Source organism: Cynocephalus volans, chromosome 9 (assembly GCF_027409185.1).
Source record: "Cynocephalus volans isolate mCynVol1 chromosome 9, mCynVol1.pri, whole genome shotgun sequence".
Classification (NCBI taxonomy): Eukaryota; Metazoa; Chordata; class Mammalia; order Dermoptera; family Cynocephalidae; genus Cynocephalus; species Cynocephalus volans.
The window spans coordinates 126,588,824-126,649,771 of record NC_084468.1 but is presented as its reverse complement, the minus strand read 5'-3'; the positions used below and the strand labels follow the sequence as shown (position 1 = coordinate 126,649,771).

At 35.5% G+C, this 60,948-nt stretch overlaps 1 protein-coding gene across 1 annotated transcript; it reads right to left on the bottom strand.

The window, feature by feature from the left end:
- Positions 1 to 3,206: 3,206 nt before the first annotated feature.
- On the bottom strand, positions 3,207 to 34,739 carry USP38 (ubiquitin specific peptidase 38). Its single transcript, XM_063108464.1, has 10 exons — positions 33,489 to 34,739; positions 31,757 to 31,892; positions 24,782 to 24,911; positions 23,000 to 23,101; positions 18,904 to 19,062; positions 16,813 to 17,006; positions 14,201 to 14,294; positions 11,481 to 11,587; positions 8,885 to 10,247; positions 3,207 to 4,728 (listed from the first exon to the last, which is right to left on the bottom strand). The coding sequence occupies exons 1-10, from the start codon at positions 34,168 to 34,170 to the stop codon at positions 4,567 to 4,569; spliced, it is 3,129 nt and encodes a 1,042-aa protein (XP_062964534.1). The 5' UTR covers positions 34,171 to 34,739; the 3' UTR covers positions 3,207 to 4,566.
- Between the last annotated feature and the right edge of the window lie 26,209 nt (positions 34,740 to 60,948).

Here is a 60,948-nt window from a genome sequence, read left to right as displayed (position 1 = left end):
TTAGAGCATTGGCTTTGGAGGTCTGATTTTTACTAGCTACATAATGTTAAACAAGTTTCTTAATCTGAATATTTTCTTTATCCATAAAGAGGTGAGGGAAGGCATGCGTATGAGCCCAGTTACAGGGATGGTATAAGTTAAAAAGACACATAAATATGGGGTTACTTGAAAAAGTTCGTGGATAAATGGAATTAAGATATGAATCTTTCCACGAACTTTCTGAAGACCCCTTCTGTTTGCCAACATGTAGCACACGGTAGACACTTAAAATGTTAGCTGCCTTGGCACGTTAGCTCCCCTGGATAAAAGCCCTAGGAAAAAAATTCCTTTGTAGCCTAGAAGTTGTCAATCCAGGCTGCATATTAAAATCACATGAGGAACTTCAAGAAATGTTGATGCCCAGTCCCCACATAGTTTAATTGGTCTGGGAGGAGGCCTGGCCATGGTATTATTTTTTAAAAGCTCGCCAAATAATTTTAAAATGAATGCAAGGTTGAAAACTGCTGATCCAGCCAGGGAAGGCTAACCTTTTCATCCCTCTAAAGTCAAGGTAGGATATGTGTGTGTGTGTTTGTGTGTGTGTGTGTCTGTGTGTGTGTGTCTGTGTGTGTGTCTGTGTGTCTGTGTGTGTGTAGCACACAAAGCAAAACATGAAAACATCAGATCTATTAAGAGAAAAACAACTGCAGGCTATAACAGACACTGACGAGAGCTGGCAATACACTTGGCTGACTTCTTAGATTCTATTTTTAATGTTAAATCCACACCGGTTATGTAACATTGGTGCTAAAAGTTTTACATAACAAATCCTTTTGAATTTGTGAAACCCAGATTGTTGATTTTGTAAAAATTTTGATTCTAATTTCTTTAAAAATTATTTCTATAGCAATTTCTTTTCAAATGGGAAAGCTGTAGGGTTTTTTTTTTTTTTTTTTATTAAACAGGCTAGTTTTAAAAAAGCACTGTTTACTTGAAAACCTCCCCTTTTTAAGTCCCTCATTCATTTTGAGATTCACTTACTTCCAAAAAAGAACTGTTAGAAAGTTAACTTATTTTGTTAAAACAAAGAAGGCTAACACTGAAGATATATGACAGTTTGGTAAATGCTTAAGAATATATATATGGAACAACTTTTATTTTAGAATTATTTTTTAAGTTTCATTGGGATGACCTTCAATTCAAATTTCCTTACTATTGTACTTTAATCTCTTAGTTACAGGATTACATTATCCAAGATTTAACTTCACTCCTCCAGATGATGTTACTGAGTTATTAATAACAATCAGTTAACATTTCCTAATACATTTTTATAAAATGTGTATAACTTATCTTTCCCTATTGAAGGAATATTTAGTTTTAAAAATCTAAACTCATTAGAAAAAAACAGATGGTAAAAGGATATATAAAGTATAGCATTCTTATAAGAAAAATTAGTATGTATTAGTGTACAGTATTATTTCCTCTGAAACATTCATTTAAAAAGTATTCTCTGTATAGAGTGTATTATGTGACGTACACAAACATAGGAAAAGATATACTGAGAGTTAAGACTTGGAACAAAGTACACAACATTAAAATGGTGATTTCCAGTAACTGGACAGATTATGCCAATTATTTTTTTCTTAAACTGTGCTGGGCACACAATAAGCATCCAACTCCCACTTGTAAGAAGATAGCTTTAAAGACGAAGTATATGAAAAGAAAACAACTACTTTTGTAAATAACATTATCATAAAAAGAACAGAACTAAATGAGAAAAGAACATTATAGATTTGAGCTTAAGACCAGTTCTGAAATATTTTTGTTCTTTCATATTTTTGTTCTCTATATTAACTCAGATGTGAGTTAACAGGCTGTTTGAACCTGTCACTAGGACCTCCCAGGCCTCTACACATCATGAGGGATCTTTATCTCTACATTCAAAAGATTCTTCTGGCATCTTAAGGTTTAGAGACAAATGTCAGGGGTCTCTAGTCCTATGCTGCTCTGCTTCTCTGATTATTCAGCTAGAAGAGAGGCTGTGGGAAGATACTTGAGTAAGGAATGAGCTAGAATTCTTCAATTTGAGATATGTAAATGTCATGAGTCAGAGTTGCATAAACATCTGCTGAGAGTACAGATTACAAGGGCTTGCATGACCACGTCACATATATTTCTTTCTTTGCATCTCTCTCTGGGAAAAAAAAAAATCTACTTTTCTCAATGTGTCAACAAACATCCTTGAAAGGAACAGACTCAGATTTCCAGTTTTTCACCTTTGTTAGTAGTGAAGTGTAATGTGCTCTTTTTAGCAGCAATAAGCAACTTCATTTAAACTGATTATCTTGGGCTGAACTAAAGAGAAATAGCAATAGTACTCCAGTCAGCCTTCAGAGTTAGACCTCATAACATTTGCAAGAGGCAGAGAACAGTACAAGGGTTAGGAATGCTGGAGAAGGAAAAGAGCTAATACGAAAATTAAATAAAGCAGCAATTAAGTAATAGAGATCCGTTAGGATTAAAGCAATTGTAAGTATTACCTTATTAAAAAAGTTCAGTTGGATGGGATTTTGAATGAAGCTTTTGATTATTCTGGTTCCAAATTTGTTAAATTCAGCAAATAATTAATGTCACTATATTTTTAATCTTAAAAGGAAGGCCTTACCTTGAAGTCTTTGGTATTGAGATAAAGTTATAATTTGAATAGCTACAATATTATTACATAACAAGAGTTTCGTCTTTTTGCTATCATTTTGAAAATTCAATACATATTATCTTGACACATAAAATCCTTGAAAGACATGATATTCCTAGATGAAACTGTGTAGGGTCTAATTGTCTTTATGGAAGTTCCTAGAAACATCTTAGCTCAATATCAATCCACCAAGTATTAAAGGCCTTTGCCAATTTCAATAAATACTATGACTGATATAATTCTGATTATAAATCATTATCTAGCCAGTGGATAACTGAACACATAGGGTAGCTTAGAAATTCACAAGAGAAAGACCATAGTAAAATAAGATAAAAATCCTTCTGGTTCATTCATTTATAGAATGTAAGAATCTTGATTAATTCTGCCAAGAATTTCCAGTTTTTAATCTAATCAGTTTTCCTGATCTTCCTGGTGAGTGGAAACAGGTTAGGAGTGGGAGGTAGTGGAATGAAGATGAGGAATTCTGTTTTTAACCACTGCCATAAAAGCTTTGGAAAAAGATAAACCCCATATCACCAAAGAACATTCTTTCCTTAAAGTGTTTTCAGAATAAATGAGACCAAGCTTCAGAACAATGCACAACCATGGATAAGTTAAAACGTTTAGGAAGAGGGATAATTGGGATAACTGTTGAATACTGTATAATCAAGACCCAGGAGAACTGACAAGTTTCCAGTTTCCTGGTAAAAGAAAATGCAGGATGGTAGGATCTGGCATTTTAATATTTTATCTGAAACTATGAAATAGAAGCAACTGTGCAAACCATATGACCCAAACAAACAGAAACTGCCCTCAAATACACAACTCTAGAAATATGTGATCAATGTTTAATATTCTGAGGATTAAGTAGCAAAATCGAAAAAGATGTTTTACTTAACAAGGTTCATTTCCTTTGAGTTCTTCTAAGAGTTAAAAATGAACTATCACACTTATTGATTTAGAACCATCAGATTTTACTTCTGGAAAATCTAATACCTTTCAAAAAGTTATAATTTTAATGTTAGCACAAAAATTACTTCCTAACATTTCATTAAAAAAAAAAACTTTTCTGCAGCCAAAGATTCCTATTTTTGAATTACAGTACTGCAAGGCACATACAGAACTCACCTCCTTCAAAATACACAGAATATATACTCCCTGAAATAGAAGTTAAAATCCTTGAACAATTAGAAATACTATAAAGTTAGCAATTTTTAGGTAAAAATGTTGCTCCTACAGGATCATGCAACTTTCTTAAAGTCAACTCAGCACATAGGTGTACATAATCTGTTTTTAAAACATTTGTACTTGAAATGCAAATACAGTGATTCTGAAGACAGCACTAAACAAAAACCTGGAAAGTACTAAAGCTTGATAAATTTTACATTATTGCCTTCATTAGAGAATGTATCATCTCTAGAATTTTCAATGATTTGAATTTAATAATGGGGTAACTACACAGGAAATAAAGGATTTTATTTTCTTTATCTAAACAATATTTCTCTCACCTCTAGCATCAATTCTTTTATAAAGGATGCTAAATGAATTATATATTTTATTCAGTAAAACTGAAGATAGACCATTTAAATGCTTCTACCAAATTTAATGCAGCTTAATTAGGGACTAGGTACATATTTTCCTCTGAACATTTTTGGTCAAGCATGTCTAACCACAAACGCAAATGGAATTTTAAGAGGTAGATTTTTTCCCATGATGCATTTTGTTAATAAATGTATTGTCAAGAAAATAAAAACAAGCACTGAGTGTTTTCTTAAATTCTAAGGGTCTAATGGAAAGAAAAATAAAAGATAGATATATTTGTTACAGTCCGACATTTTAACAGTCATGGTATTGGATATTTTGTGACCAGTGCATTTTGAACTCTCTCAGGATCAAAATACGAGTCTGCCAACCGTATTAAATCCTCCTCCACCCCCTCCACCAGTTGGTCCACAGCTTCCTGGTGGGTCATTGTCATCAAATCCATTGGGCCGAAATGAACAGGAGACAGATGCAGCTTGCAGGGCCCGGGCTCGAGCATTCAACTCTTGTTCCTAAAATTAAAAATATTTTTGATGAAACTAAAATGCTAAATACAATGGATGGGTATATCACCTACACGAATATTTTAAAATTGTATTAATCCTTAATAAGCACTCTTCACATCTCAGTAACTTTAAAAATATTGACCATATCAATCCTTACCAAATCCTAGTGAAGTATATAATCACCTTTGGAGCAAAGAAAGGCAGAGAGCAAAATCCTGGTGTAACTCCACAAAATGACAGATCTAAAATCCATTCTGTTTCAATACCTCTCTTTACGAGAGAGGAAACTGAAGCCCCTAAGTCATAAAATTTCTCTACAGAAAATATAACAGCTCCTGCAACTCTCTAATACATATAGAAATAAATTTCTTTTATAATATACAGAAGATACAATTCAAAGGTTATGACAATGGATTATCTACACTCTATCAACTATTTTGGATGTCGGTGATTATAGCAAAAGGTATAAATAAGGAGAAAAGCCTGAATTTTTTTCTACCCCTTTCCTTTTAGACTATTTCTTAATAAATAGTAAGACAGATCTCAAAAAATACTAATAAGTAAAATGATGCCTATCTCCTAACAGTAATACTTAAAACTTTTCCCTACCAGATTATTAGAACTTTTATCAGGAATCAATCATCTTCCCTTCTGTGACTTTGCTCCATCTGGCAAGGTAATACTATTTTATAACTTCTAGTTAAAATGTTTTAGTTAACTATTCTTCCATCTCCCTCCACCTTCACAAGATGTGCAATTTTTCATTATGAAGGAAAAAACCTGGCTTACCTTGACAGCTATCCCTCACATTTTGGACACCTTATTTCTCAGTAGCATGTGATGACTACTGCGAGACTCCAACACACAAAATGATCAAGAATCATGTATTTTTATGATTGAAAGGGACCTTTGATAAGAAATCCTTATAACAGAATGGCCTAATTAACCAGTCTCTAAGAGGGCTTTTAAAACTTAATTTGCAGAGTATTTCTTGAAAACATTTTTTTATCTATTGTGTCATTTACAACATTTGTAATTACTGGCTCCTCTGTACAATGTCTACACACATACACATATACAGAGGCACACATATCAATCTGTAAAATTAAGAATTACAAATGTTTTACAGATAGGAAATAAAAGCCACATACATCAGAAACAGACACAAACATAGGAAACAAAATCTTCATTGATCTAGTTCTATAGCCTATTACACTATCCAAACAAGAAATGAAACTATGACTCTGTATCTAAGACTCAGTATTTGGTTTTAGGTATAGACGATATTCCCTAATGAGTTAAAACCAAATGAATATCCAAGGTAGAGTTCAAGAAGTTCTGCTCCCAAAAGATAGAGCAAATTACGCCGAGACTTTGTTATAAAGTAATTCCCTCCCAAATGCTATGTTGAAGGACACATAAATTATAAAACTAAGTTAAAAACTCCATTGCTTCTGACCTATATATCTCAAGACACAGAGCTTCCCAAAAGAGTAATATTCCTTTTCTGCTTTATTTTCTATTTATATAATTTTATGGCTGACAGAGAAAAATATATGATATTGTTTTCAGAAGACAAGCTTAAACTGAATAAAAGTAGGAAAAACTGTCTTTCATCATATTTCTTTTAATATAGATGAAAACACTGTATAAATGTCAATTGTGATTCTCACAGAATGTGTAATTTATATTATGTATTAAAATTAATCTTAATTTTAGTAGTAGACTATATAGGTCCAGTCACAGAAAGGAGTTACTATGGTTTTGGGATAAATAACTTTAAGTATATTAAGATTTTTCATTCAAGTAAAACTGTTGACATTAAATGAATCCTCTTATTTTTGTTTAAACTGCACATATGAGGGTACTTCAAAAAGTTTGTGGAAAAACAGAATTGAAAGATCATAATCTTTCCATGAACTCTTTGAAGACCCCTCACATATATTACATATACTCTTCTGTATGTATGATAAAGAAAAAAATTAAACTATCACTCTCTCCAATGAAACAGATGAAAAGCACTGGAACTATAAATTTGGAACTATACCTTAAAATGGGTGTAAAAACAAAAATGGGAATAAGAACAAAAACATACACATACATGCTTCATGTACTCAAAACTGAAAAATGACAGCTAAAAACTACTGTATACAAAATCTCAACACCATGCTTTCCTATTGCCTGGCAAATATGAGAATGTGTTCATCATAATAACAGAATAAACAATATAGTCTCTTAACAAACTTAAAATGCTAGAATGTAGAATGATCTGGTTAAGTGGTATGAAAAACTTCACAGTTCAAACCCTTATCAATTACATTATTGTATATAAAAGCAAGTAATCACAATCTAAATTTATTTAAATTCCTAATTAAGAATGGAGTACCTATTATTGTAATTTGCCTGAAAATAGGCACATTAATAATGAAGCTTTCATTTAACAGCCAGTCTTAATACAAGTAAAGAAATACCTTACTGTAAAATTTGGCAATATCTTTCACGCATTAAATGACTTGCTAATCTGAGACTTAAGATGGAATTTAGAACAACTGCACAACACTGAAAAAATGAATTCACAAAATATATAATGCTTTTCCTTTAGAGTAACATAAAAGCTTTAAAACATTATTCTTTAATACATTATTAATTTTAATTATTCTTTAATGAAAAGAACAGCTCCTTATGTTCAAATATTATATAATCAGGATGCAATATGGTAAATGACAAGATGGTTAAATTGGAAAATCTGTCAGAGCTAGGCTACATAGAAGTAGTTGTTGTGGCTGTAAGAGTTTGGCATCATAGTCACAGAAATTAGTTTCTTGTCTTTCAAAACCCATGTCTCTCCTTTGATAAATAGTTCACTCAATCACTGATATATAAAAAATCTGCATATTTCCAAAAGTCCAGATAGCACTGGGCTATTTTTATAATTTCTAATTATAGAAATTTTCTATTTCATCTTAACCCTCTTCCCTTCATTCCTTCTCTCCAATCTTCAAGAATCATGAAGATTTATAACTAGTGCTGATATGATATCTAGCAAGAACAACAAGGTTGAATACATTCTATTTCTTACCTTGATCATAAACCATCTGACTGGATGTTAGAGTTTTTGGTAGTGAAACAGTTCTAACAAATATTCTAAATTTCTATTTTTTTCTCTAAAGTTTGTTTTGTGCCACTTCAGAACACTGCTGTACTCCTTTAAAAATGTATCATGTATCATTATTTGAGTATTTTATAATGAAGTAAATTTGAAAGCTTTTGAGAAAATTTCCCTGTAAAAATCAGTACTATAGTAGCCCATTTCTGCTCTTATTTAATTTGTATGTCTTGGGAATTTTGTAACTTTCAAACACAAAATTTTTAGAAACTTACTCACTTAAACTCATAAAATCACTTGGACTACCCAATTAACATACCTACAATTTTCTTTCCTACAATTTCACCTATAATTTACTGTTGATTCCTTTATTTTGATAGCAAGTCGACAGGTTTTCAAAAGCAAAAAATGAACTTTTAGCAAGACATTTATTAACATTAAAGTAATAAAATCACTGATTACTTGAAAAAAACTTATAAGTAAATTCATCTCATATCAAACTTTTTCCATGGCTTTTGTTTACTAAATGCTCTATTATTTCCTTCGTTTTATTGCCCAGTTCCTTAAGGAATACAAACATCCTTTCTTTACATATTCTACCTTTTAGTGTTCTTTATCTTATCTACCTAAATGTCAATAAATATCCCTTAAAATATTTATACAAAGGTCTTGCAGAAAAAAACAATACATTTAGCAGTTGTTTCCCCTGGTGAGCAGGTCTAAGGGGTAGAGGAAAGATACTTCCATTTTATTAAATTTTCTATATTTCTGTATGGCACGATTTTATGATTTTATGGCAACATCTTTTGTAATTAAAAACAAATAAGGACTTCTAATTCACTGCATCTAATTGCCACTTTTCATAGTTAATTCACAACATTAGAAAGTAAGATAGTTTAATTATATAGGTTGAGCGCATATCCTATAAATCCAGACTCAAGTTTCAGAATTCTGTGACAATGTATAATTTGGATTTCAAAATTAGGGCACTCATTTAACCACCTGTCAACTGTTTAATACTTTCCACAAATAATGAAGCTTATATTTCCAACTTACCTGCAAATATAGTTTATTGTCTTTTGTTATTGCATCCATAAGTTCTTTCTGTAGAGGTGGGTCTCCATTTACCCAAAGTCCACTGGTTGGATTATTACCACTTAAACCATTAGTGCTGTTCTGTTTTTTATACAAAAGTACATAAGCTGTGTCCTTTGGAAACCTACTTGTAATTTTCTGGACTGACTGAAAAGAAGTAAATGTCACTCTGCTGTCATTAAATAAAAACCATTCTTTTGACATTTCCTTATTTTCCACATCCTTTTCAATAATTGCACTGGGACTATTTCTCCCTAGTAAGTGACTTGGGGAGGATGTTAATGCCAGAGTTTCAGATTGGTGGCACATTTGGTATGAAGACTCTGTACCTGTGATGTTTCTGGCATAAGAATAGTAATGCCCACTTTCAGAAGATATACCAGAGTGAACAACAATAGAACTTAATAGGTAGGGCACCAATTTTGGGCAGCAACCTTCTTCAGTCCCAGAAGGCTTTAATTTTTTAGCAAGATTCTCATTAATATCAGTGAAGTCAACATCTACAGACCAACTTTCTGACAACGAAGAGAAAGAAGTAGTTCTTTTAACTGGCAACTCCAAAACCAGTGGCAGTGACACATTGTCTAAAATTTTTCTTCTCACATGATACTTCTGATCATATGAAAATCTAAGGAGAGTAAGAATAAGGTATTCAGGTTCCTCCGTGATTTGCATAGTTTTCTCAGCATTCTGCAGAGAGGCACAGTTTTCACAATAATATTGGTTGTCACCAGTAAGAATCTCTGGAGCCAAAAAATAATTTAGTAAGTCAGTTACTGAAGGTGTGGTTTCACCTCCTGGTTTCTGAGGTACATCTTTATTGGTAAGAATCTTGTTAGATTCATTAGGGACAGAAGTGTTTTCCATATAATGAAACTCATCAGGAGGACTGCCTATTGTTCTTTCATTCACAACTGAGTCACAGACAAAGGCAGCTGTTACTGGATTATAAAGTACTGTTTCTTCTGAAGAACGAGGTACACTGGCTTGCATTAGACCACCATCTCGTGTACTGGGTGATGATGCTGGATCTTGGAAAGACAAGTTTTCCAAAGAAGATGAAGGACAAAAGGCAAGTGAAAGATCTGTAAAGGCTTCCACTTTTTGTGAGGTACTCCTGCAGTTCAAACAACATATGTGAGTTCGTAGTTTTCCTCCAAACATTTTTTCTATCAAAGTCTTCTCACCATCACTTGTGCAAGAGGTCTCTGTTAGTACATCTGCCTTACTGGCTACTTCCTGTAAAGAAGTTTCATTGCATCCCAGACTTTCAGAAGACTTGTGTGAGGACTGAACTTTCACAATCTTTTCTTCTTCATGGAGCCTGAAGAAGAGTATAACATTATTTAGCTACTTTGCTTAGGTTTAAATGTAATTTCCATCTAAAAATACTAGTGACTTACATAAATAGCCAAATTATTTTCATCAAATAGAATGCTTAATTTAAAAAATCAAGTTTCTCCTTTTTTAATCTACAAGATTACTGAAATAGTTTGAGAATGTAAGAGGCTAGGGGGCTATTACTACTCTATATTCTCATTTCACTTTCTTCGTACTGCTATTTTATAGGACTTACTGCATTACAGTTAATTATATACGTTCCTTAGCTGTCTTATATGTCTGTCTGCCTGGTGTCTCATAAAATGGCACAAAGAAACCACTGAATATATCCCTAGTTGAATGGAAGGAAGTTTGTATACACTGAGCTCAATTTACTTTACTAGTCATTCATGCAACAGAAGCAAGCAAAGACAGAGATACAAGAAGATAATAGGTTTTATTAATTAAGTAGTAATGAGATGTAAAATACACCAAATCCATAAAATTATGAACTGGTCTAAAGGAGAGGCTTTTAAACTTTTTGGTTCTAGTGCTTCTTTACACTCTTAAAAATAACTAAGGAATTCAAGAGCTTCATTTATGTGGATTATATCTACTGATATTTACTGTTTTCAAAAACTGAGAATAAAATATAAATACATTTAAAAACAATAATAAACCCATTACGTGTTAATATAAATAACATTTTAAAAATGAAAAATAGTTATATCTTCTAAAATCAAAAAAAACCAAAAAAAAACCTAGTGAGAAGATGGCAGTGTTTTACATTTTGCAAATATTTTAAGTATCTGGCTTAATAGAAGACAGCTGCATCCTCATATATGCTCTACATTCTTTCTATTGTTTTATGTTTCTTGGATAAAATATATGAAGAAAATGTGACCTCATACCAGACATGTAGTTGTAAAAAAGAAAAACCTTACTCTTGTGAGACTCCTGTGAAATGTGTTTTGAGAACCCTTAGTGGCCCCTGTATTACACTTTGAGAACAGCTGGTCTAAAGTAAGAAAATTTAAAAACAACAACAAACAAAACAAAAAACCCCAAATTAGAAACAAAAGAAAACTTAAACATCCAATAAAGGCTGCAAAGGTATTTTAGGTATTTTAAAGATTAACACCTGAAATATGTTTTTAAAGGTAAAAACAAAATTAAGTAGAAATAAACTGTTATAAAAAGACACAATTCAAATCATAATTTTAAAAATACTTTTTACCTGTCTAGCAGGAACCTGAGGTATTCAGAACAGTCTTGCTGTGATCTGGGAGTAAACCATGGAGGTCTGGAAGCCTCAAAGAATATCCGAGGTGCATATGCTTCCCTCTTTTGATAGCAATAGAGAAAATATAAGAAAGTGAAAATACAAGTAACTGAAATCTTAATATATAATATTTAATAAAGATTACTTAAAATTACATTGTACTCAAACTTTATTAAAAAGTGCCAGACATGGGGGCAACTTAGAGGCAAATAAAATTAATTAAAAATAAATTCAGGTAACTTTCAGTTAAAACTTCTCATTCTGTAGAGGAGAATTGAGATTTAAAGAAACTATGTGACTTGCCCAAGGTCATACAGCTAAATGAGTGGTAGAGGGGAATGACAATAGAACCTAGGTCCCTCTAACTCTTTGATGTAATGATCCCCCTCTGACAGTCATGTGTTTGAGTCCACAATTTTTTGAAAAACCATGTTTTTTGAAAATCTGAAAATGATATGTTAAAGAATATATATTTTGAATAAAGTAATACAGGGAATACTCTACAGAGTCATGCACACCTATGTTAGATAAAATTTCCTTGAGTGGGTACACATGTCATAATGTGTAGAATGTGAGCACACTGATTAGGGAGCTTGATTATTGCTTAAGTGGAGAGGCAGGTTAGTCTAGTGGTTGATCAGGCACTCTGGAGTAATTGAGGTTCAAATCCTAGACTTTGCCACAACAAAAAGAACTGAAAAAGCATCTGAAAAGATGTGATTATATCTTAAAAATGTGGAATTCTCCCAACAATTTGAATATTTGTGGCATATAACAATTTAGTCCTCAGTTAAGAAAAATTTGACCCAAATTAGGGGTGTTCACAGCATTTTGAAGAAAGAAAGTTTGGCATACTAGTTGAACATGGGCTTCAGAGCAACTTGGTTCATAACCTCATCCTGCTACTTGTTTGCATGAGTCTGAGCAAGTAACTTAAGCCCAGTTTCTTCATCTGTAAAATGGGGATATATCTTATTACATGATAGATTGGCTTTGAGGATTAAGAGATAATAGAATTAATTTAGCACAGGGGCTAGAAAAATTTAAATTCTCAATACATGTTAGCTTTGTTAATTATAAGAAAAAAAATTATATAGGGGAAATCTACCTATCTAAAATAATACTTGTTGGTCTGCTACCAAAGAGGGTTTCAACTGTGACTTTAATTAGGCTTTCTTGGTAATTTCTTTCTTCTTTTCTTGGGAGCAGGGAACCTCCTAAGGTTTTTTTTCTAATAACTCTGATTTTGTAAGTTAATATAGCATATATATCTGCATAAATACATACACATACATATATACATATATATTATATATTATATAATCAATTTACCAGGAAACAGAGACGAGGGATGACGGAGACAGTTTTCCCTTTGTCCTGATACGTTAAATTTAATTTGTGAACAAATTTCCTCCATTTAAAGAACAATAAGATTCTCTGTTCAAGTATATTACTATTGATAGCCATCACTATCATTTCACATGTCAATACTGTCTCAATTCTTTACATTTAAGAAGTTATACTCAAGATATTTCTAGCTTGTAGACAGGAAACAAGGCATTCCCATCAACTCAATCCCATCAATTCTAAATCTGTCTTCTTTTCTGGCTCTAACTACTACTCCTTTAAACCTCTGTGAAATAAAGGCAATCAGAGTAAAACCAGAAAGTAATAATATATATTATATAAATGACATATATTCTTCATATTTGTGTGCTCAAAACCTAAACTATAAATTCCTTGAAAATGAAAAATCATTTTTGAATGCTTATCATAGACTGCATATAGTGTCTCTCAAAAAATGTCTGTTCAATGAATGAATATTTACTATACGTGACCTTTTTGCCATTAGCATGTATCCATTCCTTGGGTAAATTTGTGGACATAAAAGATCATCACAAAAATTTAAGCTTTAAAACTTAAAATTTCAGATATTCTGTTATAAAGAACAGAAACAGACTAATATTTACCAAGAGTCAAAAATAAATAAATAAATAAATAAATAAATAAATAAATAAATAAATAAAGCTTAACAGATAAACAGAACCACATAGATCTTTAGTCATAATGAAAGGGTATATATAAGAAAAGGAAGAAAAAATGTCTAGGCACCACAAAATTATTTTAGTTGCTCATTATAGTGTAAATCTATTAAGTTAGTATATATAAACTATTAAAGATGCATTCAAAAAGATTTCTTCATGAAGGATCTTCTTTATTGGAAAGGAAATCAGATTCTATTTGTAATAATTTTTAGATCAATGAGTCAGCATAACATTCATCTATAAGAATGGGAAGCAGGGGGAAGAAATAAAAACTTTGGGCATATCCTGATATCTAGATATTTTAGGCAGCATCTCTTCAGCACTTCTTTTTTTTGACCGGTAAGGGGATCATAACCCTCAGCGTGGTGTGGTCTGCACTACGCTCAGCCAGTGAGCGCACTGGCCATCCCTATATAGGATCTGAACCCGCGGCCTCTGCGCTACCAGCGCCGCACTCTCCCAAGTGAGCCACGGGGTCGGCCCCTCTTCAGCACTCCTAAGTGGATTTGTTGTACTGGGTGAGATATGTGATATAATATTTCATCAGTTAAAAAAGTTCTGTGTAATGTGAAGTTTAAAGAATATTATCAATGCAGTTAACACATACATAAAACACACATATACACTCACCTGTGTATGAGCCAAAAAGGCAAAGAGATGCTGCAATTTTTTCATTAATGAATTGCACCCATTTAGATTTAAAGATAATACTTGTCTCCTGAAACTGAAAGAGAATAAAACATAATGATTTATGCATATATGTTATACACATGTGCATTTTTTTAAAGCATTTTTTAAAAGCTAAAAGGAAGTTAGTCCAAAAACTTATTATCCTCCAAGTAAAACTTTACTTACCTGATGGCCATTTACCTAACAAAGTTAACTACCTATAATGCAGTGAAAAAGGAAAGGGAGAATGACAATAAATGAACACTTATTATATGGCCTGGTAATGGCCTATGTACTATCACATATTATTTCTATTTTTTGGGTTAGCAAATAGAAATAGCTTAAGCTTTTGATTTATACCTTAACAACTTTTAAATTATTTCAAATCTGCATAAAATAAAAAATATACTGTCATCAAAACACACTATAAAGTTAGAATGATTTAAAGAGTGTGGTACGAGTAAAGCATGAAAAAAGGATAACTATTTAAAAAATAGTACAGGAATGACTTGGTAGTCATTTGGAAAAAAATGGAGTTAGATAAGATTTTACATCACCACAAAAGCCACATAATGTAACATAAAACACAAAACTACTGAACTATTTAAAAGAAAAAAGGTAGAAATTTAGAGAGTGAAGGCTTTCTAAAATCCAGACAATAAAAGTGAAAAATGGCAGATTTGACTATATAAAATAAAAAATTGTAAATAAAACACTACACAAATTTAAATTACATAATTGGAAGAAAGCATGTAACAAAGAATTGTCACCCAGAGTATATATATAAATCAACATGAAAAGAGCAATAGAAAGACGCACAAAGAAAAGAAACAGTTATTCAGAAGGGAAACAGAAATGAACAAAAAAAAAAACAGAGGGAAAAACTCTATAATGGCCAGCAATATGCAAATTAAAAAGACACTTTTCTTCCTCAGAATGAAAAAAATTTAAAAGACTGATTCTATCAAGTGCTGCTGGAGGTATGGGTTCATAGGTATGATCATATATTAGGTATGTGAGTTCAAAATATTACAGCCTTTCTGGAAAGCAATTTGGCATAATCTATTCAAAGAAAATCTTCTGTATGTGCATACCGGCAGAGAGATGTTAATTATGAGCAAAACAACCCTATATTTATTAACAGGAATATGGTTAAATAAATTATGGCACACTCATTTATTCAGAGATATATACATCTGTATTGCCCTAACATGGGAATATTTCCAATACAAATTAAATAATAAGAGCAAATGACTGGAAAAGAATACATAAGCAGGATTCTCTGCAAATTTTTTTTTTAAACAATGCATTTGTTTTTGTATTAGATACAAACTTAAAACTGTACTGAAATAGGTCTGGAACAATGCAGACAAAACTGTTAACAAATTACCTTTAAGAATGAGAGTGCCTTATTTTTATTCTATATGCTTCTAGGTTAATTTTTTTAAACAATGAAGATGAATTAATATATTACTTAAGAAATAAAATATGCTGTCTTCCTATTCAGAAATAGTATTACTGGCCACTATACAATAAAATGTGCTCTTTGAATTGTTCTTGCCAGTTACAACTGCTTTGGGTCTCTGCTTTCTCTGTCATTTGTAAAATGTGATGGCTGAACTAGATGACCTCTGGTGGTGAGAGATAGATTCTTTCTGTCTCATGACTAGTATCACCTGTGCCTACAAATATACCATTTCTTAAAAAAATCAAACAAAAAATTCCAAATACAAACAAACCAAAAACCAAAGTACTAAACCAAATAAAACATGTCTTAGTGCTGACAGTATAATCTGGGGCCAAAAAAATTAAAGCTAATTCTACATCTCATAATTCATGATTCCTCTAGGCCAGGAAAACAATTTATAAAAGCTTGGAACTCAATTTGTAAACATCTTTGGTCAAGTTCCATGAATACTTTATTGGCACTGAAGAGAAAAATTCAACTTTCAGGAAGTTATTATTTTATACCTTCACAGACACTATTCACATAACTAACAACTTCTGATTTCCTATTTGCTTGGTTCAAAAGAAAATGGATTTTAAAGCGAATTCGTAAGAGGGTAAAGAAACACGTCTGTTTAGACACTTGTTCAGTAACTATTATCTTGGGGTGAGAAGCAGAGCTTAAACTTCTTAAACAGCAACGGAGTTGATCCGATAAACAGCAAAATACCTACAAGCAGATAAAATTAAATATGACCCTCCCTCAAAAGATATAAAGGTTAAAAAAAAAATACTGTCTTATGGGAAATACTTTAGGACACAAACTCTTTGGAATAGGCTCAATCAATCCCTTTGTTACACTATGAAATATCAAGTCAGAGTAATTAAAAAAATAGTGGCATTCTAAATAAAATGTATAATATAATCAAGTAGAATTTACAGTTAACATTTTACTAGTTCCTGAGCACTAAAAAGCAGCTTCATTTCTGAATAAGGCAATTCATATGGAAATGTTAACATTTATGCCATTTATAAAAAATAATGTGCAGACAATTCCACCATCTTACATTTCATTAGCATGTATCATTTCTACAGTTAAAAATAAAAAGGTTCAAATTTAAACTTACTCTGTGGCCATAAACAATGCTTGGATAACACTGTTCATATAACATGTATTTCCTAGGTTAATAAGACCAGTTTTCCCAGTTTCAGATTTTCCAGAAAGTCTAGACAAGCAAGATGCCAAAGAATTGGATTGAGAAGTCCAGGCACTTTGACTGAGAATCAATTTCATCTTCTCTTCACTGGGCTTAGGAAAATCCTATTGACCATAAAGAGGAAAACAGTTTAAAAGTAAAGTAAAAGCTATTTTTGTTATTAAATTAACACCATAAAGAAGATATTTCTATTAACATTTAAGCTTTATTTTTTTCCCTACTTAGTTTTGAAATCACTGATGATACTTGGCTAGTCATTTAAAAAATCAAATTACACTGCACAACAAAAATAAATACCTCCTAAAGGCAGAGTTTATCATGTTGAAGAATACTCAAGAACCAGGAGTTCAAGTCATATTTGAACTACTTATGCTCCCTATTTGCCAGCAAAATGTTTACAAAACAAACTTTGAGATCAGAGAATATATTGTAATGTTATTTAAGGCGGTAGAATTAGGACTTAAATTAGCACACAACTGAATAAGCTAAAGAACAAAAAATTTGTTTTCAAATTTTGTAATGAAAATAAGAAATGTCTCCTTTTCATTCACCACTAATATCTACTCAGTATTAACCCTTAGAAATAAAAGCCCAAAGTAATTAGGGGACGTAAAATGAAAGCATCTAAACACAATGATTTCTAACTTTGAAAAATAAAAACTCAATTCATGTTTAACCATATAGAAAATTATGATGACATACAGTCTTCTAGCCTGCTTTGGGAAGTATGAGATAAAATTTTAAGTGTAAATGATTTCAAGCATGAGTAGATCACTAGAGAACCAGGGAAGTTGGTAAAATTATTAGGGCTTTTCTGGACTACTATTACTATCCGATACTAAAACCTCAGAAAACAAACATTTCTGAAGGAATTTTAATCTTCTGATTTTCTTCTCTTTGTGGATAGCTAATAGAAAGTGCTTTTCTTGGGCTAAGAGTGAGGCCCCTTGCTTCATCTAAGCCTATATAAGTTCTGAGAATTTTCAACATGAAAAGCTCTGAATAACTGAAGAATGGCAATCAATTAACAAGTGTGACAGATTTTGTCTATGGACACAGTGACAATGTAGAAAGAGATTAACATTACTATCAAAACCATGACAAAAAGCTCCAGTACATAATTTACTTCTGAAGTGTCAAAGTGTCACACTAGCAGTACACATTAATTGCTTAACAGTCTTGTCTTCTAGACTCAACCAAAATTAGTTTGATTTAGCTAATTATATAGTAAAAAGAACATGTTTTTTAATCCATTTCAGATACAAAAGAAGTAAAGGTAATGAGACCTTTATATTGTATTTCAGATCTCAAAAAGGAACATTATTAATAGAATTGATTTAAATTAACTTCTAATTAAGTCTGGCTGAGGCAAGTTCTCCAGTTCTTTTGCTACACTCTTATTATGCAGAAAGTTTACCAAGAGGATAGTGTGTTTATTGTGACCCATTCTTCAACACTAACTTCAGTGCTTTGTAGATCCCCTTTCCATACAATGTTGAAAACTGGGTAGGTCCACAAACAATTCAAGTAAAGACTCTATGAAATATGAACATTCATGAACAGTCCATAGCAAAAATAGAATAAAAAACAGGGAAGGAATCAAAGCTAAATATTATACTAAACTGTTGTTCCTTGCTTCTAAATTGTACTTTACATACTTTAACACTTCTGATATTGGGATGCAAATCTGATATATATTTACTTAATGGAGTATTTGTTTTTAAACAAATGTCCCCAAAAGCTGTTATAAGTTAAAAGATATACCTTATAATTGATGGCATTATAGAACTGAAGAAATAGGGCTATTAATTTAGAATGGTGATTGATAGCAAATAAGAAAAAGATTATTCCCTAAACACTAATGAAACCTGATTCTAATTGTATTTTTCAAATAAAAAGCATATTACCACAAAATTGTAAAGTGAATAGCTGGTTGTAGGAATTTTACCTATCACATCATGCTCTGCAACTCCACAAGTACTGGTACCACTATCATCATACCTTTACTGCCTCCAGAATAGGTTCATAGAGATCTGGAAATCCAGAATAATGATACATCATACAGTGTATCAATTCTGTTAACTGCACTAAGAAGGCTGTACTGGAAGGCAAACCATCACTTTTGAAAGAGTGAACCAAATTAACCACATGAGGAACAATCTGAAGAGGAAAAAAAAGACAAACATTCCTTAATTTATACAAATTGGCAACAAATTCTCTGGCCTACAAATAAGAATGCAAATGTTATATGATCAGCAAATACTTTTCTCTATGTTCAGTCACAACCTTTCTCTAAAAAAGTTAGAAAGATAAACATTTCTAGAATATAAGGTGAATCTAATTTTCAAAGTTATATATGATTTTTATTCCATATAAAATCTCTCTCCTCATCCTTATACTCTATCTAAAACACAAACTGAGAATAAAATAGGAATCTTAGTCATTGCTGCCATTCTAAAAAATATCTAAATTGAAAAATGTTAGGGATATTTACTGATCAGCTAGTTCAACAGGAACAAATTTTTAAGAAATAAACCTAGAGTTAGCTAAAGAGCTCCATCTAGTGTAAAGTCAAAATTTTTCACTTGAAAGAATTATACATAGTTTACACATTAAAGTCTACTTCAAGAAAGTCTTTGAAATAACTTATACATGTAACTAAAATTACAGCTCAGGTAACAGGATTATTTTTCTTTTAAATGAGCACAGGAACAATGTCTTATGTTAGACTGGCTATCCTTACTAACAACCCCATTCCCCACCTCCAAAAAAGAGATGGTTTTAAAAATAAAGGGAATCAGAAACTTCTATATCATTTTTAAGGAACTGGAGCTAAAAATAAAAGGAAAATCTAAACTGCTCATTGCTCATAAGCATGTAGAAAACTGTTAATATTGATAATCAGCACAACAATATTCTTTCATTATCAAACTGGACTAAAAGGTTAACTAGTACAGAGCCAATTACATTTAAGACATTATTAACAAAATGAAACAAATTCTATTTTGCAGAAATGGCTCATTCTATTAGTGTGGTGCTGTACTTTTTCCAACTAATCATTAGTTACAATCTGATACTACATATTTACACTTTTTATCGTAACAGGCATATTCTGTTCTATTTGTAGAATGTTTTTGGTTGCTAACTCCTGGGTTAGGGTCTTTGTTTTTAGGCTTTACTAAACCAGATCACAATTTTCAATTTCAGATCAAACTGTTCCTTAAATAAATAATTTAATACTTGTTTAATTCAATAAGCCGAATATTCTAAACATTTGTTATTTGTTAGTAAGTCAAACATTTTTTATTTCAATTACTCTTTTCAAAAAAAAACAAAAAAAGCAACACAAGGTAAGGGGATATCTTCTATCTTTTAAAAAACTTTGAGCAAAGAAACAGGTTTAGAAAATAGTATTAGGCTGGCTGGTTAGCTCAGTTGGTTAGGGTGCAGTGTTACAACACGAAGAAGAGGAGTTTGGATCCCCTAATCAATTCCTTTTCCTTCCCTCTAAAAAGAACAATCATATTCTTAAATTAACATTGTGCTTTCCATTCTTCACAGTCTAGCTTTACTCTTGTGCTTGAGGTCTTAAATCACATTTTAGCTTTTGCACTACCTTCTTTAATATTAATTACCTCCATCAAAGGTATTAATGACCATAAAGTTATGAGTTCCTAGTGAGGTTACTCTATTGTTATCATCTCTACATTTCTAAGCAAATCTGAATTATAATTCCATCCCATAAAACCACATTTATCAAAACATTCTCTTGCTAAAATAGCCAGCAATCTAAAATTATTTTGTTTCTTCAGAGGTGAAGGGAGGGAGAGATGGAAGAGAAGAGGAAAAAATTTTTAAAAACGATTATTAAATTTACAATTCCAAATCTTCTGAAAGCTTTTCTAGTGTAGATTTAGTCTTTTCAATCAGGTAACATTGTTATCTACTACTATATCCTAAATGGTCAATATTACCTCTGACATGAAAATAAGGCTTAGTTCTTCAGTAATACAGATATACTTCTAAGCAGACTGTTACCTTCTAAATGCTTGAAAACTAATTTTTTGAAAGTTCATTTTTAGATTTTGTGAATCTACATGTTTCTAGACATCATTATAATACTCACTTAAGCTATTTGAGGAAATGTATAAAATTTATTTAATTAGAAGCTTTGATTTTTTTTCTTTCTCCATTATTACTATCTGCCATAGCCTCTGTTTAAAATAAACTTTTTCCACTTGTAAAAAGCATATTAAAAGTAACATAGCCCATAATAATATACACTATAACATCAATCTTGGTTTGACCTAAAATATTCTAAACATATAATAATATAATGAACAATGATGCTGTTGATTCCAGATTATTGCTGACATTTAGCAACCCCTAAACCCAAGTCCTTTGCTGAGTTATAGGTGACTTAACTACCACATGACCCACTACTAGAAATCCAAGCTATTTTTAGTTTAGTAGAGGGTCAGGCTATATACAGTATGTAGGCAGTAATTAGGTCTTTGTTTTTAGGCTTTACTAAGCCAGATCACAATTTTCAATTTCAGATCAAACTGTTCCTTAAATAAATAATTTAATACTTGTTTAATTCAATAAGCCGAATATTCTAAACATTTGTTATTTGTTAGTAAGTTAAACATTTTTTATTTCAACTACTCTTTTCAAAAAAAAAAAAAAACAAAAAAAGCAACACAAGGTAAGGGGATATCTTCTATCTTTTAAAAAACTTTGAGCAAAGAAACAGGTTTAGAAAATAGTATTAGGCTGGCTGGTTAGCTCGTTGGTTAGGGTGCAGTGTTACAACACGAAGAAGAGGAGTTTGGATCCCCTTATCAGCCAGCCACCAAAAAAACAGAATCATTTGTAGGGTATAGTATTAGTGACTAACCAAGAGAGATTAAGGAATGTCCTCATTGTGAAGAGTAATAAACATTAGAACATGTAAATAAGTTATGTTAGAGAATCTCCTTCCTAGAAATTTTAAAAACAAGCCTTTTCTCAAATGGCCTGCACATGACAGCGCTTCCAGACAGAGACAAATAACTGATTTTTCCCCCCATCGTTGCTTTATTAGCTCAAGTTTGAGATTTGTCTGTATGACAAACAGATATAAGCTTATCACTTGATGATCAAACTCAACAAAGTTAGGGTAATTAACTGCAGAAATCATTCACTCAAGTGATAATGTATACTATAATTACTTGTTAGTAAGGTTTACTTAGTACAAAGTCTGTAAATTTTTTCAGTGAAAATGAGGCACTGTGCAAGCCTATGTAAGTATACGGTTCTCTAAAGCAAGTTATATTTCTACCTAAAAATTAACAACTGGAATTCTGCACTTCCTCATCAGTCTCCTTTGAATTTTGTTATGGTGAGTCTGTATCCCTAAGATTTTTACATTGTGGGTGTTCTGATGATGAGTTTCTAGTCCTGTAAAATTGAGGATCAGACCTCAGAGGAAGCAGGTATCCACACTAAGGCACTGCTTTACTGTGATGCCCTAGATAGGTAAATACACAGGTTCCCAAAATAACATGTTGTCATTCCTCATCTGCAATAATTGAATGAAATCAAATCAAAGGCAGTGATGTAGCTGGTTTAAAGTGGTAGAATTCTGGATATATTTTAAAGGTGGAGTCAACAGAATTTGTAGGATATGGGCTGAGAGAAAATGAAAAGCCCTAATTCTGGGGCTATAAAGCAAAGACTGATATTTTTTATGCTTTTGAAATTCTAAAGAAGTCAGTGGTTTTCAACCATTTTAATTCTTCTACACAGTTCACATGTGCAACAAACATCTATCAGTGACATCTCCCATGTAGAATCCCATGTAAGTTAACTTTCCATTGCTGGTAGTGGTTGCAAGTGGGGCAGTTTTGGTGAGACCTATAACATATCTGAAAACAGATTTCTTGGAGGGAAATTCCACAATCTCAATTTTTTAAGAAATCATCATAAAGCTACATGAAAATAATTATATTTAGGACTAACCTACACTTTTCACTATATACAAATGTGACTCAATATTAAATACAATTTCTAAAACAAGGCCTTTTCAATATAGAAAGTTTGTGTAATAACTTACCAAATGGAACGCCTCTGGAGAATGCTGAAAACTAAGCAGCATGTGAGAAAGAACTGCAAGAGCACCAGGTCTCACAAGAGGAAACCAAAGTCGATTAAAAACCTTCAAAATAAGATAAGATATCCATCTTAAAAGTTTGTAGAAAAATCATCAATCCAATCAGTGGTTATTTTCTTAGCAGCAAAAATTATTTATGTGAATGTCTTTCTTCCTGTAAAGTTCTATCATAATATATGTTATTAAATTTGGGGGGAGGGAAAAAGTTAGGAAATAACAACATGACAGAGATCAAGGGGAATGTAATGGCCTAACCAATTCTTAAAACTCCCCAATTAAATGAAAGTCTGTCATTCAATTCACTCAACAAATATTTGAGTGGAGTACCTACTTTTAGATACTCAAATATTTGTTGAATACCTACTATTGCTTGGCAATGGGCATACAATAGTGGATCTAAAAAAATCTCTGTCTTACAGTGCTTATCATCCAGGGGGTGGTAGAGACAATAAAAAGTAACATGTGGTGATAAGTACTATAAACAAATATAAAGCAGGGTATGATGAATAGGGAACACTTGGCAAAAGGGTCTGCTGTTTTTTTATATAGGGTGGTGAAAAAATGCCTCACGAAAAAGGTGAGATCAGACTATGAAACTGAAGGGAGTGAGATAAGCTCGGCAGACACCTGGAAGAAGAACACTGTAAGCAGGGCAAACAGGACTGCCCTGAGGCCTCCAGGCTGTTGTGGCACAAATATAGAAGGACGGTATAAGTGAAGAAAGAAACTGAGGCAAGAATAACAGGAGATGGGATCAGAGAAGCAGCAGTGGGTTAGATAGCTGTGGGTGTGACACCTATAGGAGACCAAGGGCAGGAGCAGGGAGGGTACTGCAATCAGTGCTGTAAGAGATGATGACAACTTTGGACCAGGTTAGAAGTTGCAGGATTCTGGATATATTTTAAAGGTGAGTCAGAAGAATTTGTAGGACATGAACTGAGAGAGAATGAAAAGAGACAAGGATAGCTACAAGGTTTTTGGACTCAGCAAGTGGAAAAACGGAGTACCCATTTATTAAGAAGGAGAAGACCAGGTTTGGGAGGGAAAAATCAAGAGTTAGTTTGTGGACTGGGTCAATTTGAGATCCAAGTATAGACAGTTTGATACATGAATATGGAGCTCAAGGGAGAACAGTGGATTAGAAATATAAATGTGGCAATCATTAAATTAGAGACATTATTTAAAGCCATGGAACACCTCTTCTGTGAGTATGGATTGAGAAGAAAGTGAACCAAAGACTGAACTCTAATGCACTCTAAAAGTTAGAAAAAGCAAGTACAAGAGACTGATATGCCAGCGAAGTAGGACAAAAACCAGGAAAGTACAATGCCCTAGAAATAAAAGGGAATGATCAACCACGTCAAAGGCTGCTGACAGGTCAAATGAGAAGAGGCCTGAGAAATGACCACTGGGTTTAGCAACATTGGAAAGCCCTGGTGTTAAGGTAATTTTGGTAGAGTAATGGTGGTAAAAGCTTGATTAGTTGTATTCAAGAGATAATGGGAGGAATACATTTTCATATTAGGTATTTGAAAATAGCAAAATTATTTTAATTACCTGTACTTAAATGGCATTTTTTAATTTCTAAAGCCTATTTAAAACTGTTATTCAAAACAAAACCAAATATGAGAACATATTCAAAATTAGATGCTTTAAAGGAGATAACCCAAAGATAAAAATATTATGAATCCATACATCCTAACAGATTTATATACTCCCACTTACCAGTTCTATTTTCAGCAAAGTAACATCTATCAAAATAGTAAACTTCTGGACAGCTGCCAGTCCTTTTAGGAGAGCAATTACCCATGTATCCACATGCTGAGCTAATGGCCAGGACAGCCAGTCAATCATTCTGAAAATTGAAGGAAAACAAAACTATTAGTATTGAAAATATTTTCAACATTATTTAGTTAGGAATAACAAGAGTTACAGTAGATAACCACTGATGCTATAACTCCCTATTTATTAAGCTTGCTAGTGAAAAGAACTGGCCAAGATGCAGAAATGAGTGGAATGGGTGCTTGTTCTCAAGGAGTTTCTAATTTTGTAAGCTGACAGTTTATTTTCAACATATTTCCATAAAAAGAATTTCTCATAAATTATCATTTTTGCATACATGCAAAATTTTAAATATTGCTATATAGGGGCATCAAGAATTTATTTACTAGGCAAATTTACTCTAAGAAGAGAAGTTCAAGTATAGATATCTGAACTAAGACATGGATATGGACTAAGATTTCCCCTTCCTATTGAGCACAATCTAACTATGAAGTGACTGTTAAAAAAGACCATGTTTTGAATTGTGAAGTGGGTATCTTCATCCCTTTCAAAATCCTACTATACAAAGACAACAAAAGGAAACTTCAAATACATAAAAGGTCACTGAGTGTGTAAATATCCAAATGGCCTCAGTCTGCATTAATGAATGCTTTTCTTCTTTGAATACCAACCCAGCTTAATGGAAAAAAGACAAAGTAACATGGGGGTCTGCAGAACACCGTTCCTAATGTTAGACATCTACCACAATGAAAACTCTTTTGGAAATTCACTGGGCGAAATGATCATATAACTTGACCCAGTAATCCAATTTTGGGAATTATATTGTAAAAAAATAGTAGGGTTAAGAAAAAACCAGGTTTTTGAAGTCAGAGTGGTCTGGTTAAAAAAAATCTCAATTCACCATTTATTAGCTGAAGGACCCTAAATACCATATGTAAGTTATTCAGCCTCTCTATGTCTCAATTTCCTCATCTGTAGATTACAGATAAACATGCTTATTTTACAGGGCTACTGTAAAGATTAAATAACACTGAAAATACTCCTTGTGAATGCCTCTCTTCCACAAAATAATAACATATGTAGCAATAAATACATGAATTCTTGATTGTACAAATGTCAAATATAAACACTAAGGACATAAATATGGGACCAAAAGAGCAACTACCATGTTAAAGGGACTGAATCTAAATTGATAATGGTTATTTTCACAACAGCTATATTATGTAACTATCAACATAAATACTGGATTGATATCTTTATTAAGGTTTTTGCTTTTAAGATTAAAATGTTCCATCAGACAATGAGGGGCCCCAAAGTCCACATACAATTAACTGCAAGTTATTTGTATGTTCTCTCTATTCCTCACGCTAATTTTATGTCCTTTCTTGTTTTCTTGGCTTCTTCCAACAATGATGGGTACAAGTCATTAAAGCAGTCCATGACAGCTGTTTCATATTTTCTAACTATTGTTAAGCTGATTCTCATAAAATTTTGTGGCCATTCTACATAGGAAAGCAAAAACACATTTGTGTATAAAGAGTATATTCACTGTAGCAGTGTTCATGATATGGAAAAATTGCAAAGTAAATGACCATCAATAAGAAAATGACCAAATATAGTACGGTGCTGATACTATGAATGCAATACCACGTAGAATTTTAAAGAATGAGACAGATCTATATGAATCTATAATGAGGCTCTAAAATGGAAAGATCTGGGTTCAGATCCCCTTACCAGCCAGCCAACCACCCTCCTAAATAGATAATAAAATGGAAAGATCTGAGATATTATTGAATTAAAAAAAAAAATACCAGTAAGTTTTTAAAAAAACCATTTTGTTTAAAAGAAAATCATGTGAGTACGTATATGTAAACATGCACACAAAAAATAATGTGATGTAGAGGCAGGGTACGTGTGAGCACATCTCCTTGGCTCTGTGGACTCTGCCCCATGGGGAGTGGCACTGCCAGAGTAGAACCATACATGGTTCTCTAGAACATAGAGCTCAAGGCCAGAACTCCCTTTAGCTTAATCTAAGGAGAGTACTGGTAATGGGTGAGAGTGGGCAGAGAGGAGAAAATTACACTTGGCCATAGCTTTTCATTATCCCTAATTATTCCTCTATCCTTCCTATTTCTGGCTTTCCATCTCATAAGCCTCCACTCTTTACCTTATCCCATGTGTACAAATCTCTTGACCACTGTTAAACTTCACATCAGGAGTTATATAAATTAGAAGTTGCTATGGTCTGAAAGTTTGTGTCCCTCCAAAATTCATGTGTTGAAATCTCACCCCCAATGTGTTGGTTTTAAGAGGTGGGGCCTTTGGGAGGTGATAAGGGTGGAGAGCTTGTAAATGGGATTAGTGCCCTCATAAAAGAGGCTAAAGGGAGGGCCTTTGCCTCTTTGGCCATGTGAGGACACACAGAAAGTGCCATCTGCAATTAACAAGCCCTCACCAGACACTGAATCTGCAGGTACTTTGATCTTGGACTTCCCAGCCTCCAGACCTGTGGGAAATAAACTTCTGTTGTTTATAAATTACTTAGTCTAAGCATTTTGTTATGGCAGACCAAATGAACTAAGACAGAAGCTATTATGAAACAAATATTTGCGTGTGTATTACATAGAAGGTGCTGTGATAGGTGATGAAAATACAAAAGTAGGATATGGTTTCTCCCATAAAATTGGAAAGAAAAGTTAGGAAATATGTCAACAGTCACACAATTATCAAATAGTGGTACTGGTATTTGAATTAAGCTCTGCCAGCATATAATGCAATGTTTTTCACTACACTTTAATTATATTACAGTTTTGCTTCAATTGGATTGGACTTATATATGCCCAAATCTTCTCAGGCACAGGCACTGTGGAATGAATTATTTTTATGGTTAATTACAGTAAGCTATCTACCATGTATTGGTTAATATCAATTTTTGAATTCTAAGTGCACTTTACTTAATCCTGATATAGTGTTTTAATTTCTTACTATTTAAAAAACATTTGTATGTATCCTGTACTGGCCAGCTGCCAGAAAATAAATAAATAAAAATAAATAAAAAACTTTTAATTATACCTGTCATTTATGTACTTCAAAGTGTTGTCTTCTCCCTTAGACTGTAAGTTCAAGAGCAATGATCTTGTTTTTTTTTTTTTTTTTTTTAATCTTCCATATCTTTGGGTCCTCAGTACTTAGCACAGTGTCTGGCACTGAGTAGGAGCTCAAATTTGTAGAATAAATAAAACAATTTCTTTCTATAGCTACAAAAAATACATGCAACTTTAAAACCTGACCATTAAAACTGGCATTAATTGTAATTTATGGAGAATAATACAAACTTTCACTTTTACATGACAGCTTGAGGGCTATACTCAGCCTTCAGTTTTATTTGTTTCAATGTTTTAAAAATTGGGAAATTTCACATAGAAAACTGGATTTCAGACTTCTCCTGAAAAATCAGATCAAGCAAGACTGGATTCAAATTTTCTTGTGGCAACAAAACAATTGGAGTTGAGAATCAGCTTTCTCTTTTAAAAGGTGCTTGTGTACCCCATTCCCTAACATTTCACTTACACCTGGCCTACTTCATACTTTAATGTTACCTGTCTGGTGGTGGTATGGTATTCGTACTTGTGTTTCTTTGGATTGTAGAAAATGACTGTGAAGCATGACAAGTGCTATGTTTGGGGAAGTACAGAACATGGGAAAGTATAAGGTAGGTGTATACTAAAAACAAATATAGCTACCACTTTCAATTACATTTTCTATATAAGAAGAATTACTTCAGGTAAGAAGAATTACCTCAGGCTTAAATAGGATCTTGTAGGCTAAATTGGAAATGCAATACAGAAACTAGATCACAACTTCCCACAGAAACAAATAAGTAAAAATTAATTTCTGAATACTTTCTGAAAACAATAAATTCCTAAGTTGAGTACTATGACTGTTTTCGAAAAGGGAAAATTAACACTAAGAGTGCAGAATGCCAAAGTGGAATTTGCACTTGATTTAGTAAGTAGTGGTAGTCACTGTAGTTTCTCCATCAGAAGGAAAAAATTAGTGGGTCCAGATGATTTAGAGAAGAAAAATAAGTCACTGCTGGCAAAAAGACCAACTAGAAGACTATGAAGGCCCGATTTCCTCAAGGTGGTGGTGATAGAAAAAGTGTCATTCTAAGAAATGTCCTAAAGAAAGAATCCAAAGGACTTAGTTATGTTAATCAAAGAGAAAAAAAGAAAGGATGAAGTTGAAAACTGCTTAAAGGTTTGTTATCAGATATCTAGAAGAATTAGAGTGTCAATGGGGGTAAAAACAGGAAAAAATAAAAATAAAAACCAACATCAGACCATGATGGTAAGTTCTGCCTCTAATGGAGTGACCCTAAGTAAGAAACTTGACTGCTCTGGGTTTTCTTCCTCATTGGTGACTACACAGCATAATGATTCTAGAGCCTGACTTAAGTTCAAACTCTAGATCCACCATTTATTACCTGAGTGAGCCTGGTTAAATCATTTAACCTTATCAGTTTCTTTACCTATAAGATGGGGCTAATAACAGTACATACCTTAAAAGGTTGTGGTGAGTATTAATGACTTAATGGCAAGTAAAGTAAAATGTTAGCTATTGTTACCTATGCAAGGAGGGTGAGGAAACAACTAATTTTACATTTCACTTTCAGCTGTGAAATCTAGAATTTCTACATCTTTCTATTTCACTAAGAGGACAATATAATTTATGATATATCCATCCCAAAGAGAAAGAGATTATAGTGCTGTTACAGTCACAATGACAAAAGAGTGTAGCTGCTAAACAAGTTTCATTACAGATATATGGACAAGATAAGAATGTTTCTTAAAAGTAAACGATCAATCAGGACTTTACATAAAGACTTGGAAATCAACCACATACACATCAGAATTGATAAAGTGATAAGAATAAAGGGAAAGAGGAAAATAAAAAAACAGATTGAAGAAATTCCTAATACCACGGTGTCACAGGATTAGAATTTCAAGAACAATGAATAGGAAGATATCAAGAAGATAAGAATAAAAATATTGACCACCTAATATAGCAAGAATATCACCATAAACTAAAAGCAGCAGGGATAGAAGCCACACAACAAGAAAATATTTACATAGACTTTTCTCAAATATATAAAGCGTTTTCACAAATCTCTGGAAATTAAAGAGAAAATGAACAATAAGAAATTGGAAGTAAAAGTTGCAGATAAATTGATTCAATTGTTTAAGAGCACAAGGAAGAAAGAAGAAAAGCTAGAAGAGTGAGGCCTTTTTAAACTCGGGGGTGAAATGGAGGAGGAGGTGGAGAAAATCAAAGTCCCCAGAGTTTGTTTTATAGAGTCAGAGTAGTACACATGAGGCTTTCTGAGAACTCAACGTAAATATTTCAGTTTATATGTTATCTTAAGACTATAATTTTATAACAGGGGCACAGAAATGATTTTGTTCCAAATCCTTGTATTCTACTTAAATGTGCTTAATACATATATACACACATAGGAAAAAAACAAGGTAGATATGAAACAAGAATAGGTACATAGGAAAAGCTCGATTAGAAAAATATAGTCATTGATAAAAAGAAACTGAATACCTGGAGTAAGCTCTATAAGTAGGTATCTTTGAAGAGAAAATTGGCGAATTGTAAGACAGTACTGATACTCTTCCTTCAGATATCCACAGGTTTGCTCCCTCACTTCATTTCTTTACTTCATGGTCACCTCAATGAAGCCTTCTTCATTTCTCTTATGTAAAATTGCAAACCACTCCCTCACACCCTATCCCCCTTCTTGTCTACTTTTTTTCCAAAAACACCACTGTTCAACATAATAAATTATTTTACTTAGGATATTTAATCAAACCTAAAACAAAATCAACTTAAAGATGCATAACTAGCTTGTGTACCACCAAGGCAAGATAAGTCTTATCAATTCAAGGCAAGAAAAGTCTTGTCAATTTAACTAGGACACCAATGACTGGGCATTTCCCATTTCAACATTTTTGAAATTAGTAGGCATGTTGTAATCAATGAGCTATGTTACTAGTTTACTCTCTGCTTCCCCAACAAGAAAGTAAGCCCATGAGGGCAGATACTTTTATCAGTTTGTTCAAGAATGTTTTGAACACTGCCTGACACTCATGGTTAGTAATGTGATTAGAATAAATGAGTAAATAACTGAATAAAAGTACAGAAGTGCTGAGCAGGACAAATAATATAGTTTATATCTAAAAACGTAGGAAGAAAACTGTAAAACATAAAGAATAAAGAGAAAAACATAAAAGTTACCAGAAAAGCCTGACTACTCACAAAGGAATGACAATCAGACTGACAGCTGACTTCCCATAAGCAACAACAGATACCTGAAGACAAAGCAGTATTATTTTCAAAATGCTGAGAAAATGGCAATTAAACTAGAATTTTGTATCTTGCCAAATCATCTATTTAAGACTAAGAAAGAAAAAAACGAACTTCAAACAAAGGCAAACAGTGTATTACCCATTGAGTCCGGCTTAAAGAGAAGTAAAGTACGTACTGTACCTGTACATAGCTTTAAAAAAAAAAAAAATGAACCTGGAAGGAAGAAATACGTTGCAGGAAACAATAATGAGCAAAGAATTTAGTAAAATATATTGATAATCCAACCAACTGACTGTACAATAAGTGTGTATGTTTTTGGAATTAAAAAAAAGGGGACTTGAAAATAGATTTGTGAATTACTGGGATGTCTGTTAAGGCTATAATACACAATTCATTTTAATTAATTTGGAGAATCTTTATATATTTGATCCCATAATTTCAGTTTAAATATTTCTCTAATTTTTTCATTACTCACCAAATACAACAAAAATACCCCCTCTTCCCAAATCTACTATTACCATCTATAGTGTCATGAAGAAGTACCTGCAAAGAGCTTGGGTCATACTTGCATCTTTTACATTTGGATCCGTAGTAAGACTCCTGATGAGAACTGTAATCATCTGAAGAGGAATATGCTGCACAAGACTTGCCAATGCTACAGAAGGTTCAAATGATGCATCTATTTTTTTAATTAAAAAGAAAAAGGAATATGGCAAGAAGGTTCAAATGAAGTATTGAAAGAGAACAACACTTTACAAAAAAAAAAGATGCAATTGCAGCAAAGGAGATAATCAGGAAGCAGTTGTGATGCTACATCGCATGGATAGGATCTAATACATAAGGAATGTTAAATTACAGAAATGAGAGATTAAGAGTGAACAGCAATGATCACTCATTCTACAGGCAGAATACTGAAATATAAAAACTCTTATTCACTACTGCCATATTTAGTCCATCAGTTAATTTTTGGCATTCTTTAATATTATGTTATCATGATAAAATACTCATTTGCAAAGCAGGAGTCAGAAAGGAAAAGTAAGGTATCATTTCAATTCCCACCTCCAAAGTAATTTAAAACTACTATATAGTCATTATATCGCTCTAAGGAAAAATTTAAAAATCTCTTAGAGAAGTAAAAATTAAGGTGAATTTTGGGGGGACTTTACTTATAAAAAATTTTAAGCAAATCCAAGATGAGCTCTTTTGCTGCTACAGGTGAAAAATCTGAGGGAAACCTAACAGCCATGACAACACAGGCAATACAAGTAAAATTAGGATAAGGAAAAAAAAAAAAAAAACCAACTCAGATACTGCAAATACATAGTTGATAATTCTTTTCTAAATGTATTAAATTCATCGGAATGTATAAAGTTTGTTAAAATCCCACCCTTTTTTCTGGTTCTCACGATAAAAGGAGGACACCACCTTCATAAGTTTAATTTCGAACAGCCAGGGAGTCCCCACTGGTGGTATAATCAGGGAATATGGTTGTACCACGTAGAGAGGAAGTGAACATGGTGGTTTGGGGACTTTGACCTCACAACCTACAGACTTGAAAGCTCCAAAGCAGAAAAAAGAATGTAGATGCACAGGTAAAACAATTCCTGAGTGAGAAAGTATCTTTTAGCCAAGTATCACTTGACCCTTCCTGGCTTTCTGAGGAAGCAGTTCATTAGCACAAAAACATCTACTTAAGTCCTCATACTCACCCTTCAGTCATTCTACCTACATCCTGTCTCATACATACTACAAAAGACAGAAAATGCCGATATTTAAAAACTACATACTTTAAATTACTGGGATAATCCAGTAATAAAACAAACTGCACAACCCATGAATTAAAAACTGGGAGAATTCAAAACAGGGGAAAAAATACATTACAAGATGATAGGGACGCGTACAATAATAATATGGTAAACATTATGCTACCATTAGTCACTAATAAATAGACGCTTCACATAGTAGCTGTCATCCTCAAAGTATTCCATAACTTGAGCAGAGGCTGGATAATTAAGGAACCTGTTTAGTGCCAAAGGTCTTAGACGTAGACGCTCTCAAACTTTAAAATAGGAACACTTATCTGTTTTTAAGGTACAGAGTGATATCCCGAGGAACACAGTAGACGGAAATAAAATTTTGGACGAGGCTATTAGGATTTGTGCACAGTTAAGAATGTTTTCGGGGCAGGAAGCAAACATGTTGTGTATGTGTGTGTGTGAGAGAGACATATACTGAATTTCGATGAGATATTCTCCTGAAATATGATGACCCTTACCTGTGGAAGAGATGCTTGCAAAAACTTCTTGCAGGGAAGGCAGCAATGTGGCGGGTTCGGCTTTCCAGATGTTCTGCAGCAAGTTACTCACTTTTGTCACCTGGGAGACATATTCCCGAAGCTCCTTCTCCTGGGTGGACACGCACTGGAAGTGGCCTATCGTTCGAACTAGTTGTTGACAGAAGGTGACGGACAATTTCCCTTTGGGGATGCATTGCACGAAGTCGGTCAAAAGGTCGCTCAGTCGGGCACAGAGTTGCGGCTCGGGTCTCTCACATACCATCCGTAATACTTCCACCTGCAGCAGGCTGAAGAGGTCCAGCACCGATGGGCAGCTCATGATCAGCTTCAGGCCGTTGTGAATGTAGTCCAGGATGGCTACGTCCTTCCTGTCCAGTGAGTGATAGCCCTGCTGGAGGAGGCCCAAAACGAAGGTCTTGTTGAAGAAGGACTCGAACTCTGGCCGATGGTATCGTGCGTAGGCCTCCAGCACCTGGTGACCCACCTGCCGCTGGAAAGGGTCCCGGCCCTCCAGGATAAGCCGGGTTGTCAGGTCAAACATGGCCTCGCACTGCGCCCCATCTAGCCAATGCTCCGCCGACTCCACCACCTTCCGCACTATTACCCGCTTTAGGGGCAGCGGGTGCGAAGAACTCACCAGGCCCTCCAGGATCTTGTCCATTGTCGCCACGCTGCAAGGCCAGGGCCAAGGGGTAAGGAGCGGGCTGCGGCAACCCCGAGGTAGAGCAAGAGAGCCCTGGAGCAGAGATGAATTTGGAGCGCAGCAGCAGCGGGGCCGGCCACCGCCACCACCGCTTCAGCAGCCACATTTATCGGATAGGGGGGCCCATCCAAGCCGGGGCTGGAGTTGGCAAGCGTAAGAACAGGCACCACCCGCCGCTGGCCTAAGACAGGCCTGTACTCCGCCGCCGCCCCGGGCCCCCAGTCCCGCTCAGCATCAGCGTGGAGGGGCTAGTGGAGGCCTCTGGCGGCGGCGGGCGCTCTGGGCCCAGGGCTGCAAGCCGATAGGTGGAGGAAGTGCGCCTCCGCTTTCCGGGGCAGGTGTGGGAGTCCAGGCTCCAGCAGGTCGTGAGATAAAACCGGCACTGGGCTGAGTCAGGAGGCGCTGTCACCGAGGGTGCCAGAAAGCCGGGGAGAACAGACCGAGACGAACACCCTTGACCCGGACTTAGAAGGGCCGGCAAACAGGAAGTGAAGGATGGAAAGGCCCGCCCCCCTGCCCTTCTGCCCTTCCCCGCTTCTCGCTTCCCATCTACCACTCTCCACTTCCTTCCTTCCTTCCCCCGTGACAGCTCCCTTTCTTCTGCCCCAATTCATAGGCTCCCTCCCCACTGCGCTCCGACGCCCTCCCGGCCCCGCCCTTTCGCTGCTGCGCAGGCGCGGCCGCCTCCAGTCGAGTCAGATAGCGACGTGCTCGTCACTACAGAACGAGTGTCGAGTCACAGGCGGTGTTCCGGGCCGAGCGGCCTAGGGCGGGTGCTGTACAGGTGGTCGCGGTTCTAGGATTCCTGCTGGCTGATCTCTTTCGGTTCTGTCTAGGTCAGGTTAATCGTGAAAACCCGAGGAAGGGCTATTTATATAAAATCTTGTTGAATAAGAAAGTTTTGGAAACACAAGGAGAAGAGCATTTAGGAAAAAAGTAAGGGGGACTAAAAACGCGGATCGAGGAGAAATCATTTAAACGTCCTGGCTCTAAAATGCCTAAATGCGATTGCCTTTCTCCTACGATGTGGTTGTTAACGTAAGGACATACATTTGGCTCAGATCGGTAACCGCAGAGGTTTGTTTCATCAGGCATTAGCAGATATCCAGTTAGTGAGCTTTCGTATCATATCGAAAATTTATAAGCTGTCCAAAAAATGGGAAGAGTAAGGAAAATGGCGGGTGAGAAAGAATAAAGTATATATACACCTGTGTCATATAAAAGAGTACTTTGAAAATAGAAAACCAGGTGAAAATATGACAAAATTTGATGTATGTGTACGTTAACATTGAAGATGGCTTACAATCAGGAAGAACAGGTGCAGTCATGCTTGTACACTTTCAAGTTAGAGTCCACAAATTGACAACAGGAATTTAAACTTTAATCAGAGGCCTTTACATTGGGAAATACTGCCTAATTATAGCCCCTTTAGGCTTGCTTAATATAGTTGTGAAATCACACATTAAAGGCCTGTAATACAGAGTTTTAAAGAGTAGTTAATTTAAAATGTCCAATAAAAAAATGAACAAAATTGTAAGTTGTTTCAATTTGCTAAGTGATGTTTTGTTTTTTTTTGCCTAGTTACTAATATGATTATACCAATATATTGAACACATCCATTAGCATAATCTTAAGAAGAATAGCAGTTGAGAGGAGATCGGAGTCGGGTACAGGAGAATTTGAGACTGAGTTATTTAGTAGGAAGATATTGAAGATAAAAGAGAAGTGAGGTAATTGATGCATCTAAAGGACTAGGAATGGCTTTGGAACTCCTTTTTCAAATAGGTAGAAGGCAAAGCTACAGAAAAAAGTTTGACTTTACTGAGAATAGTGCCACATTGAAAGGCAAAAATAACCTAGAAATTAAAGTATTAGGAAGGAATGGTAGGATTGTGGATTTGAGGTGGAGTGTAGGACTTGGAATTAACTTTTGTGCTAGGGAACCAACAGAGGATGAATGAAGATTGCTGAACAATAGCAGTGAAGTGGCTACTCCAAAGCCGATAAGAAAAAAGTATTGGTTAGTTGAAAACTTGACTCTGAATCATCCATAATATTTTCCCCTTTCTGCTGATGTGGCTTGAGAAATTGAATGTTATATAATAAGATGTCTGAGAGAATATAATGCAATTAGTTCTCAGTCTGCATAGTATAGATGCCATAGTGTCATACCATCAGGCTTCTAAAAGCACCATGACTCTATTTTTTTTTAACGTTAAATAAGAACTCTTTTAGTGTTATAGTTAAGTGTATTTTTAGAGTACTTCTTGACTGATAGATGCATGAAATAAAATAGTAGGTTTTTATGCCAAAGTATTCAAAGCATGTTTCCTTCTTTTGTCATTGGTTAAAAAAAAAATGTGTGTAATACACTCTTCTATGGTTATAAGATTTCAGTTGGAAGTGGCCAACTTTAAAGAATTTATTTTATAACATAACAAAACATTACAAAGCAGTACCGTGTTCCTGTTCAGCATTTAAAAATATTTTTAGAAGTCTGTGAAAGAGTTATGTTGCAGTATGCCATGTCACTGATCCTTGGATTAGTGGGTGCTATTGTTATGGGCTTTAAGATTTTGTATAAAGATTTTAGTCTAAGGCTCCAGTTGCTAATTAAATGGTTTTATAAGTATTTTAGATCTGAGAATGTGAGCTAAGTGATAGGGATGAAAGAGAAAAAGCACAGGATACAGAATTATCATTTATTGAGCAGAGCACCCTCTATGTATCTGGAACTTAATATTATATTTTATCCTTAGTTCTTCTCAAAACAGACTTTTAGAAGTAGATGTCAATAGCTGCATTTTATAGATAAGATACTAAAACCTTGAGATTTTAACTAATAGTACAAGTCTGATTCCAGAGGCTCTTTTATTTCTGTGATGCTGTTAGGTGTGTGATGAGCAAAGAGAAAACGAAGTTCCAAAAGCAGTAGTTAGAGTTGGCCAACTGTAACAGCTTTATTATGAGGTTAACTTTTCCCTGGAAAATTTTTCTTTTTTTTCTGTTCTTCTTTAAATTTTTTAAAAATTATTTTATTTTTTACACTGATAGTGTTGATCTGATCACATCTTGGGTACAGGTGCTGATGGTCAGCTCTGTGCCCCATGAATATGTATAATCAATTAAATTAAAAAATATATTTTTTAATTGACACATGTTATATATATTTATGAGATACAGAGTTGTATTTCAATACATGTATACACTATATGGTGATCAAATCACATTAATTAGCATATTTACTTTATATACCTGGGTGCTCCAATGTTGGGTGCATATATTTTTATAATTGTTATATCCTCTTGCTGAATTGACTCCTTTAACATTATATGATGACCTTCTTTGTCTCTTTTACAGTCTTTGACTTAAAGTCTATTTTCTCTGATATTAGTATAGCTCCTACTGATTGGGTAATTTCAAATGACCCATCTTTGAGTTCAGAGTTTCTTTCTTCTGCTTGCTCTAGTCTGCTGTTGAAGGTCTCTGTTGTATTTTTTATTTTATTTATTGAATTCTTCAGCTGCAGGATTTCTGTTGGGTTCTTCTTTATGATATTTATTTCTTTGTTAAACTTTTTGTTCATATCATAAATTGTATTTCCAATTTCATTGATTTGTCTATCTGTATTCTCTACTATCTCTGAGTTCTCAAGATCATTATTTTGAGTTCCTTTTCTGGCAGTTTATTGGTTTCCTTTTCTTTGGGGTCTATCACTGGTGTGTTATTTTGTTCCTTTGATGGTGTCATATTTCCTCACTTTTTCATATTCCTTGTGTCCCTGAATTGATGTCTCTTCATCTGGTGAAACAATTGCCATTTCTGAGCTTTACAAAGCGGCTTTCATAGAAGAGTATTTTGCCTGCAGTTGGGTCTAAGTAGGCTGGCTGAAAAAGGTGTGGTTTTTCTGTTTCCATGTGGATGCAGTGTTTAGGCTGTAGAAGTTTGTGGCATTGGAGGTGGTGGCATAGGTTGTTAAGGTCTTCAGTGGTGAAGGCTTTCGGGGTCTTCCTATTCTCATTTTTCTCACAATGGGGAAACTTCGTCAAAGGGATTCCTCTTGATGTCAGGTTTGACCCAACCTACATGTGGCTGTAGTAGTGCTGGGTTCCAGGTGCAGATCCTTTGAGTGGCTATGGAGCTGGGATCCTCGGCTCAGTGTTGTGTGAACCTATTGTGGCACCTAGGTCTTGGGGTGCAGGTTCACTCTCTATGTCAGGGTTGGATGTTGAATGTGCACATTGCTGGGATCTGTGGCTCTGAGCCCCCAGGACTGCTCAGGTTCTGTGGGCCAGGTTGTAGCTGTAACTTTGACCCTGGGAGGCTGAGCATAGCACTGGATGACTCTGGAGGAGAAGGGGTGCTCTCGAGGTTTGGGCCTGGGGAGCAGAATACAGCCACAATTTGGAAACCAGAGCAAATGGGGCTCAGTTGTCACTCATTTCCCAGAGACTGAGGCACATTGTAGGGATGACTCTAGCCCCTAAAATGGGGGAACTTGGCAATATCTCTTTCTCTATGAAGCCAGGTGCAGTGGCAGTAAGAACCCAGAATGTCAAGTTTCAGCTGTCATTTAGGCCTTGGGGGTCAAGGAGCTGTGCAGTGTTGTCTTCATTTCCCAGAAAAGAGGTGTCTCAGCAGCTCAGTCTCTAGTAGAATAGTCCAGCTTTAGGGAAGTGGAGTGCTAGAGTTGTTTGGCCCCTAGGGTAGGGTTTTTCAGCTCAGCCACTGCTCTGTTTCCCTAGAATACAAGGTACTACATCGACTCAGCACTGCGAGGCACAGTTGTTCAGCTTGGTTAAGCACCTTCTTTTCCAAGCAACTTCTCAGCCAAGACAGCAATTACCCAAGGGGTGATGTGCCCCTTCAGTTCAGTCTCGGGGGGGTAGGGTACAGCCACAACTAGGAGGGATAGTTAAAGATTTCCCCAGAGGGAATGTGCAGTTTTGTGGCTTCATTTCAAGTCTGAGGGGAAGGGGCACTGCCACAACTGGGAGGGATGGGTGGAATGTTTCCATCATCACCTAGTCCCCAAGGGTATGGTGTAAGAGCTGCTCTTAGCTTGGCTTGGGGAGGCCAGTTCAATGGTGGTATAATCTCTGGTATCAAAAGGTGTACTCACCCCTGGGGTAAGATACCCTCCAGCAGCATTTCGAGTTCCAATGTTGTGCAGTAACAGTTTGAGCCACAGAGAGTGGGGCACAGTGTTGGCTGCTCTGGAGGAGCACAACTGTGTGGACTCTAGACAGATCCCTCAGCTGGACTTAGTGCTTGTGAAGACTGCCAGAGTCACCAAAGGTGAGGATGGTAGGTATCTGAGGTATTGGTGAGGGCTCTGTGGTCCTCTCACTTTTTTCTCAGAAGGAGAATTTCCTGCTAGTTCCCTGCTGCTCCTGGCTGGGGGGATGGGGTGTGGAGGCCAGGTGTTTCCTTCCATTCTCTATGAGGCTATCCTGAGTTTCCGAGCTCACTAGTATTTCTGTTATTACTTTGATGTGCTCAAGCACTCTCCTTTAGTTATTTTCACCTGAGTATAGTTGTTTATTCATTGTTTTGTCAGTCTTTGGCAACAGAAATTTATTTCTCACAGTCCTGAAGTCTGGAAAGTCCAAGATCAAGAAGACAGCAGATCTGATATCTGGTGGGTGCTCTCTGATTCAAGGATGGTTCTTGTTACTATGGCCTCACATGGTGGAAAGAGCCAGGTGCTCTTTTATAAGGGCACTACCTTAGGTTGAGTGTCCCCCCAAAACTTTAGTCCTCACTGTAACTTTTGAGGGTCAGAAATCCTATTATGGTAATTGAAAGGTGGGGCCTTGAAGAGGTGATTAGATTTTAGAACCATGCCATAGTGAATGGATTAAAAATGGTGGTCATGGGCATGGTTCTGAAGGCTTTAAAAAGAAGAGCACATGAGAGGCTATTCTCTCTCTGCTCTGCCATTTTCTTTCATGCAAGACCCCTGGGTCACTGTCGCCGCCACCAAGGCCTTCACCAAAGGTGTTCCCTGGACTTTGGATTTCTGAGCCTCTGAAACCATAAGCAATAAATTTTGTTTTGTTTACAAATCACCCAGTTCCAGGTATTTTGTTATAAGCAATGGAAATGGACGAATACAGGCACTAATCTCATTCATGAGGGATCTGCTTTCATGACCTAATTTTCTCCCGAAGCCCCCACTTGTTAATACTACCACCTTGGGGATTAGATTTCAATATATAAATTTTGGCAGAACACATACATTTAGACTATAGCAAAGTGGAAACACTAAAAGAAGACATGAAGGAGCTACCAGTGAGGTAGGAGGAAAGCCAAGAGAGTGCGGCATCCTGGAAACCATGTGATGAAGACAATTAGCTATGTCACATATTACTAAATAGTCTAATAAAATGAAGATTGAGAATTGAACATTGGGTTTAACAACATAAGGAGGAGCAGTTGGATGGAGTAGTGAATATTAATGCCCAATAGAAGTCTCAAGAGAAAATGTGAAGGAAATTGGTGACAGCAAGTATAAATAACTATTTCAAGGAGATTTGCCAAAAGGAGGGAAAAAAATGGGGTAGTGTCTATAGCGTGAAGCAGGATTAGGCAAAAGTTTAGTTTTAAGATAAGAGAAAAAGAATGTTGGCTAATGGATAAAAAATCTAGAAGAGTAGGAAAACATTGATACTAGAGGGAGAAGGAAGAATTGCTGAGACAGTACTCATGAGTAGCTGTGAAAAGATGTAGTACACAAATGGAGAGGTTTTCCCTTGCTAAGAGCAAGAACAAGTTCACTCATAGTAACAGGAGAGATGGCAGTTGAAGGTAGGTGGGTAAATGTGGTTGTGGAAGTTTGCAGAAGTTCTCCTCTGATTGCTTCTATTTTCTCAGTAAAGTAAAAAGCAAGGTCATCAATTGAGAATGAGACTGATAGAGGAAGAGTTGGAGATTTCTAGAGACAGGTGAAGCTATGTAACAGTTGTTTAAAAGAATGGATATTCCTAGCCAGCATTAAGGAACTATTTGAAATTAGATATTATGAATGTTAACGAGACCAGTCAACTTGTTTATTTTGTTTTCCTCCAGTTATGTTCACATATACAGGTATAAGCATGGAATAGGTAGAGAGTTGGACAGAACCAAGGTTGTGGTTTAGCCAAGTATAAGGAGGCAAGACAGGGGCAGGAGAATTAAAGGTGTGTGTGAGGGAGTGATTATGATGGGTCATGGCATTTAAGCTGGATAAAGGTAGAAATGAGGATAGGAGGGGGTGAGGGACAATAAATATATGATAGGATCAACAAATTGTAGGTTCTGGTGGGATCAGAGGGTTGTTCAAATTCTCCACATTCAATCTGGAGGGAGTAAGCTGGAAAGATAGGAGATGGTGGTCAGAAAATGGGATGTTTCAAATTGAAATGATAGGCTATAGAATTGGGAATGACAAAGACTGAGTTATGAACTTGAGAATAAGTGGCTGAAGTAGGGTGGAGGACAAAATTGTTGGAGGAGCTGAGGTCAAGACACTGAGGGACAACATGTTAGAAAGATAATCTATGTGGACATTTAAGTCAACTGAGAATTATGACAGGAATGGGGTTTGAGATAGTATCATGAGTCAGGAGCTAAAATGTTCAAGAAGTGGGATGGAGGGAGAGTGATATGGGGATTGTTAGAGCACTGCATCAGGGAAAGGTGTTAGTACTGTAGTTCGATGTTATAAAATTTAAATGGGTGTTTCTGTGGAGAAGGTAGATAGAATAGTCTGGAAGGAACAACAACGAGCAAGAATGTCATCTTCTCAATCTCCAAGCCCAGTAGCAGTGGTATTTGGGAGAAAAAACACCTACAGTTTTGATCAAGTTTTAAAGCAAGAAATAAAGGGAATGTTCAGAGAAGGGGATTTTGCTGATTATTTCCTGAGACTCAGAGAGCATAGCAGAGAGATTTCAGGAGCTGGGCAAAGGTAATGAATGAGGTCAGAAAAGGGATGTTCAGTGCATTATCAGAATTTGAGGCCCAAGGATGAGAGCTGACTTTGGCTTTTTATGGCCACTAAAATCAACAGGCATAAAGGGCATAATGAGATTAATCTTCATGAAAGTCTTCGATAAGAGCTTTACGTTCAGAATTGAACCTATAGTGAAACAAATGTGCAACCTCAGTACAGATTCAAGGACAAGCTTGGGCTTAGATTAGTCATGAGTGAAATGTCTGTGGGCAAAATGTCTGCCTTTTAAAGGGCATAGGGTGGTATATGAGGTTATCAATGAATCTGAAGACCTTGAAGATAAACAAGGCTTATAATTCATTACCTTCAGCTTACGTCATACAGCAATTATTGCTGCTTTCTCAAAGATTTCCATTATCACAAGAGGATCTTTCTGAAAGGCTAGGCAATAAATTTCTGCCCTCTTGCCCGACAGGAGTTTGAATAGCAGTAGCATCTTTTTGATTTATAAACATTTTACCTTGAAACTTGAAACGTGATTTTAAAAACTTTTTAAAAGATCAAATCAGTCCATAACTATCTGAACATGAATTCAAAATTAAAAAATGGGGGGGGGGTTCTAAACCTAAATCATGGCCATAAATGTTTAGAGGCAAAAAAACTTTAATGGTTCCTGCCTATGCTGCCTAAAATTATCAATATGAAATAATGGAAAAAACAGTGGATGGGAATACGAATTTTTGTCTAAATTCTTCTTTTGGTCAACGCACTTACCTTCTACCTGTAAGACAGGACCTGTGTGTCTCCTCTTTGCTCATTTATAACAGGAATTCAGACCTGTCACGGTTATTGCTGAATGTTGAGGGGTTAACAATTTTGTGGTCAGAGATAACCAAGCATTGACTGGTTAGGAGAGGGTCGTGCAATCACAGGATGGTGTAAGTAGGAATGAGCTGAAGAGAAAAAATGAGGTCATTATGGCATGGTTGCAGTTCTACTTTTCATGTTGATTGGGGTGTTTGCACAGTCTGAAAATTTGTGTTTTCTAAAACTAGAGAAGAGGGCTGAAGTGGATAACAGCATAATATTTATGTGCAGATTTAGTTGAAAAGCAGGATTTGGAGCTTTATTATTTATTTATTTACTTATTCACTTATTTTTTATTACTATTTATTTATTTATCTATTATGAATATTCATGAGATACAAAGCTGATTGTTCCCCCTCCTGCCCATGATGTGGGGGCCAGATTCATACAGGGGGCATACCCGTTACCAGAAATTACTTTTGTACCCTTTGTCCCCTCCCAATTATCCCTCAACCTCCCTCTCCCTCCCCCTCTCCCCTCAACTCCAATTTGTAGCTCTAGGAATGTTCCCTCCCTCTGTTGGATCACAGCACTACTGTGGTTTTTCTTTCCTGCCTTCCTTTCTCTCTTAGCTCCCACATATGAGTGAGCACATGCACTATTTATCCCTCTGTGCTTTGCTTGTTTCACTCAACATAAATTTCTCCAGGTTCATCCATGTTGTTGCAAATGGGATTATTTCATTCTTTTTTATGGCAGAGTAGCAGTCCATAGTGTGTATATACCACCGTTTCCTTATCCAGTCATCTACTGATAGACATTTAGATTGGTTCCATATCTTGGCTATTGTAAACAGATCTGCAATAAACATGGGAGTGCAGGTATATCTTTGACATGATGAAGTTTAGATTCTTTTTTTAAGGTTCTCCTGTGACAATTGGTATGTAGGATATACTTCAGTACAGCAGATTATAGAGAGAATAAAACTAGGGTCTGTAAATAGCTACCTCATAGTTTTGTTGTAAGAGTAAATTAAATAAAACATGCAAGGTGCAAAGCCCAGTGCTTGGCTTAGGTTGCATTTTCTTTCTTAAGACTTTTTTGATAAATTATCCCATTAGTTTTTACGATGTCTTACAGAAACAAATGAATGACTTCTGGTTTCAATGAACCCCTCTAGCTACTTAGATAAGCTCTTTAATGTTGTGCTTGCTGTATGCATCCTTCCTCCTCTCCCCTCCTTTTAAGTCATGGTAGGTCTTTTCTGTCATTGTCCCTTCCCTCTAGCCTCACTAACTCATTCTTTCAGGTCTCAGCTTAAATGTCCCATTTTCAGGGGAAGGCTTACCTAACTTCACAAAATAGGTCATATATTCTATAAAATATACTCATAGCATCCTCTCTATTTCTCTCTAGCATCCTCTTCAGTATTTCTTTCTAGTGCTTATCACAATTACACTTATTTTTTTCCCGGAATTCTTGAATGTCTTTATTCTACACTAAGACATAAGTTCTTTGAGGACAGGGATCATGTTTATCTCTCCTCTGCTCCTCATCCAGCATCAAGCATAGTATCTCATAGTACTCAGAACTCAATAATTATTAAATGATGAATCTTGACTTTAGTAAAAATCCTTTGTATTTTTGGCATATATCTAAAGAAAGATTTGACAAGAAATAAGTTTATTGGTGGTATAAATCTTTACGAATTATGTATATTAACTTCCTCTTCCTTTACTGTGACTGTCACACACACACACACACACACACACACACACACACACACACACACACACACATCTGTTGAAGAGTTTTCTTAAGGTGATATGGATATTGCCAAACTGTAGGTTAATAAATATTTCAAATAATGTTTTATTGTCTTATTTCTGAGGTTTTGTACATAATCCTTCTCAAAGATGTGTTACCGGGGAGCTTTATTTCTTAGATGAAACAAGATGTGATAGTCTGTTGTAGGCTCCAATGTAGAGGAAAGTACTTGTATTTTAGGAAGATGGTGCTTGAGTCACCTTCAGCTGCAAAACACTTTCGTGTGAAGAGCAGTTCAGAGTGTTTATTTGAAGTGTTCCTTTTAGCTCTAAAACATAGGCTGTTGTGGTGGTGAACAAAGAACCAGAGAACTGGGAACAAAGCAGGTCAACCTATCTTTCTGGTTTTCAATATGTTGTTTACTCTTTCTCTTTTAGTTGCAACTCAGGGAAGAAATATTCCTGTTTTTTCAAAATGGACCAAACTAGATTTATTCTACTCCCTCTTTTATGGGTAAGTTACTCATGGACCTCAGCTTACTCATCTGTAGAATGAGGACAGTACTGCCTTATTCTCAGAGATGTTCAATGGATTCAAAAGTCTAGTGTACATAATATGCCTGTCACATAATGGACACACTGTATTTATTTCTCCTCTTTTATCAGTTTGTGGTTTGGCTGAGAAAAACAGCGATGTAGGATTTTATTGAACCATATCCTTTGACACTTCCCACCAGGTCCCTCTCCACCTTCTTTCCTTTCTTCCTTCTTTTTTCTGCCTATCCAAAAAGGTAAAGATTGTGGTTTGGGTCATCATTTGTAATTATGAGGAAGGTCATCAGAGGATGAGGAGAAAGGAAAGTACATACTCTCTTGACTTTCTGTGTCTAGATCTTGGAGTGGTTTAGAAAGCTCAGAAAACTGGAGAATTGTGGTTAGTGTATTGGGAAGAAAATTTCTAAAAAAAAAGCATTGAAGATACTGAAGGATCATTAAATTCAAGTATTTATTTTTCTTGACTGAATAATAAAAGTATAAGTCTAAATACAGAATTTCTTTATTAAAAAGAGGCCCATGAAAAGAGGGAGGTGGGATTGGTGGGTAAGCTAGGGGAAAAAAAAAAAACAAAAACTTTTTTCATTGTTTATTGGTTTGTTTGAGATAAAAGGATAATGTAGTTTTTTTTCCTAAAGCTTATAATAGGAACTTTGAATGTAATACACAAATATATTGTCCCAAAGCTAAACAAAGCCCGTTCTCTTTTAATGGCATTTATAGAGTAAAGTCAATGCTACTGTATTTATCTAACCAAAAAATTCTTCTGTATTAACACATCTCATAATTAGGTTCCATATTATGGCACTGGTCAAATCAACTGAAAGTGATGGATAACAAGGATAAATTAATCAGTCTATTCAGGTTAGCTTACAGCAAATACACATTCTAGCTATTTAAATGATTCATTTGTTCTACCCCAAGGTTTTTTAATTCTTACCACTGATATGTACCACAGTAGCTTTAACTCCCTATAGATTATTATGAGATTAATAAAAAACCTTCTTACAGAAAGAAGAGTTTTGGCTAATCAGCAGTTACAGGTCACAGACATTACCTAACTCACTTAAATTTTGTAGTTTGATTCAAATGCTAGGTCAATCTTATAATTCATTTCCTATAGATTTCAGACTGCTCAAATGTTAAGAATAAGTCTTGAAACCAGACTAACTGGTTATGCAGCTAATTCATGCTATCCACACTCAACTGTGCCTTCGTTGATGTTAAACAAATTATATATTTTTATCTCTAAATATTTCTTATTCCCCCAGCACCAAAGCACCCAACACCTGCTTCTCCTTTGTGGGATTCTACTGCTTTTATAGCAAGCAGTAAGCAAGACTGCTGTTTGTCTGAGATAGAGGCGTTACTTTATCTCTCAAGGTTGCTTGCTGCAAACTCAGCCTTGAGAAACGGCCTGGGCAAGGAGTGGTCAGGATTTTGCATTCTTGAATGTGCAGTATGCTAAGGGCCCATGGCAGATTGCCTTTCTCAACAGGTCCTTTCAGTTCTGGAATCTCTTTCTAACAATACTTAGGGAAAGAAATTCTTCCCATTAGGATTTTTGAAATAAATCTGTATTTTCATGTACAGTTGACTTATGTATAGGTATATAAAATTGAATTCATCACAAATGGGATACTGATGTCAATTTCCATTTCCTCCTTAACAAGCATTCATCTCTATTCTAGTCCAATATAGATTACTTTTCTTTCAAGTCCTTCTAATCTTGTGTTGAAGGGGTCTTATCCCTTGCAAGTTGGCATGAAATAGTGGCATTTTTGTACAAAGCCCTTATTACTATTTCCATAAATTTCTTTACTGCTGCATCTGCAGTTCTAAGAATTTACTTTAAATGTGGTCTTTTTCTGACTGCTGTGTACCTTGTTTTCTTTTCTTTGCCTTGTTTTCTGCAATGGCAGAGGCTATGGTCTACTCCCTTTTGCAGGAAAAATTGTTCCTGATTGATATCTAGACTGAAAATAGAACTACAATGGGCAAAAGGATGACCACAATAATTCCTTCTGGATAACATTATTAGATAATCTCTGTCCATTTACCTGCATCAGCTCCAGGTATACTGTTGTTTAATCATTATATTCTTAGAACTATGTAGGTTGTAAATATCCATAGAATATAATCCAATATCCAATCTATAGATTTTTATTTAAAAAGGGTCCTTAATGAATAAAATAGGATGACTAAATTGAGTGCCTATGACTTATAATGCTCACTTATGAAATAAAAGGTATGGCATGCCTATGTCATTTCTAAACATAATTTTAAATAAAATCAACATCCTTTTACCATCCAAAATAATATATTTACTCATATATAGGGATCTAATTAGTACTATTGGCAAAGTTGATAGAGTTGACTTGTATTTTTTTTTTTCTTATTCCTACTTTGTATATAAGAGAGCAACAAGATATAAAATAGCTTCCATAATCTGTGAGCACAAAGACTAAAAAGAAACTCTTGGTAATTTTCTTGAAGCTCCAGCTCTATTTTATTGTTTCTGAATTGACCAGCCAGTACCCCTTTTCAGGACAGCATGGGGGGTTATGGTAAGTAGAATATCAAAGGTGCTTTACATTCTGAGAAATGGAATAAAAACAATAGAGCTAGTTTTCCTTACTTTTTTATTTCTCCTGACATTATTAACTCCCTGGGCAGAAGTCACATATATTTAGAAACTGCATTAATATTTTAAGACCATTTTGGTGCTAGTTAATTAATTATGCTTTCATCATACTAAAATAGTACCTGGATAGCCATTCCAGTGGAGCTTCAGAAGCAGGATAATGTAACAAGGCAGTGTTACTTGGAATTAGAAAAAAGAGCTCAACTGGGGAGTTAGACCAACTGGTTTAAAAATTCAGTGTCACAATTTACTAGCACTCTCTCTCTCTCTCTCTCTCTCTGTATATATACATAATTTTTTTCTTTTTTTAAAAAATATTTTTATACATTTGTAATGAATAATCCAAAAATTAAGAAAACCATTCCATTTCCAGTAGAATCCAAAAGAAGAAAATACTTATTAATTAATTTAACAAATAAGTGAGAAACTTAAAAACATTGTTGAAAGAAATTAGAGAATAAAAAAATGAAAACACACCCTATTTTCACAAATTTGGAAGACAGTATTTAAAATAGTAGTAATCTCAAAATTGATCTACAGATTTGGCACATTCCTTATCAGTATCCTAACTGGCTTGTTTGTATTCTTTGTAGAAATTGACAAGCTGATTCTAAAATTCATACGGAATTTCAAGAAATCCAGAATAGCCAAAACAATCTTTCTTGTTTGTTTGCTTAAATTTTTCCTTTTTTTTTTTTTTAAAAAAAAGACCAAGATCATAGAAAACATGTTCTCTGACCACAGTAACAGAAGGAAATTTAGAAAACTCGCAAATGTGTGGAAATTAAACAACACTCTCCTAAATAAACGATGGGTAAAAAGAAAAATCACAGGGAAGTCAGAGAGTACTTTGAGATAAAGATCAAAGCACAACATATCAAAATTCATAGGATGCAGGGCTCATGCAGTGCTTAGAAGAAAATTCATACTTGTAAACACTTATATTAAAAATAAGAAAAATCTCAAATCAGTAACATAAACTTCTACATGAAGAAAATAGAAAAAGTAGAGCAAATGAAACCAAAGTATATAATAACAAAGATTACAACAGAAATATATGAAGTAGGGAATATTAGGCCTCACAATCAGCTTAGCATAAACACAGCCATGTTAACCGCTTCCTCACCTTGCCCCTTGCCCTTTCCCTTTCTCTTAAGTGCTTTCTGAGAAAAACCGGACTTTGTGCAAAACAGGAAAACTGCAGAGCTGTTGCAAAGGGCTAAATGCTAAGAATAGCTACCAAACTCCTTTCCCTAATACGAACCCTATAAAAACCTCTGTTAGTCTGTATGGAGGTGGGAACTGATCTTTCAGTCTCCCCTCCAGGTTTGCTGGAAATAAATTCCCTGATGTGGTAAATGTTTGGCTTGGAGTCCTTTGATCCCTTTGCCTTGCCAACCTAACAGGGAATTAAAAAACAATAGAGAAAATCAACAAAAGCAAAAGTTTGCTCTTTAACAAGAAAATTTTCATCAACAAAATTTGCAAACTTTATCTAGACTGACAAAGAAAAAAAAAGAGAAGACTGAAATTACCAAAATCAGAAATAAAGTAGGGACATTGCGTTGTCACTGTGGTTTTTTGTGGTAGTAAGATTTAGTTTCTTTCTCTTTCTCATTTGCATTTTTGTTCTATCAGTGGGTTTTGTTCTTTCTTGTGTATTCGTGGTAGTGATTATCGTTTTTTGGATTCCAGATGCAGGGCTTCCTTGAGGATTTCTTGTAGGCTGGACATGTGGTGGTGAACTCCTGCAGTTTGTCTGGAAAATATACTATTTTCCCCTCATTTCTGAAGGATAGCCTTGCTGGATATAGTATTCTAGGCTGGCAGTTTGTTATTTTTAGTATTTTGAATATATCATCCCATTTTCTTCTGGCCTGTAGTTTCTGTTGAGAAGTCTGCTGTTAGTCTGATAGAGACTCCCTTATAGGTGATTTGATGCTTTTCTCTTGCTTCTTTTAAGATTCTTTCTTTGTCTTTGAGCTTTGCAAGTTTGACTATAATGTGTGTTGGAGAGGATTTTTTGGGTTGAATCTGTTTGGGGATCTTTGAACCTCCTGGATCTGAAATAACAGAAGGTCTGTATCTCTCCCTATACCTAGGAAGTTTTCTGTTATTTCAGTGAGTAGGTTTTCCATGGCTTTTCCTTTTTCCTCCCCTTCTGAAACATCCATGATTCAAATGTTTGTGCACTTAAGGTTGTCTACTAGCTCTCTTAGATTTTTTTCATTTTTTAAAATTCTTTTTTTCATTTTTTTCATTTTTTTTTTTTTTTTGTCCACCTGGGTTATGTCTAAAAGACTATCTTCAAGGTAAGAAATTCTTTTGTCTGCTTGTTCTAGCCTGCTGCTTAAGCTGTTGGCTGTGTTTTTTATTTCACTGAGTGAATCTTTCAGTTCCATGAATTCTGCTACATTCTTTTTTAAGGTATTAATCTCTTTGTTAATTTCTTCCTTCTTATCCTGGATTTTTTTTCTCATTTCGTTATATTGTCTTCTCACATCTCAGTGAGTTTCCTTAAGACTGTTGCTTGGAATTCCTTTTCAGTCATTTCAAGGGTTTCCTGCTCTAGAGGTTCTGATATCTGAGAATTATGGTATTCTTTTGGTGGTGTCATATTTTCTTGGGTTTTCATATTTCTAGCATCTTTATGTTGATGTCTGGTTATCTGGTAGAGCAGTTGCTTCTTTAATTACTCTGGAATGGGTGAGGAGACTTATGTCCTCTGCTTTTTCTGTTCTCTGCTGGTGACTCTCCTTGTGTCAGTGCAGTCAAGTGTCCAGCAGGCTGCCTGCTTGGTGGCTTTGGCTGCTGCTGTGGCATCAAGCTATTTTTTTGGCAGCCATGGCTGTGACAGTGACTCTGGTGGGCCACCTGTGCAGAAGTGTTCTTTTCAGTACACTCTCTTGCCTGCTTTCAGGTGGGGGAATATTGCCCTTGGCTCTTTGCCTAGGACCCTGGGTATGCTCTCTTGCCCGCTTCTGGGCAGAAGGGGCTGTGGCCTATGGATCCTTGCCTAGGACCCTGAGCATACTCTCTTGCTTTCTTCCAGGCAGAGGGGGCTGTGGAGCATGCCTCCTTTTACTAGCTATGTAACCTTGAGACAATTAATTAATCTCTAAGCCTATGGCTTCTCATGTATAAAATGGTAATACATAACAGCATAGGTAATCCATGGAAGGCATTTAGCATAATTGCCTATCACATAACATTCACTCTATAAATGGTAGTCCTTATTGTTCTTTGGGATTACAATAATATATTAATAATAGCAATGCTTTTTAAATTTTTTATTTTTATTTTTTTAATTAACATGTATTTATATATGATGTATGATGATCAAACAGAATAACTAGCATATTCATCATCAGAAAAAATGATCATTTCTTTGTGATAACAGCATTTGAGCTCCTCTCTTCTAGCCGTTTGAGAACATACAATAAATTATTATTAATTACAGATGCCTAGCATGACTGTAGACAACTAGAACTTATTTTTCCTGCCTAGCCATATTTGTGTCCATTAACCAACCTCTCCCTATCACGATAGCAATACTTAAAGAGTGCTTACTGTGAGCTTGGTACTGTTTTAAACATTTTCACAAGTATTAACTCATTCAATACTCAAACAATTCTCTGAGGTGGTGATCTTAATGGAGAGGATTGTATTGTCAAATCAGACACATGAAAATCAGAGCTCTTACTCTCATCAGGCTTTACTAATATTGCTCACAAGTAATCAAGAGGACCAGGATTAGCAGGGACAGTTGCAGGACCACTGAAACTGCTCCTTATGTCCTTTCTTAGTGCATCAGGATTCACTCTGGCACAGATTAACATATGAAGTCTTTAAGTAAGTAATGTATGTGGCTACGTTACTTACACAAAAGGGAGCTTTTTCCGTAATGGCACTTTTCCCTTTTTTTTCAGGTAGCTACTAGTTTACATGACACTTTCCGGGGCCATGACATGCAAATCCCTAGATTCCAGGTTTGCTTACCATAAAAAAACAGTACAGACTAGGTACATCTTGCTAAAGGCTTTCCATAGGTTAGGACTCTCGTACTAGCAAATACAATTAATGTGTTTGCCAGGAAGTTTGTCATTAGAATGTTCATAAGGAGATTTAACAAGGTAACCCCTTTTCTTTCCTGGGGGCCTCCCTCTAATAAAGAGGGAAGTTGGATTGCAGGCATACTGCTAAGTAGTTTGTTCCTAAGCAGGCAGTAGTACTATTCCTATTTTAATCTCTCAATAACTTAAAATTTGACAGAAGACATTCCAATAGATACATAAAATATACATGTATATAGCAATACATTGACAGAGAATATTATCTAAGCTTGGTTTTCTTCTGGTGTTTCCTTTCTCAGGAGTAGCATTACCATCTAGTTATGCAAACCAGAAATACAGGAGGTATCCATTACACTTTCCTCTTCTTCACCCCCATATCCAGTACCCCTGTAATAAATCCTGTTGTTTCTACCACCTAGATAATTCTGTGACTTACTTTGCTTTACTTCTTCCTCATCCCCTAATCCAAGTACTATCTTCTTTCTCCTGAACTCTTGCAGTAGTAAATTTCCAGGTGAACTTAAACCAGTACAGTCTTAAAATCTAATCTTCCTATCATGTGCAAAATGATGTTTTCAAAATGTAAATCTGATTACGTTATTTCCCTACTTAAGATATATTAAGAGTACCCATTCTTAAAAGTAAGAACAGAAATCTTTATCATGGTCTATGAGACAGAATGTGGTCTATCTCCTAACTGTATTTCTAACCTCAGTTCACACTATGCTCACCCTTGTTCCCTGTGCTCCAGCCACACTGGCCTTTATGGAATGCTTATAATTTTGATGCTTCCTCCTTCTAAATGGTCTTTGCTTTTAGACCATTTTTAAAAACGGTCTTTTTTTTTTTTTTTTTTTTTTAGATATTTTGTCATTCCCTTTTGCATGGTTGTTGTTTTATTTATCCTTCTGACCTCAGGGCAGTTATTTTTTTTCCTTAGCAAATCCTTCCCTCACCTGTCTGGCAAGGCCAAATTCCCCAGTTATAGGCTCTTAACACATGGGCTATAGGTAATTTCACTCAGAAACAGTTAAATGAGAGCCAATTCCCTAAATGACAAATCTGCTGAAAACAAATTTGGCAAGAGACAATTTGCAGTAGATCAGTTCACACCCTGGTCTAGGATCATTCTCTGCAGCTGTCTTTCTGGCAGTGGCAGTCACAGGCAGATGCGTAAGTCTGAACACAGCAAAGTGTGTTTAAGAAGCCCACCATTTGCTTACATTGGAGTACTGGTTCATTGGCCATTAGAGAAAGGCTTGGTATTTGAAGTGTGAAAACAGGAAATTGATGCTCAGCTCAGAGAAGCAGTCAAATTCAGGGTTAAAGACCTGTCATAAAAGGATGCATCAAAACTTCTGTGAAATGAAGACTTCAAAAATCCTCAGTAATTCAGTGAATTGGTCATTTGGTGAAATGATGATTTGGCATATTGCTTTTCATCAGATTGATATTCTAGAAATTGGTTTTGGCAAACTAGCTTTCAGTGAATTGTCTGTTAGGGAATTCAGTGAATCAGTCATTTGGAAAATTGACTTGGCAAATGGGTTTCTTGCAAATTGGTTTTTGGTAAGTTGGCCTTCTTAAAGTATCTTATACCTCACCTTGTAGCATTTTTAATTGTTAAGGTTTTCCACTTGTTTTATTGTTATTGGATTGGTAGTGATCTCCCCCACTATAGATAAGCATCACAAAGGGAGGGGCAATATCTGTGTTCATGTGACATTGTATTCTCAGCTCTTACAAAGTGCCTGGTACACAGTAAGTACTTGGTAAATATTTGTAGAATGAATGAAAAAAATAACACTTTGCTATAGATCAAAGTAGAATAAAAATGGATTTGGGGCACCACTGAGTGGGGCTTAATTACCAAATAGCCAAAGCACCTGATTATGAGCAGTTGCTTATAGATAAGTAGCCCATATGAATATATATATGTGTATGTATATATGTATGTGTGTATATATATATGTATGTGTGTGTACATATATATATACACATATATATATATACACACACGTGTGTGTGTGTGTGTGTGTGTGTATCAGGGTACTTCACAAAAGTTAGTGAAGAAATGGAATTAAAAGATAATATGAATCTTCCCATGAACTTTTTGAAGTACCCCTAGCTTCAAAAGTAATGCTTTATCAGCAGTTCTTAAGTGGCCTTACAAAGAATTTTTGATTGCTTTGGGTAGAATGGACATTGTCACAATGTTAATTCTTCCAATCCAAGAGCATGGAATGTCTTTCCATCTTTTTGTGTCCTCTTTAATTTCTTTCAACAGCGATTTGTAGTTCTTGTAGAGAACTTTCATGTCCTTGGCTAAATTTATCCCAGGTGGTTTTTTTGCTGTTATTGTTGACTATTGTAAATGGGCTAGCCTTCTTGATTTCTTTTTCTGCTAGTTCATTGTTGGAGTATAAAACTGCTACTGATTTTTGTGTGTTGATTTTGTGTCCTGCAGCTTTACTGAAATCATTTATCAACTCTAAGGGCTTTTTAAATATAGTCTTTATGCTTTTCTATGTATAGGATCATGTCATCTGCAAATAGGGACAGTTTGACTTTATCTTTTCCAATCTGGATGCCCTTTATTTCTTTATCTTGCCTGATTGCTCTGTTTAATACTTACAGTACTATGTTAAATAGGAGTGGTGAGAGTGGGCATCCTTGTTTTGTTCCTGATCTTAAGGGGAAAGCTTTCAACTTTTCCCCATTTGGGATGATATTAGGGGTGGATTGGACATACATGGCTTTTATTATGTTGAGATAATTTCCTTCTATACCTCTTTTGCTGAGAGTCTTTATCATGAAGGGATGTTGAATTTTGTCAAATGCTTTTTCTACATCTATTGAGATAATCACATGGTTTTTTTCCTTGATTTTGTTGATGGGGTGTATCACAATTATTGACTTGCCTATGTTGAGCCATCCTTGCATCCCTCGGATGAATCCCACTTGATCATGGTGTATAATTTTTTTGATGTGTTGCATTATCTATTTGTTAGTACTTTATTGAAGATTTTCTCATCTGTTATCATTGGAGATATTGGCCTATAGTTTTCTTTTTTTGTTGTATCTTTGTCTGGTTTTGGTATCAGGATGATGCTGGCCTCACAGAATGAATTTGGGCAAAGGGCTTCTGTTTCAGTTTTTCAGAGCAGCTTGAAGAGAATTGGTACTAATTCCCTCTTTAAAAGTTTGGTAAAATTCAGCAGTAAAACCATATGGTCCAGGGCTTTTCTTTGTTGGGAGACTGCTGATTGCTGCTTCAATCTTGTTCCTTGTCTGTTCAGGTTTTTTATTTCTTCTTAGTTCGGTCTTGGTAGTTTGTATGTGTCCATAAATTTATCCATTTCCTCCAGGTTTTCAAATTTGTTGGCATATAGTTGTTTGTAATAGTCTCTAATGATTCTTTATATTTCTGTGGTATCAGTTGTAATGCCTCCTTTTTCCTTTCTAACTTTTGTTATTTGGGTCTTCTATCTTCTTTTTTTAGTTAGCCTAGCTAATGGTTTGTCTATTTTGTTTATCTTCTCAAAAAACCAACTTTTTGTTTCACTGATCTTTTGTGTCAGTTTTTGTGTTTCTGTTTCATTTAGTTATGCTCTGATCTTAAATATTTCTTTCCATCTACTAATTTTGGGATTGGGTTTTTCTTATTTTTCTCATTCTTTGAGGTGTAGTGTTAGGTTGTTTATTTTAAGTCTTTCTATTCTTTTGATGTAAGCATTTATCACAATAAACTTCCCTCTTAGAACTGCTTTTGCAGCATCCCACAGATTTTGGTATGATGTGTCTTTATTTTCATTAGTTTTGGGAAATTTTTTGATTTCCTGTTTAATTTCTTCTTGGACCCATATGTCATTTAGGAGTATGTTGTAATTTCCATGTGTTTGTATAGTTTCCAGAGTTTTGCTCGTTATTGATTTCTAGTTTTAATCCATTGTTGTCTGAGAAGATGCTTGAGATGATTTCAGTTCCACATCAAAATACCAATGACATTCTTCACAGAAATAGAAAAACAAAACTAACATTCGTATGGAACCACAAAAGGCCCTAGATAGTCAAAGCAGTCCTGAGCAAAAATAAATAAATAAATAAATAAACAAACAAATAAAGCCAGAGGCATAACAATACTACAAAGCTATCATAACCCAAACTGCATGGTACTAGCATAAAAACAGACACTTGGACCAATGCAACAGAATAGAGAACTCAGAAATCAACCCACAAACCTACAGCCAACTGATCTTTGACAAAGGCACCAAGAACATACGCTGAAGAAAAGACTGTCTCTTCAATAAATGGTGGTGGGAAAACTGGATGTCTACATGTAGAAGAATGAGACTAGACCTGTACCTCTTGCCATATACCAAAATCAACTCAAAATAGATTAAAGACTTAAATATAAGACCTGAAATTATAAAAGTCCTGAAAGAAAACATAGGGGAAACAATTCAGGAAGTAGGACTGCACAAAAATGTTATGAATATGACCTCCAAAGCACAGGCAACAAGAGCAAAAAATTTTAAAAATGGGATTATATCAAACTACGATGCTTCTGTACAGTAACAGAAATAATTCGCAGAGTGAAAAGACAACTTATGGGGTGGGAGAAAATATTTGCAAATTATGCATCTGACAAAGGATTAATATCCAGAATATACAAGGAACTCAAACAACTTAACAGTAAAAAAAAAAAAAAAGACCCAATTAGAACATGGGCAAAGGAGCTGAACAGGTATTTCTCAAAGGAAGATATGCAGATGGTCAGCAGACACATGAAAAAATGTTCAACATACCTCAGGGTCAGAGAAATGCAAATTAAAACCACATTGAGATATCATCTCAGCCCAGTTAGACTGACCATTATCAAAAAGACAGAGAACAATTATTGGTGAGGATGCACAGAAAGAGGAACCCTCTTGCACTGTTGGTGGGACTGTAAATTTGTCCAGCTATTAAGGGAAACAGTATGGAGTTTCCTCAAATAACTGCAATAGAACTGCCACATGATCTAGCAATTCCACCACTGGGTGTATACCCAAAGGAATAGATATCATCATGTTGAAGGTATACCTGCACTCCCATGTTTATCTCAGCTCTATTTGCAATAGGCAGTAGTTGAAACCAGCCTAAATGTCCATCATCAGATGACTGGATAAGGAAAATGTGGTATATTTACACAATGGAATACTACTCTGCCATAAAAAGAATGAAATACTGCCATTCAAAGGAACATGGATAAACTTAGAGAAAATCATGTTAATTGAAATAAGCCAGGCCAAGAAAGAAACACCACATGTTCTTACTCATAAGTGGGAGCTAAAAAGTAAAACAAATAAATTTTTAAAAAAAGATACAACAATCACAATAATTCATTGAACTTTCAAAAGGAAAGAACAAAACTTAGGTCATTCAGAGGTGGGAAAGGGGTAAGGATGGGGGTAAGGGAGGAATTCATAAAGGACCACAAAGAACAATTACATTGTATATTGCTGAATATACTAATTATCCTGATTTGCACATCACATATTGCACACAGGTATTGCTATTCAACTCTGTACCCCACAGATATGTACAATCAACTATGTTATAATTAGAAAAAATAAAAAAAAATCAAGAAATGTTAATCATCAAATTCTATAGAGGCAACAGGAATGGATTCATGTAAATTTCTTTTTTAAAAAATTGTACATATTAGAGAGAATGAAGATGGTGCAATAGACGGTTCCCGTATCACTCTCTCCCACAATTGACCAATTTACAACTATTAAAAAAGCAATGACTGCCAAGCTGGAGCCACTAGAGCTCAGGTGAAGAGAAAGAGGGTCCTGTGAGAGGCGTACATGAAGGTGGGAGAAGCTGTGATGAGAGAAGGAAGGGGCAGCTCCAACAGTTTTGAGCCTTGGCCATTTCAAGTCTGGCTCTGGTGAACACAAAGAGCAAGAGCTGGCAAAAACCTCAGCCGTGCCCTTTGTGTGAAGTTGCCTGGAGACTTCAGGGGAGAGGAGGGTCTTGGAGGACTCCAGGCCAGCAAGACCACTGACAGGGTTCCTGTGGACCCACATAGGAGTAAGGGGCCACAGACAACTGAAAAAATGAGCCCCTTAAGGGCCAGTGAGTCATCACAAGGGACCAGTGCACGGCTCGCCCCATGGGAAGTGTTTGGAGTACAGGGAGTGGGGGAGATGGGCCCACTGGGGGAGCATTGAGTCACAGCATGGACAGCTGATCTGCCCTCCTATCAGCACAGGCCCACCCAGTAGAGACTGGTCAGGAATATAGAACTGCAGGGGGTGCAGTTTGCTGAAAAGACTCAGGCCCAGACCAGAGTTTCCACACAACTCAGGTGTATCAGACCTCACAAGACCAAGAAATACTTAAAAGGTCAACATTTAAAACCTGAGTTGCACAAAAATCCTTCCCCAGGGAATCAGCAGCAAAGCAGCAATTTAACTCAACCACAGTACTCAAGTGCTGGTCCACCCAGAAAGTTTCCCCATTTTAGAAGTAAGCAAAGGACAACAAATTAGTTCCAGTGAAGAGTTTAAGTGGTGGGGGTAGCTAATAATTCAACAGAGAAGTGAAAGAAAGCACAAAACACCCACTGATCAGAGATAAAGTTCTGATATTAACCAGTAAAAGTTTAACACCACCAAAAACCACCTATAAAACCTAAAGAGCCTGAAGCCCCCCCAGCTCCCGAGCCAGGTTGAGGGGAGTCTGAAGCCTCAGTCATGCCCCCACATGTCTGCATCCAGCCCAGCAACAACAAAGCCACTGCCAGAAGCCCCTCTGGGCTCCTGAGTTGGGGGATAGGGCATGAGGGCCTCAGCTATGACCCGCCGCAACATTGGCATCCAGGCCTGTTTCAACCAACTGAGCCTCCACATAAGCTCCTCAGGCTCCCAAGCTACAGTTGCAGTCGGGCTGAGGGCCTCTGCCATGGCTCCTGACATCTGCATCCGGCCCAGTGATGACTGTGCCAGCACCAGAAGCCTCCTGGGATCCCAACCAAGGAGGGGAAGGGAGGGATTCAGACATGCCCCCTTGATGTCCACATGCAGCCCAGTGATGACTGCACTGCTGCCAGGAGCACCCCAGGCCCCTGGGCCAGAGTGGTGGGGACAAAGGCCTCAACCACACCCCGCAACGTTCACATCCAGACTGGTGACTACCAACCTTCTGCCGGCAGCCACATGGGCCTACAAGCCAGAGTGGGGGGGACTCTGTGGGTCTCAGCTATGCCTCTAATGTTTGCATCCAGCCCAGCAACAACTGAGCCACCATCAGAAATCCGCCAGGCTCCTGAGCTGTAGTTGGGGAGCCCATGAACCTCAGCCACACCTCTCCTCCTCTGCAATAAGGCCAGGGAAGGAGCTGGCTGTGGGCCAGCCTCACTCCCCACCTCTACCTCTGATTCCCTGACCCACTCCCACCTGCCCCTCCCACTGCTCTGCAACAACATCTTTGAATGTAAAATAATAATAATAATAATAAATAAATAAATTTAAAAAATAAAATAAAATCTTATGTTTTTATACAGTACAGAGTGATGATTCAATATGTGTATACAATGTATAATGATCATAAGGGATAATTCAAAAAGTTCATAGGAAGATTTGTATTATCTATAATTCTATTTAATTATCTTGTAAGATTTGTATTATCTTTACTTCTATTTTCCCGCAAACATTTTGAAGTACCATTCAACCTTATTACCATTTTAACCTCAGTTAAGATAATAATAGCTAACCTTTATACATCACTTATTTTGTGCCAATTATCCACTCATTTAATCCTCACAACAATCCTATGGGGTAAATTGCTCCTGTTATTCTCATAACAGTAGCTGAGGCACAAAGGGGATAAGTTGTTTGCCTATCTGAACACAAGCAGTCTGGTTCCAGCATTTGTATTGCAGCTCTCTTGATTCAAGAAAGTGGAACTTTTGGTCAAATTTAGATGGTGGGGAATGAGCAGTTATAACATTAGTTTCTCTTAGGGTAGACTTTAGGGGGAAGGAAATAGGTTACGAGGAAGGAAAAGTGTTTGGGGTATAGATACTAATGTAATCTAAGAATACAATTTTTAAAAATTGTCATGAAGAGTAATGCTCAGTGATGGCTAAAAGATGGCTGGAGGTGATGGGAGAAGAGGGATTTTAAGGTCCTTTATATCTCCATCAGCCTCCTGAAAAGCTAGTCCCAAAACATATTATATATATAAAAACAGGGTATTTTCTTTGCAAGTAAAGCATCAACGCAAAAGTCCCTCTATTTACAAGAGAACTAAAACCAGTGTCCTTCCTGTATAAATTCAGTTTTACTAATAATGTCTCCTTAACTGTTGTTCCAAGCTCCTTCTAACATAGAAATTCTGGTGCTAACACCAGTTCTCATAGGGTCATCTGGATGGCAAAGGAAGCAAGAGAGGTGGCAAATGTATCAGTGATAACCATGGAGATGGGGATTGAGATTAAATAGCCCATGAAGGCCTTGCTAGTATTATTGAAATAGTGATACAAAGCATTATCTCACTGTATGGAAAGACAGAGATCAAAAAGAGAAAAATGAGAACTTATTGTTTTAATATAAGTATTATCATTTGGTGGGGAGGGGTATTTTCTTTATGTACCACATCTAATTTTTACAACAACTTGCAAGTTAGATATTATTCCTTCTGCTTTACAGATAATGAAACAGACACAGGGTAAGTAATTTCCCCAAGATCATATATGTAGTAAGTGATCTTGTGATTCTAACCAAGATCTGTCATTTCAAAGCCCATGTAATTTCTACTACACCATACCACTCTTGTAGGATATTGTAGGGACAGTAATAATGGTGTTGAAAATTGTATTTGTTCTCAAGTACATATTGCACAGAATGTGAGAAAAAGCAAAATTTATGCTAAGAGATGAATGTTGGTGAATGAAACAAAGGA

Coding starts and splice junctions, on each gene's coding strand:
- USP38 (XM_063108464.1), bottom strand. CDS start 34,170: ATGGACAAGATCCTGGAGGGCCTGGTGAGTTCTTCGCACCCGCTGCCC. Junction 31,893..33,488: donor TGCAAGCATCTCTTCCACAG/GTAAGGGTCATC, acceptor TTAAAAAAATAG/ATGCATCATTTGAACCTTCT. Junction 14,295..16,812: donor GCATTGTTTATGGCCACAGA/GTAAGTTTAAAT, acceptor ATTCTCTTTCAG/TTTCAGGAGACAAGTATTAT.